This window comes from Pinus tabuliformis, chromosome 2_2 (assembly GCF_031772625.1).
Source record: "Pinus tabuliformis cultivar Carrire ecotype Pingquan chromosome 2_2, CPIR1, whole genome shotgun sequence".
Classification (NCBI taxonomy): Eukaryota; Viridiplantae; Streptophyta; class Pinopsida; order Pinales; family Pinaceae; genus Pinus; species Pinus tabuliformis.
Window position 1 is genome coordinate 670720816 of NC_142300.1, and position 72089 is coordinate 670792904.

General features: G+C 36.8%; 1 protein-coding gene and 1 pseudogene across 1 annotated transcript; one reads left to right on the forward strand and one right to left on the reverse strand.

Moving 5' to 3' along the window:
* Positions 1–44881: 44881 nt before the first annotated feature.
* Positions 44882–46090, reverse strand: LOC149194412 (uncharacterized). The gene has a single exon (XM_089407586.1). It carries the CDS (start codon positions 45850–45852, stop codon positions 45427–45429), a length of 426 nt encoding a protein of 141 aa, XP_089263712.1. The 5' UTR covers positions 45853–46090; the 3' UTR covers positions 44882–45426.
* A 3195-nt stretch (positions 46091–49285) lies between these two features.
* LOC149194413 (chloride channel protein CLC-c-like) lies at positions 49286–53968 on the forward strand (annotated as a pseudogene).
* Positions 53969–72089: the final 18121 nt, after the last annotated feature.

The window sequence follows — 72089 nt, forward strand, 5'->3', positions numbered from 1 at the left end:
CCTAAGCCTTCATATATATGGGATATCTTTTTGCCCCCCAATTCCTTTTTAGTGGGTGTTTCTGCTTTTTGCTGCTTAAATACTATGATCTATGTTGATTTGGTACCCTTTTGGCTAAGGGTCATTGTTATTGACTGAACCCCCAATCAACCATTTGTTTGGCTACCTAGTTATGTTTGTGCTTCTGTATTTGGAATATTTTCCTCGGGCTCTTCATTTTCATCTTCTAAAGTAACAGAAATTTCCATCCCCTTGGCTTATGGGTTTGCCTCTTCTTATTTTTTGGGTCTCTTTTTTCTTGTGGGTAGTTATTCTACAAGTCACTTGTTTGAAAACAAGCTTGACATCTTAATGTTGTATTCTCATAATCTAACACTTGCGTTCACTGGAAGTTTTCATGTATTAAAAGAAGATGATCATAAATACCTTTGTTGAGGTCGATCTCTACACGTATCTTTTCAAATGTAAAGATTCATTTTTTTATTCTATACAGGTCCATTTTTTTAAATTTTCCCAAAGTATTTCCAATATCCTCCAAGACGCTATGGTGTTAGAATGGGCGAGGGAGGTTTGGAAACCTTACCCATATCAACATCGTTGTTACCACCATGGTTGTTTCATTAAACTTAGGGAACCATGGGGTAAAATAAAGCCCAACTCTGCCCCAAAACCATGGTCCTTTATTTAGAAATTTTTCCATATCTTGTTGTGTGTCAAATTGTATTATGAAGAAACCTTTAAAGCACAAGTAGAGATCACTATTTTTATCGACAAAGAGTACACCCATTGATATAAGTCTTTAGGTCTCGGCCAAAAACCATTACATGAACATATTAATGCCTTATATTATAGATCAATGAAAAGTGATTTTATCTCTAGGGTTGTTATGTCCATAGTTGGTACCTTGTCCATTTGCTCGACAATATAAGGTCTTGAAAAATTTTGGATCTGATCAACAGGAGTGGCTAGTTCCCATTTAGTGCATCCTTGAATGAGATGGATCCATTAGGGTTTCTAGGATTTGTATTATGGTTTTTGATGGATATAGAAACCCCCTTCATCCCCATATTTAATAATATGGTAGAATACTTTGCCATGTCATATTCTTTCAGCTGGAGAGAATCGCAAAAAACTTTTCCTTTTTATAACATAACTTAATGTGTTACTGGTAATCCCCAGTCATTTTGAATGCTTTGCTTCAGTTTTTCCATTAAATTTGTGCCCCCGAATCCATAGGATTGTGGTCATCCCCCTTAAATTCTTGACAAATATCAAGAATTTTCCTCTTTATTTATGGATTTTGTTCAGATTTGGATCGAAACAACAAAGAGGAGACCCATAGAAGGGTTGATATGGATCTAGGATATCTTCACTTTAATCTAATCAAATATGGGGTCTAAAGAGTGAAACCCCTAGATCAAGTAAAATATCCTACACAAAATTTGTCGAAGTGACCACCTTTCTTATGATCGTTTCAGATCTAGAAAGAAGAGTCGGCTCTCTACATAAGATTAAACCTTGCGTGTTTAAATTTTACGTCTCCTCCTTGATTTGAAGTCCCAACATACCACAACTCATGGCTATTATTAGATATGGTGTCAAAATACTCAAATCTAGTGACAAGAAACTTTTGGTCGACAATCCAATAATACAGTCCTGCCACAAACATTCTTTGAAATAATACTCAACCATCGTAGAAAAACCTCACCACATCCATAGATCCCAACATCAACCTCCTTTTTGATGCAAAATTCGTTCCTTTCATTCTCAGAAGGAACCACGATACCAGCAAATTTTATAAAGCTTATTAATGGCATACCCTTATGTATCAAATGTACAAAAAATCATTCAATGGACCCATGCGTTCAATGAACGACCAAAATATCTCTTTGATCCTCACTGTGCAGGGACAAAAGGGCTTCATTCACACATTGAGATTGGTTTGCACAACAACTTGTAGGTGTAAAGCCTAAGGTGGATCTAAGCATAAAATTTCCAAATTACTTAACATTGGTCTAGCACGATGCCTCCATTGTTCTCCCTCCTTTTTATTTTATTATCATTATTGTTATTAATTTGATAATATGGGACATTAAAAATAATGTACCTATTTGGGTAGGGTACATGTCATCAATTTTTCACAAGGCCAAATCTTCTCTAGGAATTCAATTGTGGACTTTACTTTTTCCTAGAACTAAATTATAAGAGTTTGGAGTACTTGGAAAAGAGTTTATGAACGTTAGCTTCATTAAAATCCTCATCTCTCTTGAATGATAGTGTTTGTTTTGAACTATCATAGAATTCATGAGTGAGTAGATATGATTTTATTTTGAAAATGATGCTTGTGTCAGGTAGAGAGAATCCACAATAATTGAAAAGGAACCTCACTATTAGAGTGCTTTCAAAGGAGGAAATTGATGAAAAGGGGTTTTGAGAGTTGAAAAAATTGATGCTAAAAATAATCTTTGATTCCATTTTAAATTGGGAGTCACAAGGAGAGCATGATGAAAGCAGGCACATAATGAATATCCCTTAGTGGTTCAATAACTAAGGTGGAGACTATTTGGAATAACAACATAGACCATTTTCCACATATAGAAGCCCTACAAACATTGCTCAACTAAAGTCACAATCAACTTCACGACTTGGCTTAATGAGATAACCTTCAATAATATGGGGAAAACTCAGTAATATAAGGATTGTTTGGCCTAAGTTCAATTGACAACTAACATTGTTGGTTGTGGTTTGTGGGTATTTGCACTTACCATGGGGGTTATAGTGGTAGTAAGTAAGATTTATCTTTGGAACCCTCCTTGGTTAACCCTTCACAGTTATAAATTCCTATGGATGCAAAAAATGTCATAATCAAATTTCTTTATAATTTTTAAATATAAGCACTCTTGCACATAGTTTTTTCTATTTCTAATGTAGGATTATGGATTTTGGTCCATAAATTGAAGTTGATGATGGATCATAGACTAAGAATATTAATTTTTAGTGGATTTAATCTAATTCTTAGAGATTGAGTCTGTAAAAGAGATATATTTGTAGATATGAGTTGAATAACCAGAATGATTCAAGATTGAATCCTAGGATTTAGTGAGGGAAGAAGAAGAATCACAAAGAGAAAACCAAGAGACTCAAGATCACATATATTTTTTTATCCTATGAAGAGAAGACAAAACAACTAAGAGATCACATCCTTTGAAAGAGATTGTATGTGATCATTAAAAAAAATAAAGACCTCCAATCACATAAAATTTAAAGTGGAGTCTTTGCAAATCTAAACTATGATATTGAAAGAAAGTGCAAATTGTACTTAAGAAGGTGCACAAGTTCATTCTCCTAGTTATATTTATCATTCACTTCCATTCAATATTATTATTTTGATATGAGCAAAACACCACATTTACCAAAGGCTTTCAAGCATAGGCTCTGCAAAGTAACCTTAGATACTTTTTTTACAAACATATGAATCATTACAGAAACAAAGGGTACACTGAGAAGCTAAACTCCAAACAAAGTTAGAGACAAAATTCGTAGACAAATAGATAATAAAATAATAAAATTGGAGGATATTTTAGAGACGGTGAAGATCAAACCATAAGGAATGGAAAAAGAGTATCAAGGAATGAAACAAATAACCTATGAATGAGACATTTCTAATTTAAAATAACTTTGAATTAAATACAAGATAGTGAAAATTTGGATGCCCAAATTTCGACTGCAGCGACTGCTTACGTTTCTCTTATTTGTTAAATACTGAACCAAATTATTTGTTGTTTCCTATAGTGAACATTGAAACAAATACACTGCAGCCTTCACTATTTAAATAAAATACGGAAACAAGAAATTGAACAAAAAAGAAATACAAAACACATCTACACATTTATTTTTGGACAAATGTCCCCAGAGAAACCTAGTGTGGGAAAATCGGTGCAGCAGCTTTGAGGGTTTTATTATTATGCAGTAGAAATTTCTGAATACAATCTCTAGATGCCTTCTCGGCCATCCAGTTACAGATAATATCACCGACAAAGATACAAGTGAGGTTAGCTCACACTATCATTGGAAATCCTGGTTGATCCAGCCACTGAATGAACTTCCACTAGTTGCCTATGCGCAGTCATTACGCCAGCCCAGCGTCACACCCTTTGTGGACAACGTCACCCTTTCAACTAAACAATTTTCTACCCAGGAAATTCAATTTTCACCTCCCAGTCTCACACCCCAAATTTCATCTTCTGCAATCGATCCGTTCAGCAAATTTTTAGATTCCCTCTTGGCTTCTGCATTGCCTCTGTGTGGCTCTGCGTCAGCCTCTCTGGCTCTGCGCTGCCTCTCTTGGATATCTCTCTCTCTTCTCTATTGAGTCTTCTCTGACCGGGAATATTTTCCCTTCAGATACTATCCCTGCCCCTCACTGCAAAATATCACTATCGAAAATCTCTCTGACAGTTACTCTGCTTCAGAAAATCGAACTTTTGATCTCCCCTTTATATGTTTTCCAAGTGCTCTTTCTGTTGGACAACCAACGGCCCAAATTAACTTCTAATATATGGCTTAGATCATTTTGGCTTGATCCTCATCTTCTTGAAGAAGTTACACCCACAATTTAGATTAATGTCCATTAATTATTTTAATTTATTAAGTTTAAACTTAGGGTCCCATTGAAAATAATTAATTATTTTAATAAAACCATCTCCAGGTGCAATTTCCCAAAACGATTTTTGGGTATTGGATAATGCATGTGTCTAAGCCTCCCTGCAAATTTTGAGACTTAGAGCACATCTAATGCTACCAAAAATCAACACTCCCTCTTATAGAGGAATGTGCTCTAGCAATGCAACCTGTTGAAGCATCACTTGTTTTGTAACATCTCCCTCTATGTTGTTGATGTTTGACATCATGTCCACCAACTACTGTTGTTTTCAACATTGCATCCATACTACAACTCCATCTTAATTATGCATGTGTTGTTTTTGGCACTGTCATTGGAATTACTGCATCTGCACTTAAACCTTCTCCAATTGTTGTTGCTACTACATCAGCAACAAAAAAGCATCCCAAATTACTGAACTGGTGTTCAGTATGATGCATCTCATTATTGGAGTTCTATCTGCTCCTAGTCTCTACGCTGACCCTCTGAAGCCTTTGCAATGTTTTTGACCTCTACTATGTGCCAACTGCACTACTGTCAACTTTTCTCTGCGTTTCTCAGTCTCTGGCACTCCTAGCCACTACAACTGTCACTTTGGAACTCCTCTGCACCAACTGACACTCGTCCATCCTACTACTTTTGATCTAGGCTCCCGTAGCAAGGAATTAATCCGAGAGGTGGACTCCTCAAGGATCTTGCCCCTCTGTAGTCCTTTTGAACTACAATTCTAGATCTCCCCACCTCCCTCCTGGAGATGCTTGGGCTTTCATGGTGAAAACATTCTCCTCGATCTTCGCATCTGCAACCTTCGAATCATTTTTCTCATCTTTGTCCTTCTTCCTGAGAGGACATTATGTTGTATAGTGACTGAATTCACCACACCTAAAGAATTTGATCTTTGAAACATCTTTCTTCTTCTTTTGTTGCTCCTGTTGCCCCTTAGATGTTAGGGTTGCATTATTTTCCTCCTCCTTGGGCTTCGACCCACTGTTATTGCTTCCGTCAAGTTTACACTTGACCAAGTCTCTCCTCAACTCCTTTTTCTTAAGAGTTGCCACATTTCATCCCAGTTTGGCAAAAGTCGCCTTACCTAGGATGCTCTGGACAAAGACTTGCCACTCCTCATATATTTAATTTAGGGCCAATCTTACCATCTCGGAACCTCGAGGTGTTGACCCCACAACTGCAAGCTCATCTCGGGTCTCCTAAAGCTTAGAGAGGAACGAATCAATGTGTTACCCCCTCTGCATCTGCATAGATCTCATCTTGTGCTCCAAATACATTGCTCAGAAGATCCCTGATATAGCATCGACAAAGCATCCCACATCTCCTTGGGTGTGTTTATGCTAGCGATGTGGCAGACTATATGATCCTTCACTCTGTCGAGGATCATTCTTTTAGTATTCGCCATTTCTCCCTTGTATTTCTTGAGCGGATCTGGATCCGCGGGCTCAACTACCACGTTGTCGACGTAGACTTTGAAAAAATGCTCATCAAGAAGGTATGACATCCTTGCCTTCCAAATCACAAAGTTGAATGCCCCATCCAATCTATCTTGATCTCTCAGTCCACTGGATGCCATCTCTGCCAAACAAAATGTCAAATGACCTACTCTCTCTTGTTGCTACTCAATAAACGAGAATTCGAATTCCCTGGCTAGGAATTCTCTGAGGAAGAAATTCCCTCAAGTGTCTCTCTTATTCCTTCTGACGTCTTTCTTCCCATCAACTGCCTGCAAAAAACTAGATCACACTAGGGACCTCTCTTCGATGAAGGTTCTGCTACGTTGCTCCCTCTGCCACTAATAAATTTTGATCTGAAAATCTTACCTCTCTGTCGACTCACTCAGAGAGAGATTTACCACGAAAATCTTGCCCTCCTGGCCTGACTGTGTAAACCCTCTGGGATTTGAATTGTTACCTCTGCAAGAATTTCGAACTCCCTTCCTCCTTCAACATTGGGCTCTTCTGGCACTGTTCACTTGTTTCACCTGTAGTGTCGATACCATGTGAAAATTTGGATGCCCAAATTTCTATTGTAGCAATTGATTACGTTTCTCCTATTTGTTAATTATTGAACCAAATTATTTATTGTTTCCTACAATGAACACTAAAATGAATACACTACAACCTTCATCATTTAAATAAAATACGGAAACAAGAAACCTAACAAGAAAGAAATACACAACACATCTAAACATTTATTTTTGGACAAATGTCCTCAGAGAAACCCAGTGTGGGAAAACTGGTGCGGCGGCTCCACGGGTTTTATTATTATGAAGTAGTAATGTCTGAATACAATCTCTGGATGCCTTCCCGACAATCCAGTTACAGAGAATATCACTGACAGAGAGATAAGTGAGGTTACCTCACATTATCATTGGAAATCCTAACTGATCCAGCCACTGAATGAACTGCCCCTGGCTGCCTCTGTGTTGCCTCTACACAGTCACTATGCCAGCCCAACATCACACCCTCTGGGGCCAGCGTCACCCCTTTAGCTAATCAATTTGTTTCCCAAGAAATTCAATTTGCACCTCCTGATCTCACACCCCAGCTTTTGGCTTCTGCAATCGATTCCTTCAGCAAATTTTTGGATTCCCTCTTGGCTTTTGCGTGGCTTTGCGTCAGCCTTTCTAGCTTTGCGCTGCCTCTTTTGGATCTCTCTCTCTCTTCTCTGCTGAGTATTCTATGACCAAAAAAGATTTCCCTTCGGATACTATCCCTGCCTCTCACTACAAAATATCACTATTGAAAATATCTCTAACAACTGCTTTGATTCAAAAAATCAAACTTCTGATCTCCCCTATGTATGCTCTCCAAGTGCCCTTGAAGCCTCTTCTTATATCTTTATGCTGGACAACCAATGGCCCAGATTAACTTCTATTCAATGGCTTAGATCATTTTGGCTTGATCCTTGTCTTCTTCTAGAAGTTACACCCACATTTTAAATTAATACCCATTAATTATTTTAATTTCTTAAGTTTAGACTTAGGGTCCCATTAAAATTAATTAATTATTTTAATAAAACCATCTTTAGGTGGAATTTCCCAAAACAATTTCTAGGTATTGGCGAATGCATGTGCCTAAGCCTCCCTGGAAATTTTGAGACTTAGAGCACATCTAATGCTACCAGAAATCAACAAAGATGAAAGTGTTGGAGAGAGATAAATGACATGTTTTGACCATAATGGTCTCAACAATGAATTGGAAATCAAACCTATTAATGAAGAAATGAAGTTAATAGAATCATACCACCAATATAAAAAAAGAGCTCTAACTATCTTTAAATAATACAGGTGGGGAGAATTTTTAGATAAGAGAGGAATAACCTGTTTATAGAGTTTAATTAACCAAGCGTTTCAGGGGATACGCTAATAGTTTAAGAGAATATTAATGATGTATTGTAGAGATAAACTTATGTATGTATATAGCTTCTGGAAAGGATCAATAAGAAAAGATTTAGTCAACCATGTTCATTTGATATTTGGAAAAAAAATATAATATGTATTTATTTAATTGTTTATTAAATTATTTAATTTAGAATTAATTGATTTTACTATGAAATTAATATTTGACTAGTTATTAGTATTGTTTTTTAGAAATGATTTTTTAGTAATGTCTTATTTATTAACTTGATTTATTTTGTATATTGAATTTTGATTTATAATATTGTAATTAAATACATTAAAAAAGTCAAATATCAAATATCAAAATCAAAATTCAATATAGTAAATAAATCAAGTGAATAAATAAAACATTAATAAAAATTAATTTCTGAAAGACAACCCTAATAACTAATCAAACCCTAATTTCATAGTACAATCAATTAATTATAAATTAAATTATCTAATAAACAATTAAATAAATATAGATTATTAAAAAAATCCAAATATCAAATGAACCTAGCCGACTAAATCTTTTCTTATTGATCCTTTCCAGAAGCAATATACATACATAAGTTTAGCTCTACAATACATTATTAATCTTCTCTTAAACTACTAGTGTATCCCCTAAAGATGGACTCACTTGGAAGTCTGAAACGTTGGGTTAATTAAACTCTATAAAAAGGTTATTACTCTCTTATCTAAAATCTCTAAATATCATAATTTTGTCTATAGGAGGATAGAGAGGATGACACACTAAAAATAGTCAAGGAATAAGTACAAAATATGTTACAAATTGAAAATGTTAGCAGATAAAATTAAAGAGTTTGGAGAAAATACTAGGTTAATACATGTTAAGGTAACCTCTACTAACCATAAATATGAGTATTTAGTGAAACTTCAAGTCTAAAAGGGTCGGAAATATTTATAAATGAGGACCTCATTCTCATAGATCAAGATAAGTTACAGAACAAAGTTCAAAAGGTAAAAGAAGCTAGAAAGGGAAAAAATGGCAATAATCGAAAATAATAAATAAGTACTATATATAAAAACTGAAATTTTTGTGAGAGGCCTATTTTGACGGAGCTGCAAACGCGAAAAGCTGTGGGGGCAGCATCATTATCCATATATCTGAGCATCACCTTTACAAAATCAAGGCCGGACTGGGAGCTGGAACCAACAACTTCGCAGAACTCATCACACTGCGTCATTTACTCCATTTTGCACTGAGTCATCACTGCACTAGTATCAACATATTTGGGGATTCTCAGATCATCATAAATTGGATCAATGGCACATCCACTTGTCACATTCACACACTCAACATTATATTGAATGAAGTTCTCGAACTCAAAGCAGCATTTAACAATGTCACTGTTTCACACATCTACAGGGAACATAACAAAGGCGCTGATAAATTATCCAAGGAGGCAGCGATTATGGACAAAGGCATGTGGGAGATATCCGTGATCAAAGACCAACAGGAACAAAATTTTTATCATCGTCCTTACATAGACCCGGAATATCCAACCACGGGTCACCAATCAGCATAAAGGGAACGTACATGTCCATGACAACAGAATATATACTACCATTTTTGTAATTTTTGCTTTATTTCTAGCTAGATAGATGCCGAAAAGGCACATTGTAAATAGCAACATACAGAATACCCTGCGTGGTAAATACATACAGCAACCAAACTGAAAATTTTGGAAATGATCAGATAAAACAGAATGACTATGGCATATGCTCCATGCATCTACATATGTAAACTTTCATATTAATGAAATTTACGGATTTTTCCAGTGGCAAAAATAAATAAATTAATTAATTAAAAAAAAAAAAAAAAAAGTCCCAAGTTTAGCCAGAGTTTGAGTAAAGGTCCCAATTTTAGCCAGAGTTTGCATGAAATTGATATTGTATTGTATGATGAAACTTGAGAACATGAAGAATATATGGTTCATAACATGAAATGTTTTGCAATTGTGGTTAATATCGAACTTGAGATCCTCTCACAAAAGCATTAGAGGCATAAGGTGTTACATGAGGAAGAAAATGTCTCCTTATATTAAACTCCACAAGAAAGATCCTTCAATTGTTGAAAAATGGCAACAAGAATATTCCAATTTAATTTGTCCTTGAATTAAATTGTGAATTAAAATCAAATTTAGTCTTAACAGCTACTTGGAAATAATTAATTTATTTATTTTAAATTAATTAGTTGGAGAAATTCAAGTTAAAAGTCTTTCTGAAGTCATGCAAGAGTTATATCTTAAATTAAGAAGATAAAATTGAGATATATTTTATTTGCAACTAGTTAACTCAGTTCACTGAGTTAAGTCCAGTTAAATTAGTTCCAAACTATTTGAGAAACTAATAGTGAGTTAACAGTCAGTTGATGCATTAATGTGGTCAACTAATGCTACTCTAGTTAACTGAAGATTTCCTCATCAAAAACTCATGCATGTCTATTCTGAGAAAGACCCAGTTGAGATTAATGTTCAAGGACAGTGTACTATCAGTTGCATGTGTTTTATCATGGAGAAAACTCATGCATGCAATCAAGGATTTATCCTTGAGGATTGCGCAGTTTTGAAGGAGGTTTTCCACTTGGTTGAAAGCAAATCATCCACAAGGAACAACGCAAGGAAATAGGAGCTTGGAGGGCAGAGAGGAAGGCTAGAGAGAAGCCAAGATTCCCTGTGAGCATCTGTGAGGATTGTACTAAGCATTGGCTAGCTGTAAGAGCTAAGGCTTTGTATAATTCCTATGTATTTCCACCATGTATGATAATACAATAGTGTGGGGTTTTTAGCTAAGGCTTTCCCCAAAGTATTTTCATATGTATTGTGCCATTGATTCTTCTTCCTCTGGTTATATTGTTCAGCTCGATCTTTAAGCTTCCGCAAATTGATAGTAGAAGTAGGTTATAGTATTCTTCTTTGATTTATACTGCATTATTGGGTTAACCTATCACAGATTTTCTACATCAATCAGTACATATGGGTGAATTTTTTAGACATGAATACTAAAATTATTTATTGAACAATTTATACTTTGCACCTATAATTTCTATCTTTTATAAGAAGAACATTTTAGATATAAATTTCCCATAAGATGGCTTAGAACATTATATTTTTAATTTAAGAAAGGAAGGTGATATCCTCTTGCTATGGATATTTAATATTAAAATAAGAAGTTTTTTATTTTTTTAAATGTTAAAATTGGAAGCTAGGGCAAAACTTCATGTGGGTCATCTTATTCATGGCTGATAATATTTTTATTAGATTTCTCTTGTCGAAAGGTGTAGGATTGATCTAAAGATCATCCGATTCCAATAAGTATTTATGGAGACATGAATTTATTTTGATTATGGAATTATTATAACGCCGACCTACAACTCATGTAGGCTCAGAAGCCCAACAGTCACAGTTATTCAAAAATCATCAGTGGTGTATAAATACAAGAGGAATTTTCCTCATTTGCACTCACTCATCTCATCACATCTCTCTCTCTACTGCGCATAAAAGAGTCTCTTCTCTACTGCGCAGAAAAGGGTCTCTCCCTCACACATGTGAAGCCAGAAGCTGCTAAAACTGAAGCTGCAACTGCAGAAGTAAAGTTTGACCTACATGGACTATAAGATATCCTCATCTAAATTGTATTATAGGTTCATCTGAACCTCCTCTGAAGGCTGCAACTTTTGGTGGTGGAATCAAGTTGATCCGACAGTTGTTTTGCGAGATATCGATTCCCCTAATTTGAAGGAAGCTGCTAAAATTGAAGCTACAACTGCAGATCCAAAGTTTGACCAGTGTGGACCATCAAACCTCCTCTTCTGAACCGCACTGTAGGTTCATCTGAACCTCCTCTAAAGGTTGCAACTTTTGGTGGCGGAATCAATACGATCTGACAGTCGGTTTGTGAGATATCGACTGCCCTAGTTTTGATGATAAAGCCGCTAATGCTGATATTGTTGATCTAGAGTTTGCCACTGCTAATATAAATCAGATTTATTGTACTATTTCTCTCTGCTAAATTATTGAAGATAAAAGAAGATTTGATCTAAGGGTTTCCCCACACATTGTGGGGTTTGTCCCTGACTAGCCGCCACATCTTGTGTCTCTTGTTTTGGCTTGTTTTCTGTCGATCGTTTAATGTTCTATCTGCACTTTACTTTATGAACATGTGATTGCTAATCTGTAGAATATAATATAAAAAAAAAGTAAACTGTTATAAGCATATAGCATACTATAACTTAACATAAAACCATGGTGAATCCCCTACACAATGGAGTAATCTAGGAGAGGCCCAAGATCAAATCTTTTGGCTACTACTATAACACCAAGAGTATGTCCATCTATCCTAGATGAAGGGGAAAACAAACCATTTTCCCAACAACTTGGGTTACACTATACCTCAATTGTGTAGTTTGTTTTTGCAAGGTTTAATCCCCATTAGGTCATTGATTCAATATTTATGGGGAGGAGTTTAGGGCGGGATCTACTTGAGGGGGATCGAAATTGTCAATTGTAACATTGAGAATCCAACCAAATCATCTAACATTGAAGTTGAACCCAACCTTATTTCAACCTTTCTTGTATTGGATTCATTTATGCTTTTTCATTTCATGATTAGATTGGTATATATATATATATATATATATATATATATATATATATATATATATATATCTATATATATATATATATATATAATCAGTCGGTCTTAGTCAGACATCTTGATCTTTTAGTATGCCAAATATAACGATATTTTATATTATGCAAATTACCCTAATAAAAGGAAACATGTAAAGGGGACAAAGGGAAAAGTAATATAGGTTTGATTGGAAGAAGAGTGAGGGTTTATGAGGTGGAGTGAGGTAGTGAAACCCTCATTGCCCTTGCCCTTGTTATCCGTGCATCCACTTTCCCTCTTTCCACAACGTATTTTTGTAAATGACTCTGTGGTGAGGTTACGGGTTTCACTCTGAGGGAGCATTATTTTTGGACGTCACATTTTTCTTTCTATTTATAGTTTCAAGGTTTGTCAATGTAAGGATATTGGGATTGTTGAAGAGGTGGTGGACCCTAGTTGCCCTTGCCCCTGTTCTTTTGTGCTTCCCCTTGTCCTCTTGTCGTTGTGTTTTCTTTTGCAAGTGACCTAGTGGAGCTTTTCGAGATTCACTCAGTGGTGGATGGTGCACTTTGGGAAGTTGAGGGCTTCTCTTTTGTTGATCTATTTAGGTGTAGAAATTCCTTGTAGCTTCAAATTGCTAATTGTAATTTACTAAAACAATAGACTTGAATATACTCTACTCATCATTCGAAACAATTAAATAATCATGAAATGACAAAGCATACAAGAGAAAGAATTCAATTAACACATTACATAATGATTTCCTCGGGAAATCCACAGTTAAAAACCCTTGATATTTGTATATTTCATTAGTCATAAAACATAAAAAGATTACAATGCATTGATCAAGCCTGAGAAACCTTTGCACTATCTCTATTTGTCTCACTGCTTCCTAGACAAGCCCTTAGCCAATACTTAACCAAATTTTGGTTTTCCCAAGTCCCTATTTCTTTGTGTTGTTTCCTTGGGAATTAGCCCCCTATTAATTAGGGAAAATCCTCAATATGAATTGAGCAATCCTCATAGGCCTTTCTCTTTCTGCATGCATGACCTATACAATTCAGATGATTATACAACTAATACTACATTATCCCTGCACTCCAATCTCAACTGGGTAACTCTCATAATGACATGCATGAGTTATTTATGAGTGAATAATCAGTTAATTGGTTGAACACACAAAGCAGCACCCCACTGTCTAACCTCCTACTAGTTCCTCCATCAGTTGGAACTAGTTTCACTGACTTTAACTCAGTTAAACTGAATTAATTAATTACAACTCAAAATAAACTAAACCAAGGCTCCTATAATGGAGGAGACACTCTACGTGACTCTAGTTAGACCCTAAAATCGAACTAACTGAACCAAGTAAGTCAATTTAACTTAGTTAACTCGTACAAGTTGTCTTATGATGTGAAATTACAATTTTATTCCTAATTTAATTCAAGGACAAAATTAAATTGGGATTTTCTTGTTGCATTTTCAACACTTCCTCTCAACAAAAAATGGATTATTAGATACCCCAATGTTGCCTCTATGAAACTTGATTTTTTCTCTTGACGACGCCTTAGTCAAGATGTCTGCATCATGTTCCTCTGTAAGAATGTACTCTAGCAACATGATTCTCCTCTGCACACAATCTCATAGATGGTGATACCAGATATCGATATGCTTGGACCGATCATGAAAAAATGGATTCTTAGAGAGTTTGATACAACTCTGATTGTCACAGTAAATCACTGTAGGATCCATCTACTGACCAAATAACCCAACAAATATCTTCCTCATCCATATAGCCTCACAAGTTTCTTGACTAGCATTCATGTATCTGCGTCTACCGAACTAACTGTAACTGGTCTCTGCTACCATTTGTACCAAAAACTGTTGTCGACCCAATACTGAAGATTCCACTTAATGTGCTCTTCCTGTCGGATGGACTCCTTGCGCAATCTTCATATATGAAGCCTTGTAGCTTCACTCTATCTACCTATTTGTACCAAAGATCAAATTGAGTGGTGTCTCTAAGGTATCTCAATACATGTTTAGCTTCCTTCCAATAGAGTTTGGTTGGTTTAACCATTGCTTGACTAAGTTGGTTAACTGCAAAACATATGTTCGGTCATGTGTTCACCAAATACATAAGTTAACCCACCAATTTTCTGTAAATAGTAGCCTCCACTACTTCACCTAAAGTAGCATCTTCTTTCCTCCAATTCCCTGCTAGTGGAGTCTTCATGGGTTTGTTGCTCTGCATGTGAAAGTTATTCAGTATCTCGTTAGCATAATTTCCCTAAGAGAAAAGCAATTCCTTATCTCATTTCCATACTTCCATACCAAGAAATATTGCATGAGCCCCCATTCCTTCATCTCGAATTCTCTTGCAAGATCCTCTCTGCAAGATTTTACCAACTTCTCATCATCTGTTAGAATTAAATCATCAACATATAATATTATAATCAACAATTTACCTTCAACCACAATATGGTAAAGGTTTGCATTTGCTTCACTTTTGGTGAAGCCCAACCTAGTGAAATAGTTGTCAATCATGGCGTACCAAACACAAGGTGCTTATTTCAATCCACACAGTGCTCGCTTGAGTCTACAAACATGTGACTCTCTATTGAAGGCCTCAAATCCTTCCAGCTGGTCAATGTACACCTCTTCCTCAATCACCCCATTGAAGAATGTTGTCTTCACATCCATTTGATGTGTCTTCCATCCCATCTGCACTAAAAGTGCTAGAATAGATCTGATTGAAAAGTACCTTGCTATTGGAGCAAAGGTTTCTTCGTAATCAATTCCCTCCACCCAAGAGAACCCTCTGACCACGAATATGGTCTTGTGTTTCTCCACATTCCTATCTGTTGCTTGCTTTACCTTGTAAATCCATCTAAAACTCACCACTGACTTGTCTGTTGGTCTTGGTACCACGTCCCAAACATTGTTTTTGATAATGGAGTCATACTCCTCTACCATGGCATCAACCCATACAGGTTTCTGCATTGCTTCCTCAAATGAGGATGGCTCAATCTCTACACTCGCTCATCATAGCCATGTAGCCAGTGTATCGATCTAGTGATCTCCTCTACCTGCGTTGTGATGTGGACGCTCCCACATTTTCTCTAGCATCATGCATCAATCTATCAGCGTCTCTGGTGCGCTTCCTTCCATCTTTGGAAGTCTCTGCATGAGTTAGTGCTTCCACTCTCTGATCCTTTGCATGTGGCTACTCCACATCATCTTGAGGTTCTTCCTTTGGAGCGAAAATCTCCTCATGTCTGTAACTGAATCTCCCTCTCAAGAGAACATATCATGGCCTTCTCTTCATCGAACTTCACATCTCTACGAACAATTGTCATCTTGTGAGATGGCAGGTACACCTGATAGTTGTGAGGTGTATCAGTGTACCCCACAAATATGTCCAACTCAACTGTTAGTTCGAGATTTTTCCTTGCATCCTTGGTAACATGACAATAAACTAATGAACCAAAGATCCCGAAGTTTACTCATCCTGAGAATCTGATTAGGACTCATATTCTGCACATGTACAATTGTGTTGCATTCTTCAGACCACAAGTGCAACGGTAGGCCCTGATAATGTAACATCGTTCGTGCATCTCCCACAATACTTATGTTCTTCCTTTCAGCCCCCCCCATTCTGTTGTGGGTTATGGGTGGCTATTAAATCCCATCAAATGCCTTCTGATGCACAGAAATAATTGAATTCATTCAACACATATTCTTCACTATTATCGCTCCTGAGAGCCTTCACTTTCCTGCAAATGTCTTTCTCAACAGGTATTTTAAATTCACAAAATTTAGAGAACAATTGATCTTTCTTCTGCATGAAGAAAATCCAACACTTACATGAGAAATCATCTACAATTATTACATAATACTTGTGCTTGGCCGTGGAGGTTGCCAAGAACACTCCACACACATTTGAGTGAACTCTTTTAAAATCTACTTACGCTCAATTGTCCTTATCATGAAAGGTGGCTTTGGTGTACTTCCCCAATATACACCCTTTGCATGTATCTCTCTGCTCTAATGTACCCTTGGGAAGTCCTATAGAAATTTGTTGCATGATCTTCAAAGCTTTGTGGTGCAATTGGCCCAATATTCTATGCCACAATTCACTGATGTCTTGGCTCTGCACCTTCTTTGCTTTTGTGCTCAATGCTGCACAATCTTCTACATCCAATTTGTTCAGGTTTTTCACCTAAACCCTGATCTGTTTCACTTGTACTGAGGCTATGTGATGAAAGAAAGACTTTCCTTTGCTAAATATCACATCATAGCCGTGGTCCTCCAACATAGCAACTAGAACCAAATTCTTCTTTAGAGTCGAAACATACATGACATCTTTTAATGTGAGAGGAGAACCAGACTCCCTCTAAAAAGTAACAGTACCAAGGTTGTTCTTGTTATACCTCTCATCATCTCCCATTTCGATGTGAATCTAGAGGTCCTTCTCCTCCAAGTCACTGAAGAATTCTTTATTTCCGGTCATATGGAATGAAACTCCACTCTCCAGATACCACACACTACCCATCATCGATGTCATCGTGCAAACAATGAGGGTGAAATCCAACTCGAATTGTGAAGCAAGAGCTTCACCTGCCACTCCTCCTGAGAGCTTCTTGTCGACATTATTGTGTGGACACTTTGTGGCATAGTGTCACAGCTCATGACAGTGATAACATTTAATCTTCGGAAAGTCCTTCTTGCCTGTCTAACTAGAATCTGATTTGGAATGGGATTACTTCCCTTTCCCTTTCTTTGTCTTTCTAGCCAAAGCACAGTTCTCTCCATCATCATGCTTGGATGAGGATCCATCTCTGGTATTCCGTTGAATCTCTTCTTGCAGCAAGTCAAACCACAAATGACCCCACTCTAGTAGCTTCTCCCTCTCATTTACCAAACCCTAGTAGTTGTCCCAGCTCTTACGAAGGCCTAGAGGTGTTAGGCTAACCAGATCATCTTCAGCAACTGTAACACCAACACTTCCAAGCTCATTCCGACATTGGGTGAACTTGGTCAAGTAATTTGGTATTGTGTCACCTTTCTCCATCTTGATTCTTGAGCTTGTCCTTTAGTGCCAAATTCTTGTGTTCACCGATGCTCTGAAACATATATGTCAAGGCCTTCCACATTGCAAATGGAGTCTCCTTCCCATGGAGGTTCGAGACAATATGATCTCAAACTACTCCTAGTATGATCCTTCTCGCCTTTGCAACACATTTCCTCCACTCTGTCAAATCTTGAGCATCAGTGCTTGGAGGCTTAGGAATATCTTTGTCTATCATTTCCTTAAGCCCATTGTCTTCCAACATTGCCTCTATCATGTCCTTCCAAGAAATATAGTTCGAACGATCGTCAAAGTCATATTCGAGTCTCAATCTGTAGAACGACATCCTGCTGGCTCTGAAGAATGATACTACAAATTCAATTTCACCTGCAAAATACAAACTTGCATTCTCATCTTCTAGCGTGATTTTTGTTCTGATACCATGTAGAAATTCCTTGTAGCTTCAAACTACTAATTAAAATTTAATAAAACAATAGACTTGAATCTACTCTACTCATCAGCGGAAACAATTAAATGATCGCGAAATCACAAAGCATACAAGAGAAAGAAATTCAATCAACATAGTAGACAATGATTTAATGGGGAAAGCCACAGCTAAAAACTTCTGCTATCTATATATAGCATTACTTAGAAAATATGAGAAAATTACAATGCTTTGCTCAAGCCCAAGCAACCTTTGCACTGTCTCTATCTATCTCACTGCTTCCTAGACAAGCCCAGACCAATATTTAACCAAATTTTGGCTTGACCAAGTCCCTGTTTTCTTGCGTTGTTTCCTTGGGAATTGGACACCTATTAATTAGGGAAATTCCTCGATATGAATTGTGCAATCCACATCGGCCTTCCTCTGACTACATGCACCACATGTACAATTCAAATGATTATACAATTGATACTACATTGTCCCTAAACTCCAATCTCAACTGGGTAACTCTCAAATCTGACATGAATGAGTTATTTATGAGTGAATCATCAATTAATTGGTTGAACACATGAAGCATCACCCCATTGTCTGACCTCCTACTAGTTCCTCCATCAGTTGGAACTAGTTTAACTAACTTTAACTTAGTTAAACTAAATTAATTAATTACAACTCAAAATAAACTCAACCAGGTCTCCTATAATGTAGGAGACACTCTACATGACTCTAGTTAGACCCTCAACTCGAATTAATTGAACTAAGTCAATTTAACTTAGTTAACTCATACAAGTTGTCTTGTGATGTGGAATTACAATTTTATTCCTAATTTAATTCATGGACAAAATTAAATTAAGATTTTCTTGTTGCATTTTCAACATCAGGTTAGTGGCAGCCTAGTTTCTCTTGACATTCATCTGGTCCCTCTAGTTGATGCTTCTGGTGATGAGGTGCTCATGGTTTTCGTTATGCCCAATGGCCCTATTTTTTTTGGAGGTTTTCTCTTTTCCAGTTGAGGGTGTCATTCTCGTCGGTTAATGCTTCAGGGACGTTTTCGAAGATATTGTTATGCTTGGGAAACGCGACCATCGAGGACAATCCCTTTCTTGTCTCATATTTTCTCCCTATAGTTTTGTCCCTTTAGGGTTTTGATCGCAAGCCTTCAAGGTTTTTTTTTGTTTCTATATGTTTCTCTACTGGGGTTTTTTAACCCACGTTGTAATAGGGTCCTTTCCCACAGGCCTATGTTCTGGGTTTGTTTCAAGCTTATCAGAGCATCTCTAGGCTTTTCTTGTTGGTCAAAGCAACTTCTAATGATATTATGTTCTTTTCAATTGGAGTATCTTCTAGCGTTGTTTATCTTGTCAATCAAAGTATCTTTCGGTGTGTTATCTTTATAGTGAAAGTAGATTCTGACGCTACTAGATTGATGTGTGGTTGCCTATTGTTTAGGCTATATATAGGTTTCCTTTAAGGGTCTGTGCGGCTCATATCTTGAGATCAATCATATGTAATATAGGGATTATTCTGGCACATATGTTATATGCATGATTATGTAAACATATTTTTATCTAATAAAAAGTTGTTTTTTCTTCCCTAAAAAAAGTATAGATATTCAAACTATCTAATTGTGTAATGGCTAATAGTTCATCGTATAGGGTTTGGTATATATATATCATGCGTTCATTTAACCAATCTAATCATGCAATGCAAAAGAATATGAATCCATTGAAGCAGTTGAGGCATATAAAAGGAACAAGGCATACATTAATGGTACATACAAAGAATATGCCTAACAAACCATGTGACGTGTAAGATTAACAAATCATATAAAATAAACCAAACAAATACATTTCTATCTATTATATATGTTTATAGTCATTACCAAACAAGGACATGCAGAGAAAGTCATATCATGGTTGACTTTCCATGGCACACACTATAGGCTAGGTTAGTTGGTGACTACTACCTCTAATCCCTGCATTCGGTCATCAATCCTCACACGCCAAACAATTAATTAACCTTAACCCAAGTTATAAATATGGAGAGGCATTATGGTTGGGTGAAATCCTTTCTTGTTGTAGCTAGTAGTGTTAATCAACATTTACCATTTACAAAAGGAAACATCATAATCACAGTTGTGCTTATTGTGCCCATTTTCAGTTTGTTAAAACTTATGAACATGAAGAATATCCATTTTATAACATAAAAAGATTTATTATGGTGACGAATATGGAATTTGAGATCCTCTCATAAAAACATTGGAGACATAACTTGTTACACAAGGTAGAACATTTCTCCTTACATTAAACTTCACAAGAAACCCCATTCAATGAGTACAAATGGGTGAAGGTTTTAGACATGAATACTAAAACTAGAAATCTTTGTTGAAGGGGGCAATTAGAATGTTGTAAAATGTGTTTTGTCATGTTTAGTTATAATCCAAATTTGAAACCATGACTTCAATGGAATTGGTATGTTTTCTATGCAGTGCAATGAAGGCTACTAAATGGTTTTATAAAATACAACTTGATTGCATGATAAAAAAGGAATTCCAACAAGATTTTAACTTTGACAACATATTACAATGATCTAGGCAATGTAGTAGTGTATTTTGAGGTTACAATCTCTAATAATAACTTGAGCAAATATAAAGATGTAACATTGTAATGTAGGTCAAACAAATGCATTATTGTATTGTGCTTGTATATAGTTGACCATGTGTAACCATGGTTACCATGGTTGAGTCTATTTAACTATGCTTTCCCATGATTGACTATGGTTGGAATATGGTTAAACATAGTTGACCATGTTTGACTATCATTGACAATGTTTAAACATAGTTTATAGTGGTTGGCTATGTTATTTACAACGGTTGACTATGGTTGACCATATCCACTATAGCTAAACATGATTGTCTTACTAATTATGTCACATTGAAACATTCATCTTCACTAACTTTATTGGATTTATATGTTCCTCTATTTATGTGGCATCATGACATTAATAAAGCATTATGTCACATTGATTTTGGTTGACTTTGGTGGCCCATGACTAACTATGTTTTATCATGTTTGACTATGGTTGACCATGGTTGATTATAGTTGACTATATTTTACCATAGTTAACCATGGTTGAACATGACTAACCACAATTAACCATGTTTGGTTGTGATTGGAAATGTTTGAATATGATTGACTATGGTTGACCATGTTTAACCCTGGTCGACTATGGTTGGACATAGTTGACTATGGTTAACCATAATTGTCAGTGAATCACCATTGTTGACATTGGTTGTCAACATTTAACCATGGTTTACTATGGTTGACCTTATTTGACTATGGTTAACAATGGTTGAATATGTGAAACCATGTTTAACAATGGTTGACTATGTTTGACCATGGTTGATTAGTTTTTACAATGTTTGACTATGATTAACCATGTTTAATGATGGTTTGACCATGGTCATTTATGTTTGACCACTGCTAACCATCATTGGCCATGTTTGACTAGATTGATTATGATTAATCACGTTTTATTATTTGAAGAATATGTTTCGAGAGTTTTATCCACAATAGTCATATTCAATCAACCTTTTGACTCCATACTAGGACCCATCATCAAGATGTAAAATTGTTCAATCGAAGTTTCAAGCCCATACCAGGACCCATCATTTTCATTCAACATTTTGAGTCTATACCATGACCCATCGTATTTGACTATGCTTAATTGTGATTGACCATATTTGACTATGGTTAAAATCACTACATTCTTTGATGGATGTGTTGCATCACCACATCCATCCATGTTATACTAAATATGTTAAACAGTGATACAATCCCTTAAATTATATTTCAAGCAAAATATTTAACAAAGTTAATTATGTGAACAAAGTTTAAAAATACACATATCTTAATTGTATATTAGATAATAATAAGTGAAATGAAAAATCCTAGTGAAAATAATCCATCTTTATAATGGATGGATGGTCATGAATGATATTTATAAATATGCCATCCTTTTGATGGCACGAGAAACAAAATATATATATAGATATATAATGGATGGAAGGTCATGAATGATATTTATAAATATGCCATTATTTTAATGGATGGAAGGTCAAGAATATATATACTTGGAACATACATGCAAGTATTATGGAGTTCATTCAATTTACTTTGAATCATCCACTTATTCTATGGTGGCATACATCAATGTGGAATATTTCAAATTGGGTACCTTTATAAGTTTTGGTTCTTTTCTACCATGATAATTCTAGTAGTGTGTCATTTGTAATAGGTGTCCAAATCTGAGAGGGCACCTCTACAAGTTGAGTTTGTCAAATTTGTCCCCAGTTTGTGAATCTAATCATCCTTGTTATATATGCACATACACAAGAGAGGGCTTAATAGAAAGCTTGATGTTATATTCTTTTAACAAGTTTCCAAATCTAAAAGAGTAAGAGAGTCAAGTTGTTGAAGAAATAACCAAAGAAAGGAAATGACAGAGGGATGGTTAGGAAGCTCAAACATGGATGCATCTCTCAAACACTAAGTTAATCTTATGTTGAGGAAGTCTCACATTGTCTTCGACAATCAAATTTAATTATGGAAGATTCACAAGAAGACTATCCAATGGCAATTATAGAACATAATCAAGGTTCACCAGACATTATATATTAGCAAATGCCCAATTTAATAGCCGCAATATCATTAAAATAGCATTTATTTTCATTTTACTTATCATAATCTTCTGATTTTGTCTATTGGAATGAACTTTCCAACAAATGACTTGCAAAACCAACTCCAATGTGCAACAATTTAATTGCAAGTTTCACTTAGAATTTTCCCAATTACATCATCAACTCTATTTATGGCTACAATTGAGGACTTTTTATCTGAGAGACATCCAAGTGGAAATAGAAGCAATATAGTAAGTGATGCACTATATGAAGACAAAGCATAAGAAACCTTCTATAGTTAAAATTCACATGTAGCTTGAAGCTATTTTTTCATAAACTATGGATTGATGTTAATGGCACGACTTATTCTTTCTTCAATCAATCACATGGGCTCAAAAAGGGATGCCCTTTATCCCTATTACTATTCCTTATAGTGGTGAGAAGGCTTAGTGGTCTAACCAATGACTATTTGATGTTGTTATTCCCTTGACTCATCCTTCTCAATTATGGTTGGAATGTGTCAAAAATTTAGGAAAGAAGTTCAAAAAGTTGATAAAGGAACAAATAAAAATTTAAGAAAGTGAGGATTTATCGATCCACAATTAATCATATTTCATGTTGTGAGGAAAATGATTAAACTTTCATTTCACCATTTAAAACTACTCAACTGCAAGATCACCAAATAATTGCATTATGACCATATTATGTCTCAAGCCATCAATATATGTGACATCTAGCCGATAATCAACATATCCATGCTTACCAGCAAAGAGTAATTCATTGTTGATTAAAACAAATTTGCTACCTAAAACTAGAGTCCAAAGGATTCACTCTCATAAAGATAATCCTCCCAAAGAATCACCTCTCAAAGACATGAAATTCCATTGCCTAACTAAAGCTTTATTGAGAATTCACATAAGATAAACGTTTATCTCATAAAGATAATCCTCCCTATGAATCACTTCTCAAAGATATGAAATTCCATTGCCTAACTAAAGCTTTATTGAGAATTCCCATAAAATAAAAGTTTATCAAACACTAGATTGAGATACTATCTTGATATGAAATTCCATTGCCTAACTAAAGCTTTATTGAAAAGTTCCATAAGATAAAAGTTTATCAAACACTAGATTGAGATACTATCTCAACTTGAGCATTATGAGAAGCGGAAGATAAACAAAAGAGTCCTAATTCTTAGAATGAAAACCTTATTGAGAATTCTCATGAAATAATCGTTCCATTAAAGAGTTAATTGATTGTTTCCACTCGAACTATATGGCATGCTTAAGTTCATTGTCAATCACGATGTCTTTTCACTACTTAAACTAACATCACCATTTTACAACATAATGAGGTTTACATTTGGTATAATGAGTTTAATGTGATGTCTTTTTACTACTTAAACTAAGAGGTTTACATTTAGTATAATGAGTTTTACATTACGTATACCTGGACAATCTTTGTCTCTCAACTTCAATTACAAGAAGCTCATGATTTTTTTGTCCTTGTCATTGTTATATGCTAAGTTATAATATCATAGTGAACCATGTTACTAATTTCACGTTGTATTGAAATTAGTTTCATTAGTGATATACTATATGGCATTGGATTGTTGCTTGTCTCAATTGAGTAAAGTTCTTTAATGATACATACACGGCAAAAAAGGACATACTTGTGCTTTATTGAGAATTCCCATAAAATAAAAGTTTATCAAACACTAGATTGAGATACTATCTTGATATGAAATTCCATTGCCTAACTAAAGCTTTATTGAAAAGTCCCATAAGATAAAAGTTTATCAAACACTAGATTGAGATACTATCTCAACTTGCATTATGAGAAGCGGAAGATAAACAAAAGAGTCCTAATTCCTAGAATGAAAACCTTATTGAGAATTCTCGTGAAATAATCGTTCCCTTAAAGAGTTAATTGATTGTTTCCACTCGAACTATATGGCATGCTTAAGTTCATTGTCAATCACGATGTCTTTTCACTACTTAAACTAACATCACCATTTTACAACATAATGAGGTTTACATTTGGTATAATGAGTTTAATGTGATGTCTTTTCACTACTTAAACTAAGAGGTTTACATTTAGTATAATGAGTTTTACATTACGTATGCCTGGACAATCTTTGTCTCTCAACTTCAATTACAAGAAGCTCATGATTTTTTTGTCCTTGTCATTGTTATATGCTAAGTTATAATATCATAGTGAACCATGTTACTAATTTCACGTTGTATTGAAATTAGTTTCATTAGTGATATACTATATGGCATTGGACTGTTGCTTGTCTCAATTGAGTAAAGTTCTTTAATGATACATACACGAAAAAAAAGGACAGTTGTCCATGGCTAATAACTCACGCAGTTACCAAAAGCACCAATCATATTTATTACACACAATGCAATCCATCGAAGTCATTGTTATCAATAATAGATATGTTGACATACAAGCATGAATTAGCCCAAAAACAACCCCAACACCAATGAAATATGGAATTATACACATGAAAAAAAAAATCATCATCAATTTTTCAATTCACTTACATTTTGTTTGGAACCAAGTTGAACTGCAATTGTTTGCATAAGGATGCACATAATATTAGATTCAAATATTTGAGGCTATAACTAAAAATTGTTTCCAAATTCACATGCCACAGTTAATGTTCTTTGGAGGAAAATATAATCCTCCCGAGTATGAAAACATGAAAGATTATTAGTCTCACCTTTGTTTCAGCTACAAGTTTATTTTTCTAGCAAACGAGATACTATAATTTCCATGGATATAAAATTCGAGAAAACAAGTTGAATATCAAACTCCCACATCTTACAGAGCATAATTTTTTTAAATATTTCTCCATCATAGCATATACCATTAATTTAAGCCTAATTTACTAATTTGGGTTCTCTGAGAGCAGCATGTTCAAGTAGACTAATCATGATATGCCTGTCCCTTAAGCTAGTTGAGTTGAGCTAACCTAAACTAAGCACACTTATTCAGCCTCTAGTTACAACATTTAGTTTTTGGACTTGGTTACACCAATATTGGAGCAATGCATTTGTTCTTCAAGTTAGCTAAACTGAGCTAGAATGAGTGCCTTTTTTGAAGTTGTGGTTACTTATGCAGCATTCAAGGCACATTTCATCAATTTGCAAGACTTCCATCAGTGATGTGTTGACTGACGATATGTGATGGTACAAGTGTCCTCTGGATCATCCTTGGGCATGGAGTCTTCATATAATCATCAGGTGCCACTTCAGTCTTGTATTCCATGGCCAAGGTTTTGTGAGATCCTGTCATTTCTTTCTCAAGAAAGGAGGTCTAGTGTCCAAGTTTCAAGCAATTATTGTGAAGGCCCTCCTTGAAGTTTAGTTGAGGACTTTAAAGGACCCTCTTTTCATTGCAATATTAATAAAAGATATAATTTGTTTGGGGGAGCTTGGGATTTCTCCCATGGTATCCTATCTCCCCATTTAGATGGAGGTTTCTCTTGGGTGGATTGACTTTGCATGGTTTAAACTTTCACACTACATTCATTTGTAAGCATATTTAATGTTCTAAATTGTTCAACACTCGCATTAATTCTTGGGATTAACATATTTTTCCCATTTCTATCTCTTCAATTGACAAAGTGATTCATAAGTTATTTTGGAGTATGTTTATTTGTAAGAAGATTCAATTTCACTTTTGGTTACTTGCTTTCAAGTATTTTGTGAAGTATACAACTCCATTTAAATTTCTTGTCCAGTATCATTTGGATAATTTCATTATAATTTTCTTTGAACTTGCTAATACAAGTTACTTTAAGCTTTTCCATTTTGCATTTGCTCGAGCATCTTACTTAGGCTCATTTTCAAGCGTCTCTAAAATCAGCCTCCAAGTTAAGTTGGTTGTATAGATTTTTAGGGACCCATACCTCTATTGACTCTTCATTGTGAGATCCGAATATTTAGGTGAAGATGAGGTCTGAGGACTAGAGTTCAATTGTAACTTTGTCTTAGCACTAATTAATAAAATAAACCAAGAACTCATTCCATCACATTTGTTTTGTTTGCAAAATTCTTAAATTTCTTGCTATCTTGATGGTTTAAAGTCTCACATGCAAATCTTATTTCAAAAGGCACTTTGGATGCAAGCATTGTAATCTCTTTTAATTTTGCAACAAATTTAACTTTTCTTGTACTTGGAAATTGACTCATCTTTTGGTTTAATTGCATATTGTCATGAATGTTGGTTTCACTTTCAAGTACTATTATTTTGGGTTGCAAACTTAATTACATGTTGTCATCTTCGTCTAACATTTGAGTTCTTTTTGTATCCTTTCGAGCAAGATAGTTTCCATGCTTTGATTTGTAGACTTATTCATCTTGAAAAACATTTTGTATATTACATATATTGTGCTAACAAATTTTGTTTACATTTCAGGGTTACTTTTCCTTCTCTTTTGAGAGCATCGCATTTCACTGTGAGCAAATATATTTTTAAATTGTTGAGAAAAATCCTGATAAGGCACTGGTTTTATGGTTTTTGTCACATTAATGATTGAAATTGTTATTTCAAGTTGTCCATTTCATATTTGCTCATAAATCATTAAGAGTAATCCATTTTCACTATAACACTCTCCTAAAAACTCACATCTTTTAACCTAACTTTTCATTAGGGACCACCCCCCTTAGCTAACCTAGGAGATAGCTCAAATGGAGAGAGTCGGGATTAGTGTGACAAACCCTTCCCTGAGTTCCCTGTCACCAACCACACCTTGTGGGGTTGAAGGCTTTTCTCACTAACTTATAGGTAGGTGTAAGTGGCAGGGTCAACACCACGCATTGCCACCAATAAAATGTAGGGGTTCATGAAGGCAATTCGTCTTGGGTAGTAGCTAACAAGGGCAACATTTTCTAGCTCATCTCCTTCACTCAATCTGTGGATTTTCACTTGTGCCCAATAATACTCGCCCATCAAATCAACATATAAGTGGGAACAAAAAATAAGAGAAGCATGCATATTGTTATCACTGAAAATGCTGTTGCCAAAAAAATTTTAGCCTAGCTTAAAGACTGGGTGTTTTCGCAGCGCCTGAATTCGTTTTTAGCAGTTTCGCAGCGCTACCTATTAGGTGATTTTGTAGCGTGCTACGAAACTGAGGATTTGCTCGAGTTTTCAGTGGAGGCCCAAATCCTAGCATGCCTATTGTACACTGGCTACAACTGCTGTGGATGAGGTTGATGTGCTTAAAGGTCTAATGCTGACTAAAGGATATAACTCTGGTGTTGTTGCATACAATGCTCTGATCTATGGATTTTGCAAAACAGGTGTTAAAGTATTACAACAAGCAATTGTCCATTTACTATTAGATATAATGGTGAAATGCTGTCAGCCATCAGAAAGGAAAAAATGCAATGATGCTTCTGAAAGGTCAAGAAGCATTTTGGATAATAATGGAATTGCAACTAACAGAACTGTTGTTGAGTTAAGAGGGAAAAATGGAACACTGGAATCTCTAAATAATCCTGTAGATCAACGCCTTGATGTTGGGATGGATGGAGCAAGCAGTGCAAAGCACTGACTTACTAGCAACAGTGTCTGCGGGAAAGGTTGCAGTTTGGCCTGTTTCATCACCTCTAGAATCAACTGCACAAGAGTCTTCGAGAGTGAACACTTCTAATCAAAAGCAAGAGACAAAATGGCCAGAGCAATCTGAAGAGCTATTAGGGTTGATTGTCAATTCTCTCAAGGCACTCGATGGTGTAGTTCCCCGCGGTGGTCCAGAACCGAGACAGAGGCCACAATCAACTCAGAAAATTGCTCTTGTTTTAGATAAGGCTCCAAAACATTTGCAACCAGATATTATTGCTTTGGTGACGAAGTTGATAGTCATTTCAGAACATTCATTGGCTGCTTAAGCATTATTGGATCGACTTCAAAAACCAGATACAGAGCTTGAGCTGTGGTTACTTGTTCATGCCGCGTTAAGTAAGCTACAAATTGGGAATGGTATCCAGGAACACATTCCGTTTCAAGTTCTGGAGTTGCTGATGGATACAAATGACAAACCCTTTGCTGTTGTGGTGAGTTTCATTTTCAAATCTGCATCCCAATGCCAGCAACTACCTGTGACGACAGTCCGTGGTAGACTAAAAACTCCGGGAGTTGTTGTATCTCCACAAGTTTTAGATGTTTTAAGAAGTACAGTTGTTAGATGGAGAGATGTAAAAAGCGACGCGTATGGATGCTATATATTGCCATGTCCATGAACTAGCATGGAGAATGCGCATAAATTGTTTGACAATATCAGCATTAGAAGTTTCTCTTATGGAATGCAGTGATTAAAAGCCAAGTGTCAAGTGGTTTTTTATAAGAATTTGATTGCCGTAGGGTCGCCATGATTAATGACACCGGGATAGAGATGTGGCAAACGAAGATATTAGCTGTTCGTTCATTAGCTCTGCCACCGATGAAAGACAGAGACACATGGTCAAAATTTGCTTATGGTTGCCGGAAAGGTGTTCGTATTATTTAAGTTGCTTTAGGAGGCGGCATGATAGAGAGAGCTTCATCCTCAATTAAACGCTTCCACCCCTTGCGAAATATGGCAGATCAATTAAAGAAGAAAAGGTCGAGAGAAGAATTTGTGTCTGGCTTTACGTATCATACAGGGTACAAGGCAGATGGTGGGGAGAAGCCTGCAGAATAATATAGAGTTATCTCTAAAGAAGCTTCGCATCGGAATGAATCTGGCAAATATTGCAGAGTCACGTCAAAATTCAATAACAGTTGATGAAGACAATACTATTCAAAAGGTTAACTATCAGGTGGAGCCTCTAAATATTGACCTTGTATCTCTTGCAAACCCTAGAGATCAAGACAACAAAACAAGTGAATCTCCATTTGGCGATTCATTTGCAACTCGTACCCAACCTTATGATCTCTTCCAAGCAGCAAATACTCTACCTGATGTGACTTCTCAGAAAGGAAGTTCATTTGTTCATGATATATTACAGAGAAGATCGAGGTTGCTTCCAGAAGAAACAAATGGATCCTCGGGTCTACTTAATTCACCGGTTCATATCACGGCTCTGAAATTTGAGAATAAAATTAACCAAGCTCTTCATGGCCTAAAAAACAAAATCTCAAGAAGCAGAATATAAGTTTGCCCAAGAAAAACTATATTCCTAGAAAGATTTTCTATTGTTCCTCTTTCAGGAGCTAGACATAGCAAACAATGAATTTACAAATGTTTCATCCTCATCCTCTTTGGAAAACTTTGATGATTTGCTTGTAGGTGTTTCAGATCGAGTTGGAAGACTGAGGAAAGAGAGCTGGGACTAAATGCTATACTAGTAAACTATGTTCCAGCCAAAGTATCTCCAGAAAGCAGAGGAATCAGGGCATACTGTTTGAGTTTTTTTTTTTTTTTTTAGGAAAAGCTATTGACATTGAAGCCTGGCAGCTAAACAGGATTACTTGCAAATTGTTGTTCATTTGTTGGAATGAGGAGTAGTCAGAAAGTGGAGGACCAGTTATCTATGGTGGAACAGTAACTTTCTGAGATAACGCAGGATGCAGTGATTCCATTCCTGAGTGCGTTGGTAAAGCCGGAGCTTCTAAGGCACCAAAACAAAGATATTAGGCTCATTGTTGTTACTTGCATTAGTGAGAATCACACTGGAAATGTACCTGCTTCAACGCAAACAATAATAAGTTTGGTTTGAATGAGAGGTAGACTGTGTTTTTTTTTTTTTTAAATCACACAGCAGTTTCGTAGCGCGCTACGAAACTGCTGTAGGTGATGATTTTAAAGCGTAGAGCAGCTAGTGTGATACTGTGAGCGGGAGTTGAGGAAGAGAAACACCTGTCTATTAATATCACTTACAGCACATCAAAAACATGGCAGCATTCCATACTTGGGGTTATTAAAAGAGCTGAGACATGTTGCTGAACTTTCGGAGAATGTTGGGAGACAGAGACCGTTAAAATAGGAGTACATCTTTTGGTCAATTAATGAGCCATCAGCGCTTTCAAGCATCCAAAGTCAGCATTCATTGCATCTGTAGCTCAGCCATCTTAACCCAAGCAGCAAAAGGACATGTGTCAAGAACCAGAAAAGCATCATGCTACGAGGAGCAAAGATTGTGGATTTTGATTAAATGAAAACCATTTGTAATTTCAGTTTAGCCATTATGTAATTAATAAGTTAGTTATGCACTAGATAGGGATAGTCAATAGCCACCTTCGAGGCTCCCCTCATGCTGGAGGAGGAAGCTCGAGGTGGTTAAGTTTGCTTGCCTATATATGGATCAATGTTAGATGTAGAAGAGGTTGGACATTTTATACAAAAACAGAGTTATTTGGGCCATTGTAAGACTTGTTACAGTAATAGTAAAACAGTGTTGATTTCTTCTCAAGATTCTCGATGGATTATTGTGTTCAAATATAATGGTGGTGTTTTATATTATATGTTCTTTTACAGCCTTGTTGTAACACAATCACTCAGAATTCATATCTTATGCTCTGACTTCCTGTGTGTTTGGCAAGCTGTGGTTTTTATGGAGTATGTTTGAACATTTAATGCAAAGAGCCTTGACTTCCATGAAATGACTATGCTCTTCTTGTTTACTTAGTGTATGAGACTCCATAGCCCAATGATGACCAGTTTGATATGTATCCAACCAGCTTTTGTTTTCATGAATGAGTAAAGAGTTAGCCATCTGTTATAGTGAAGGATTTTTATCAAGAGTTTGTGAGAGAGCCCTCTCTGATCAAAGAGGCTAATCTTTGATCTAAAGTCTGGTTGAAAGAGTTACATGAAATCTTGCTTGGTTGCAGCCCTCAGTAGTGATTTTGTGATAACATTTTGGTGCGTCTGCCGGGAGCTTAAGATTGAATTTCTGAAGGTAGCAGGGGTTCAAATGATTTTCAAGGCTGCAAAACTACCTTGGCGACTCCATTGTTGAAGAATTCAAGGTTTATATATTCATGGTGATTCCACTGGAGTTATGAAAGACCCAGAAGCTGCTCTTCTTTATTCAAGGTATGCATGCATAGATTTCTCAGGAATTCATGGTTTCCCAAATCATTTTCCCAAGGATGCATACTTTCTAAGGAATGGTCCAAAATTCAACGGAGAGGATTTAAGTTTAACCTTGAATCATATATCAGATTTTTGTGAATTTACACAGCTTCTTAGAGTTAAACATGAGGATGTTTGCATTATGTTATTCTATGATTCACTTCAAGGGAAATGCAAACAGTGGGTTGAATGCTTGCCTGCCGAATCCATTAAGTCATTTCAAGACCTTTGGCTTATGTTTTTGGAGGAATGGACAGATAGGACAGAGGTGGTGGCAGACTCTCCCTCAGTTGAAGGTTTTAAACAATGGAATAATGATCATAGTAAAGAAGAAACAAATGAATCTTTTTCTTTGTCCTTATCCTCATATCTGAAATCCTTTGATTGCAAGTCAGAGGATAAGATGAAATTTTTTGATGAATTTGCCAAAGATATTGAGAAAGAAATTGAAGGTTTAGAAGGACAAATTCAGGCATACAGTTTTCCTGATCATGATTATTATTCTCAGAAATATTTTATGGCTGAACGCAAGGAGACTATGATGGTTCCTCTCTCTTTCACGATTGAGGAACTGAACACTGTGGTTGAAGATCAGTTTGCACCGCTGGAAAGTTTCAAGGAAGGACAAGCTGATCCTGTGTTCTGGGATCCTATAGCTGATTACATGGAAGAGTTTTACTCTCCAGTGTTTCAGTTTTCCTATGAAGATCGGAGACAATTTCAGTGGCAGCGATCATTACACTATCACATTGGCTCTGAAATCCGATACAGTCAGAGACAATTTCAGTGGCAGCGATCATCACACTATCACATTGGCTCTTAACTCCGGGACAGTCAAAGAAATCAAATATCAGATGAGACAAATGATTGGCTGCATTGGAAGTTTCATATTGATTGAGCTGAGGGAAGTTTGAATTGTTAGGGTAGGTAGGTAGGTAAATGCAAATAAGCTCAAGGTTAACTGAGCATTTTTCTTTTTCAGTAGATGTAGCTTTCTTTCTCCTACAGTCATGCTGGTCAAGCAAGTTTCTGTTTGTCAAATAAATTCTATAAGGCACTGGAGCTGCAGGTTCTTAGTGCACCACAAGGGCACACTATCCCAAGTGGAGCCACTATTATCACTGAAAACGCTGTTGCCAAAAACTTTTTAGCCTAGCTTAAAGACTGGGTGTTTTCGCAGCGCCTGAATTCGTTTTTCGCAGTTTCGCAGCGCTACCTATTAGGTGATTTTGTAGCGTGCTACGAAACTGAGGATTTGCTCGAGTTTTCAGTGGAGGCCCAAATCCTAGCATGCCTATTGTACACTGGCTACAACTGCTATGGATGAGGTTGATGTGCTTAAAGGTCTAATGCTTACTAAAGGATATAACTCTGGTGTTGTTGCATACAATGCTTTGATCTATGGATTTTGCAAAACAGGTGTTAAAGTATTACAACAAGCAATTGTCCATTTACTATTAGATATAATGGTGAAATGCTGTCAGCCATCAGAAAGGAAAAAATGCAATGATGCTTCTGAAAGGTCAAGAAGCATTTTGGATAATAATAGAATTGCAACTAACAGAACTGTTGTTGAGTTAAGAGGGAAAAATGGAACACTGGAATCTCTAAATAATCCTGTAGATCAACGCCTTGATGTTGGGATGGATGGAGCAAGCAGTGCAAAGCACTGACTTCCTAGCAACAGTGTCTGCGGGAAAGGTTGCAGTTTGGCCTGTTTCATCACCTCTAGAATCAACTGCACAAGAGTCTTCGAGAGTGAACAATTCTAATCAAAAGCAAGAGACAAAATGGCCAGAGCAATCTGAAGAGCTATTAGGGTTGATTGTCAATTCTCTCAAGGCACTCGATGGTGTAGTTCCGCGCGGTGGTCCAGAACCGAGACAGAGGCCACAATCAACTCAGAAAATTGCTCTTGTTTTAGATAAGGCTCCAAAACATTTGCAACCAGATATTATTGCTTTGGTGACGAAGTTGATAGTCATTTCAGAACATTCATTGGTTGCTTAAGCATTATTGGATCGACTTCAAAAACCAGATACAGAGCTTGAGCTGTGGTTACTTGTTCATGCCGCGTTAAGTAAGCTACAAATTGGGAATGGTATCCAGGAACACATTCCGTTTCAAGTTCTGGAGTTGCTGATGGATACAAATGACAAACCCTTTGCTGTTGTGGTGAGTTTCATTTTCAAATCTGCATCCCAATGCCAGCAACTACCTGTGACGACAGTCCGTGGTAGACTAAAAACTCCGGGAGTTGTTGTATCTCCACAAGTTTTAGATGTTTTAAGAAGTACAGTTGTTAGATGGAGAGATGTAAAAAGCGGCGCGTATGGATGCTATATATTGCCATGTCCATGAACTAGCATGGAGAATGCGCATAAATTGTTTGACAATATCAGCATTAGAAGTTTCTCTTATGGAATGCAGTGATTAAAAGCCAAGTGTCAAGTGGTTTTTTATAAGAATTTGATTGCCACAGGGTCGCCATGATTAATGACACCGGGATAGAGATGTGGCAAACGAAGATATTAGCTGTTCGTTCATTAGCTCTGCCACCGATGAAAGACAGAGACACATGGTCAAAATTTGCTTATGGTTGCCGGAAAGGTGTTCGTATTATTTAAGTTGCTTTAGGAGGCGGCATGATAGAGAGAGCTTCATCCTCAATTAAACGCTTCCACCCCTTGCGAAATATGGCAGATCAATTAAAGAAGAAAAGGCCGAGAGAAGAATTTGTGTCTGGCTTTACGTATCATACAGGGTACAAGGCAGATTGTGGGGAGAAGCCTGCAGAATAATATAGAGTTATCTCTAAAGAAGCTTCGCATTGGAATGAATCTGGCAAATATTGCAGAGTCACGTCAAAATTCAATAACAGTTGATGAAGACAATACTATTCAAAAGGTTAACTATCAGGTGGAGCCTCTAAATATTGACCTTGTATCTCTTGCAAACCCTAGAGATCAAGACAACAAAACAAGTGAATCTCCATTTGGCGATTCATTTGCAACTCGTACCCAACCTTATGATCTCTTCCAAGCAGCAAATACTCTACCTGATGTGACTTCTCAGAAAGGAAGTTCATTTGTTCATGATATATTACAGAGAAGATCGAGGTTGCTTCCAGAAGAAACAAATGGATCCTCGGGTCTACTTAATTCACCGGTTCATATCACGGCTCTGAAATTTGAGAATAAAATTAACCAAGCTCTTCATGGCCTAAAAAACAAAATCTCAAGAAGCAGAATATAAGTTTGCCCAAGAAAAACTATATTCCTAGAAAGATTTTCTATTGTTCCTCTTTCAGGAGCTAGACATAGCAAACAATGAATTTACAAATGTTTCATCCTCATCCTCTTTGGAAAACTTTGATGATTTGCTTGTAGGTGTTTCAGATCGAGTTGGAAGACTGAGGAAAGAGAGCTGGGACTAAATGCTAAACTAGTAAACTATGTTCCAGCCAAAGTATCTCCAGAAAGCAGAGGAATCCGGGCATGCTGTTTGAGTTTTTTAGGAAAAGCTATTGACATTGAAGCCTGGCAGCTAAACAGGATTACTTGCAAATTGTTGTTCATTTGTTGGAATGAGGAGTAGTCAGAAAGTGGAGGACCAGTTATCTATGGTGGAACAGTAACTTTCTGAGATAATGCAGGATGCAGTGATTCCATTCCTGAGTGCGTTGGTAAAGCCGGAGCTTCTAAGGCACCAAAACAAAGATATTAGGCTCATTGTTGTTACTTGCATTAGTGAGAATCACACTGGAAATGTACCTGCTTCAACGCAAACAATAATAAGTTTGGTTTGAATGAGAGGTAGACTGTGTTTTTTTTTTTTTTAAATCACACAGCAGTTTCGTAGCGCGCTACGAAACTGCTGTAGGTGATGATTTTAAAGCGCAGAGCAGCTAGTGTGATACTGTGAGCGGGAGTTGAGGAAGAGAAACACCTGTCTATTAATATCACTTACAGCACATCAAAAACATGGCAGCATTCCATACTTGGGGTTATTAAAAGAGCTGAGACATGTTGCTGAACTTTCAGAGAATGTTGGGAGACAGAGACCGTTAAAATAGGAGTACATCTTTTGGTCAATTAATGAGCCATCAGCGCTTTCAAGCATCCAAAGTCAGCATTCATTGCATCTGTAGCTCAGCCATCTTAACCCAAGCAGCAAAAGGACATGTGTCAAGAGCCAGAAAAGCATCATGCTACGAGGAGCAAAGATTGTGGATTTTGATTAAATGAAAACCATTTGTAATTTCAGTTTAGCCATTATGTAATTAATAAGTTAGTTATGCACTAGATAGGGATAGTCAATAGCCACCTTCGAGGCTCCCCTCATGCTGGAGGAGGAAGCTCGAGGTGGTTAAGTTTGCTTGCCTATATATGGATCAATGTTAGATGTAGAAGAGGTTGGACATTTTATACAAAAACAGAGTTATTTGGGCCATTGTAAGACTTGTTACAGTAATAGTAAAACAGTGTTGATTTCTTCTCAAGATTCTCGATGGATTATTGTGTTCAAATATAATGGTGGTGTTTTATATTATATGTTCTTTTACAGCCTTGTTGTAACACAATCACTCAGAATTCATATCTTATGCTCTGACTTCCTGTGTGTTTGGCAAGCTGTGGTTTTTATGGAGTATGTTTGAACATTTAATGCAAAGAGCCTTGACTTCCATGAAATGACTATGTTTTTCTTGTTTACTTAGTGTATGAGACTCCATAGCCCAATGAGGACCAGTTTGATATGTATCCAACCAGCTTTTGTTTTCATGAATGAGTAAAGAGTTAGCCATCTGTTGTAGTGAAGGATTTTTATCAAGAGTTTGTGAGAGAGCCCTCTCTGATCAAAGAGGCTAATCTTTGATCTAAAGTCTGGTTGAAAGAGTTACATGAAATCTTGCTTGGTTGCAGCCCTCAGTAGTGATTTTGTGATAACACATATTTCTAAAGAAAACTACAAACATTGATCTAAATCAACTTAAAAATGAAAGTAATGAAAAAAACACTCATATTTCAAATGGAAGTAAAAAACATCGATCCATAATGCAAAACACCAATCAAGAAAAGGAGAAAACACCAATCAAGAAACTCATAGATATCAAATGGAAATAACAAACGTAGACAGGAGTTAGAACAGAAATGGAAATTACAAACTGAATGGGAGCATGGGAAGAATCAAACGGAGTTGTCAAGGAATATGGGAAGCATGTGATCAAACAAGGCTAGTGAGAGTGATACAAGTTTGTGTTAGGAAAAAAACATCAAAATAGCTTAAAAATAAAGAAAGAAGTAACTTTGTGTTTTTAGAAACAGATATAAGAATGAAAGATAAGCCTCAAGGGGGAAATCTCCTTTTGCAATAGAAAAAATGTACAAAATAAGATGCTTATAAAACTAGGTCTCCTTACTGTATATATATGGGAGAAAAAATGGTACAATTATCATTGAAGGGTCTAGTCAACAACCCCAATATAACAATATGAATATAATGTTGAATGGTGTTGTCATTGATGCCAACATCAGTCTTGAACCCTCTTAATATACGTCATGGATTACAATAGTTGGAAATTCCAAAAGACAAAAAGGCTTGGAAGGAAGGAACGAAACCCTAGAAGCCATGCACTTGTTGAAGTTTTTCAGGGTGAAGATCAATGGATTTGCTCTGGAGACCTTCATCAATTGATGCTCCTCGTCATGCCGATTCTAACTGTATGTGGCATGCCACAAGGCTCCTCACGGTTGAGGAGATATGCCCCATCAAAGATTGAAGCCCCCTTCTTGTGGTCAAGGTCCCAAATGAGATGATGTGGCAGCTCATCATTGGTTAGAATATTGAAAACAAGGTGGAATTTCATTGAGGAATTAAATTAACTACTTTGTGATCAAATCAATTAATTTGGTTTGTGGGGTTTTGGCTCCAAGTCAATTCAAAATTAAATGGATCCCTCCAAATGCAAGTAGGCCTCCAAAAAGGGAGTTAACCTTTGGCTCTAAAAATGAAAATTTAAATTTGAAATCCCTCAACATTTCAAGTCAGACTGCCCCCCATGAAAGCACCTCAGCCTTTATACAAGGCTCAAAGGCACAAGGCATTCTAGTCCTCCAAATATACAACTTCTATGCCATTCTCAAGTGAATTATCTTTGAAATCATTTCAGCCATGTGGAGCAATGACTTATCTTTAAGGTGGTCCGAATTTACAGTGGTGTTGGCACTTGTTTCTTTTTCTTTTAATCAAGATTATTCACTAGAAGCTCAAGAGGTTATTTGTGGGATATTTTTGCTTTTTTTTGGGATAAAAGGGCTTCGTTGGACCTTAAAGATCACTCCTCTTCTAAGGATTAACCTTGACATTCCCCTGTGGCTAATCTGTGGAAGTTTCGTGCAAAATTCTTGGACTATGTTTGTGGCAAACCGTGTTACTCTTGAGAAACCTGTTTAAACATGCTTCGACCCTCTTAGGGCATCAATTGGTGGCATTCTGTGGCTGGCTTGTGATGCCTACCCAGCCTTCCCTTGGCTACACAACTGTAATGCTTTTTTGAGATTCAATTGAATCAAATTTAGTGCCCCTACATACCAAAGTCTGAGGGGAAATCTTGAGCATAAATGAGGTCCATCTAAAGCCTTTACGACCTCCTTCATGGATTAATTAGGCCTCAATCTGAAGCATATCCTCTAGTATTACAAATGGAAAAACAATGATGTTATCTTGAGACATTTTTGGATTCATTCGAGTACACATTCATACACAAATCTTAGGCATATCCACGTTGGTTTTTGGCGACACACTAGGATTAATTCAACCCCCAATTAGGGCACAAATCATTGGCACCCTTTTGAATCTTCTGCAATCATTGTTAAGGGCATTGGGAAGGAAAATCCGTTAAGGTTTTTGGCATTATTCTATGGTTAAGTCCTTTAATTCTTTGAGCCTTTTGAGGACTACTTCAAATTTTAACCCAAAATTGTAGGAATTCGACCAGTCAAAATATTTTAACGCAAATTAAGGATCTCCAAGCTACTACATTCACCCCAAGCCTTGGGGAAGGGACCATTTAGAGTTGCCCGCGGAGCTCAAATAATCTTAAGCCGGGGAAGTGTGACAAAATTGGCAAGAATATCTCTTTGAAAATAGTTGAACTCTCCTTTGTCACTATTTAATAGGCCATCATAAGGCTTAGAATCAGCATAATTTTTGCCAGGAGTGTATCCAAGTTGATTTAAGGTGGCCCAAATTTACAGTGGTGTTGGCACTTGTTTCTTTTTCTTCAGATGAAGAATATTCGCTAAAAGCACATGAGTTTATTTGTGGGATATTTTTGTTTTCTTTTGGGATTAAAGGGCTTCGTTGGACCTTAAAGATCACTCCTCTTCTGAGGATTAACATTTGCATTCCCTTGTGGCTAATCTATGGAAGTTTCGTGCAAAATTGTAGACTATTATTGTGGCAAACTATGTTACTCTTGAGCAACCTATTTAAACATGCTTCGACCCTCTTAGGGCATCAATTAGTGGCATATTGTGTCTATCGTGGCTAGTTTGTGATGCCTTCCCTTGGCTACACAATTGTGATGCTTTTTGGAGATTCAATTGAATGAAATTAAGTGCACCCGCATACCAAAGTGTGAGGGGAAATTTTGAGCATAAATGAGGTCTATCTAAAACATTCACAGCCTCTTTCATGGATTAATTAGGCCTCAATCTAAAGCATATCCTCTGGTATTACAAATGGAAAAACAATGATGTTATCTTGGGACATTTTTGGATTCATTCGAGTACATATTCATACACAAATCGGAGGCATATCCACATTGGTTTTTGGCGACATAGTAAGATTGTTTCAGCCCCCAATTATGTGAAATTTTTATCTATTGCAGTAATTGGAAATTATTCTTCTAACTAAAAATTTAACTACGCAATTTATTTGCTACGACAAACAACGAATAAAATCACAACTGCAATTTTCACCATAAAATTACTGCGGAAAATAGAACACTGAAAACTGAGGAATTCTAGCACACACACATGAATTTTGATACATCTTTTTATTGTCCCCAAAAAACCCAATGCAGGAAAACGGTGCAACATATGAGGGTTTTATTATTATTCTTCAACAACAATTCTGAGTACAATAATTTAGATGCTCAACTGGCAATCTAATCTGAGGAAAATACTGGCAAAATTATTGTGAGAATTTTCTCTCACCCCATAGCTAATTTCTGCCTTCGAAATTACCTCCCTAGCCTCTACACTGAGCCTCCTGCGTCACGCTGGCATTGTGAGGATTTCAGCGTTCCTTCCTTTGCCTCTTCTTGGAACTGGAAACCTTCCTCTCAAAATGCTACTACCCTCCTCTTTCACCTACTAGTCACCATCTGGCTCTATCTTCTACGCTGTGTCACTGCCACTGAGAATATTTCTAAGCAGAATTTTCAAAAATGATTTCTGGGTTTTGGAGATCTCATGTATTCTAGCCTCTCCACCAAATTTTGTGGCTAGATCACATCTGATGCTACAAAAACTAACAAATTAGGGCTAAAAACATTGGCACCCTTTTGAATCTTCTACAATCACTGTTAAGGGCATTAGGAAGGCAGATCCATGAAGGTTTTTGGAATTATTCTGTGGTTAAGTCCTTAAATTCTTTGAGCCTTTTGAGGACTACTTCAAATTTTAACCTAAAATTGTAGGAATTCAACCAGTCAAAAGATTTTAATTCAAATTAAGGATCTCCAGGCTAATTATATTCACCCAAGCCTCAGGGGAGGGACCATTTAGAGTTGTTTGTGGAGCCCAAATAATCTTAAGTCGAGGATGTGTGACAAGATTGGCAGGAATATCTCTTTGAAAATAGTTGAACTCTCCTTTGTCACTATTTGATAGGCCATTGTAAGGCTTAGAATCAATATAATTTTTGCCAGGAGTGTATTCGAGTGGATTTGTGAGCACAACTATGAAAAGCTAATGGAAATTGCCCAGCTCCTTTGGAATCTCATGAGTGAGGGAGTTCCTTTAAACATCTAGCATTTCAAGCATGAAAAGCTTTCCAATCCCTAGTGGGATACCTCCATCTAAAATATTTGAAAACAGGGAAATGAAACAAAGTCTAGTACAAATCCCCGATTGTGCAGGAATTTCACCAATCAATGAGTTGCTCGATAGATGGAAATACTCTAGGGATTACTAGCTTCTCAATAGATCAACTTCTATCATTCCACAGAGTTGATTAATAGACAAAGATAAGAATTTCAGCTCCATAAGATCCCCAAGACTTGGAGTAATTGACAAATTTAGCATGTTTCCTGCTAGATTTAATATTTGTAATTTGTGACATCTGCCAAGCTCCATAAGAAAGCTTCCAGTAAGAAAATATACCCAAGGGTGAGCACACATAAGGTACTCTATTCCTTCAAAACTGACAGAATTTGGCCAATAAAAGAATTGTCTTGAAGTTAAAGTACTTCTAGAGCCCTTAGTTTTTCGATCTCTATTGGAACCTCTCCAGAGATTCCATTATAAGGCAACAATAAAATGCGCAACTTTGTCAAACTTCCAACAAACAGAGACAATTTATGTGTAAACATGCAAGCCACCTGATTTCCTTCTCAGTACCCAATCGAAGGATCCATAATACTCTCTTTTTTACCACAAAGTCATGAAGTAGAAGACGAGTCAGTTGGAGGAATCGATTTTGGAAAAATCCCAGCTCTTGAACAATTTGTTGAAGATTCTATTCCAAATGTGGCAAAGTGCAATAACCTAGAGCAAGGCTCAACAAGGTTGTTATTCCCATCCCCTGTTATTACTAATGTTGAATCCCACAACTCTTCTCAAGCCATCACTTGTAAGCCCACTCTGTGAGCAAGGGTAGTTGTCATTTTCATTCCAATCAAAGAGAACACAAATAAGATCTCGGCTTATCGATTTCTTCAACTAGAGGAAAGCCCTCTTATCCAAGGACAAAGGCGATGCAGTGATCACAAAAGCCAATAAAAAATGCATAGGCAAGAAAAACCAAAACCCTTGCAAACTAGTATTCTCCCTGATTGCCTCTCTACCTCATGCATTATTAATGTTTGTCAGAGACGAAATGCAAAGGGCTCTGTGCTTCCTACCTAAGACTATACAAGGCTGCCTAAAACTTAAGGGTAACAAAATCTCAAAGCATGTAAACAACAAAGAGGAACAAGATTCCAGTAATAAGATAATAATACCAAGGTGGTATTCAAACCTATACCAAATCACACTCGACCCTGTGTGTACTCTCTCCTTCATTTCAAACAACGCAACAACAGCTGCAAGTGAAAGTGCGTTGATGCCTTGAGATAGCCTGCCATCATGATCCTACTTATACTACCAACCTATTATATGTCCTAACATTTACATTACAAATAGTGATATTTTTAGACAAATCTGAAACTTGTTAATTTGTTGAGACGAAACAATCATGACTGTCAGTTAAACCTCTGAGCAGAAAGCTTATGAATTTAAGAATTCACATCACATTAAGTTTTTGGTCAAAAGTTCAAGAGTGAAGGGTAAAATGATTCCTTATTTTGACATATAACATCCCAATAAGTTATCAGTGTCTTTTAAAATCAAATCCAAACATTCACCAACCAATAAACCTTTCTCTTATTTTATGTCATTTTAAGGTGATTTGACATTTTGGTATTCCATGGATAAAATGACCACAACAATCCATCCCAAAATTTAGAGGTTAAATTTTACTGAGGGACAAGACTATAGGGCTACCCATGATAATAAAACAAGTTAGCTTGATACCAAGATCCTAAAAACTTGAGGTCTCTTATTCAAAAGTCTCCTCCAAACCCCTGTACATATATTCTACTACTCCAACCTTCAAAAACTATTAGTTACGGTTATGGATTCCATACAGACTCTTTCATGCATATAAATTAGTAGAATAGTGTTTAGGCCTAATGTAAGGTACAAGTGAGTTTTAAAAATAATGAAAAAGCAACGTTGACACTACAACCTTGCATAGAATTTAAGTTTATAAACCAAGGTGACAGCCAGCTAGTAAGCCTAGCCCTAAATAAGATTGACTACCAACCTGGCTAGACATAGAACCACAATCTGTATAATGCAAAGTGGCAATTCTCGCTGGAGTATTAATTTTATTATTTCAGTAGTGTTTATCAACAGTGAATAGGATAAGATATAAAACTGAATTATACCTTGGTTTCAGAGGTACACAACAAATAAAGATGAAAATGAAGAATAGAATAATACAAAGAAGTCTACTTGTTTTCCATTTTTTTGTTTTTATAGTTGAATTCGGAAATATAATTATAACTGGAATTGGAATTGGAAAATAGCCCACACAAGACATAAGAATAGATGGTGATGAGGGTGTTTTGTTAAGGCACTCTGTGGTGAAAAGGTCACCATTTCGAAACCCTGTGGGCAAAAATCCAGCCATGCTAAGTGCTAGTGCAGCCCAAGCTGGATGCGATCCTTAGGTGATTTTGACCATTTAGATGCCCCTCAGTCACAGCTACTCAAACCACAAATTAAGCCTGACAGTCATCTCAAAACTCACATTAACTAACAAACAAACAAAAAAATAATTGGAATTGGAAAATATAATTCTTGGTTAGATTGCTTTCATTTTTTTAAATGTATAAACAAATTCAAAACCCCTCAAATAACACTTAGTAAGTCTGTAAACATTTAATACCTTAAATTTACCATTTTAACAAATTTTAACCTAATTTTAAATCAAATTCACCCAAAAAGATATACACAACAAAGGGTTAAAAATAAAATAATTTAGTTCATGTAAGTTGTGTTTGTGTAATAGTTCATCCTGTACAATCCTTACCATTACATCTAACAGGGGGGAATGCATAGTGACAGACTGGTGTCTACACTGGCTCCTGCAGACAGTGCCCCAAACACCGAAGGAAGGAGAGCGGAACATCTATTTACTTCGTTTGGTTCGAAAGGTACTCCTCACAACAACGATGTCTATTTCTTATCCGTCTTTGCTTGCAAAGGTCTTAGCTAGGGGGCGCTAATATAAAGGTAGGGGTGCCAGCAAATCAATGCAGAGCCTGCCACAATTCTATCAATACCGGGTGATCGGAAAGAAATCAAATCATTTGTGGATCGTGCTTGTTGTTCTCGCCGTTCAATGAGAAATGGCCCAATTCTGAACGGCGGGGGAGGGATACAGATGATTACCTAATAACAGAAAATATTCAAACCCCAATTCCTGTATATCCGTAAAAGGAAGAATATGGGAAGCAAAGCCACAACATAATACACAGATGGGAAAATCCTCCACAGTAATACACTTCGATGAGGGAAATGTAAAAACTGAAGCTACAAAATGCGCGGCAATAGTACACAGAGACAGGGAAATGTGAAAACTGGAGTTTCAAAATTTTCCAAGGCTCTCAAACCCTGTGATCGATGTTCAAATTGTGAGAGATACACTGATCCGAGGTAAAAGAGTAGAAAAGAAAAAGCAGGCTGAAGCCAGCGATCAACATTGACTAGGTAATGCAGATCGGCCTTGTATTCAAATCCGCACACTCAGATATGGAGACAGGGCATTTGATTTAACGGGCGGCATTTGACAAAACAGCACGAACACAAGCGATTGAGAGGGACAGGGTTTGGCAAAGAGGGCAATCAAGGCGGTGACAGCATCTACGATGAAGGTATGACCAAGACAGAATCGATCAGAATCGATTGAACTTGATAGATGAAATATAAACGAAACATGAAATAACATGTGTGATAGTCTATAAGCCCTGGACAGAAGACGAAGCCTAACACCTTCGGCGTAACAAGTGACCAAGTAACATACATTGTATTTTCGTTAACGATCGACTAACCAAATTGATTGCTCGCCGAAACAAGGAAGGTCATAGAAAACATACCCATGAGATGATAGAAGATATACATTAGCAATGGCCATGTTGACCAATACTCATACAATAGGTTGACGGTTATCCACTACACAGACCGAAAATGGTGCTCACCTACAAAGCCAAAACAGGGCTCCTTTGCGAACCTACCCACTGTAACAAAAGATCTAATCTCCTTGCTGCAGTTGAGGGCCTCTTTTTCATCCACAACAAATATATACAATCAACAAACGCAAATGAAAAATAAAGTGAAAATGCTTTTTAAATACCTGCAAATAGGCAACCAATACAATCATAGAACAATCGTCTTCAAAATGGCACCATTCTTCACTGTCCTAACCTTAGTACACAGCATGATGTAGTTTCTCTTTATCTGCAATTATGTGCATCTTGCCATACCTATGGGCAAAAATAGAAGTTTCAAATATTCGCCATTAATGCAGCAAATGATCACTACTTCGCAGGTTCAAAACCTCGGAGCATCGCGCTTCAGTTGAACTCCCACCAGACCTCAGTAACCAGTCCAATCCCAGCCTTTACAATGGGTTTTCATCCCTCTCCTATGCCGGCACTGGTATCCTGCTCACCACTTTAGGATGAAAATCCTCATTCGACATGGTGATATAGGACCCTGAAGGATAGCTCATAGCTTCCACTGAAGACTTGTTCGTCTTCATTAAGGCCCTGACAGCATTGAGCCTCGGCTTCAGTCTCTCCTCGGTGCTACACAGCAGAGCCGCCGGGCAACCCAAAATAGCATTGCAAGGAAGCTTCCATTCCTCAAGAAGAAACTTGAGATTCCGCCGCAGTTTATACTTGGACGTCCCCAGAAGCTGAGGCGACTTCTTAACGAGAATCCCAACTTCCTCCTTTGTAAACCCTAATTCTCTCAAATTTCCCAACTTCACCTTGACCGTGGCCCTTTTCAGCATACTCTGCTGAAGAAAAGCGCGAGCGAACGCCTTAGACCCCTTTTCAAGGCCCATCCCTCAACATCTTTAACAAGCCCCACCAAATTTTTTTCAGATAACAATAAAACCCCAGGGTTTTTTAATATGACATACGTGGTTAGGCTGTGGCTTGGAAATGACTTTTCTGGCAATTTTATCAGATTCTGCGTTTGAAACCACGGCTGCTAGATAGGGATTAAGCACGGACTGCACTGTACCTCGTGAATATCAATGTTGTTTCGTTTGGTGAATTTTCCACTGTACTGTGTACTGTCAAATTTTGTCGAGCACACTGTTTTCAAAATAATTGTGAAGGCAATTTTTTTTTTCGAGAAATCACATCAAGGATGGATTTAAATTTAAATTTTTTTAAACAATAAAATTAATAATATAAAAAATTTATATATATATAAAAATTTATATTATTATTATTAATTTTAATTAAATAATAAATAAACTATTGATTAAAAATTGGCCCAAAAATATATATAAAATATAACTACCTATTTATTCTCATAAAAAATTTACTTTAATCCAATAAAAAGGCTATGATATTATTATTTATTTTAATAAGTAATATTCTACACATAAAAAGATGTAAAAGGAAATTATAAAAATTCTCAAAGCAATAAATCATATTATATATAATAAAAAAAAGGTTAAAGGATGAATGCGTTAAAAATACATAATATAAAATCATAAGAAGAAAATAATTCTTATTAGAAAATATTTTAGATAAAAATGTTTGCTAATTCACTTTTATTTAGGTAAAAGTGTTTGCGAATCTATATGGAAACCAAAAAACCAAAAATGAAAAGCAAAAAACCAACCATTTTTATATTATATAAAAGTTGTTTACATTATTTAAAAAATATTTTTATTGACGTGTTTCGAACCATTAAGAAAATAAATCACACTAGATGGTTCGAAATGGGTAGATAAAAATATTTTTTATGTGATTTTCTCCAGAAGATGTTATTAATAATATTATGGATCACAAAAGTCTTAGCTCAAAAATCATTCATAATTTTATATTCTACAAAATATTATAACTTGTGATCTATTATGAGATAATAGTTTATTGTTTATATAGTTAAATTAGAAAAATATTATAATTGTTATGTCACTATGTGACACCTAGTGTCGATGAAGAGGTATTAGTTTTTTTTCCGTACACAAAAAAAATTAAAGTTTTTTAATGTTAACCTTTGTTTTCTATATAAATTTCGCTAACATCACTGTTTCACGGCATGCCTGGCACATGGTTTGAGGGATGTCGTTAGCGCTTAAGGATTCTGTGTACGGAATATTTGTACGAGAGATATTGTGAATGCGACTACTCCATCGGGTTCGTCAGCAAATGATGCAAGTCGATTAGTCATCCATCAGTGACATGCACACATTTAATGAATATGAATTAAATGTCTCTTTCATCTTTCAGCTCTATCTTTCCATCTTTCAGCTCCAATCTTGTCCCCATAATATTTCAAAGCTCGCCTGCATTTATATGGTTTAAAAATTTGACTCAAATGTCCATTTGAACATTTATTTGGATTGTTTCCCTTCCCAAAATGTTCAAGAGCAAGAACAATATGCATGAGTTCTGCTTCGTTCAAAAGATTTGAGCCGAAGACAGTTGAAAAACTTGCAGACGACACGTTGGGGGATTATTCAACAGAAGATTTGCTATGGGAAATCAGCAATGCTCTACTTGATTTACTCATGGTAACTGCGAGTGTTGTGAAGTATGTGAGGTTGGATGTCAATGTGATGACATTTTTGCTGAAAGTTTTCCTACCTTTAACCAAGGCCTATCGAAATTCATGTGGCTATTGCACTTTTGCTTTGTCGCCAACAATGGGCCAAAAAATGTACCCGAGCTCTGAAAAAAGTGTTTGAAATTACACAAAATGGAGCAAAAGTTAGTTGCAGCGGCGCACATTTTATGGTGGGAGACAAGCCAAAGCTTCTTTATCTAGTAGCCATGGAGGAGGTAAGATTTAAGCAGTATTTGTTCCATGAAATGGAGGACTACTTGATAAACTAGTTTACTCAACTAATACAAATTTGAAGTATTAGTGGTTGAATCAATGTATTAGTGGTTGAATCAAATCAAACTGTCAAATTTTCAAACTCTTTTACTTAACTCAACCGAATTTGGTAATTATGATTCAAATTTGACTCATCATAATGGAAGACAACACAGGTTTTTCATCTGCCATGCCATGGTTATTATGTTTTTCCTCTACCCTGCTATGGTTATTAGGTTTTTCCTCTACCTTACCATGAATATTGGACTTATTAGGTTTGTCCTCTGCCCTACCATGGATATGGTAGATTTCTCTGTGTCTAATGATATTTAGTTGGCTTTCTATAAAATGGATAAGGTAGATTTCTCTTTCTCTAATGATATTTAGTTGGCTTTTTATAAAATGGAAATGAGTTAGAGATACTATTATTAGAAGATCAACTTTTATGGTTGTTAAAGACCTAGATGTAGTCTGTTTTACATTATATGTGTGATTATTTTGAATGTGAGCTCATTAAATAACCCTATGATTTTCATTTTGTAAGCAATCTCATATGGCAAGACGAGTTTTGGGAGAATCTCTGGTATTGGTGAGACCAGGGTAACCCTGCTTTTGCTACATTGAAGAACTATTGAAGCAAACCGGACTACCAAATTCCAACAACCCCAAAATGATCATGTTTTCCAAGGTAAGGATAATTTGCTTTCAACTTTTAGTTTGATCTAGGGAAATGTGACAGAACGACATTATTATGTTTCTGATTTTGTGTTGGGTTCTTTTGAGTGCAGGAACAACCGGACTACCAAATCGACAACAGGTGCAACGTTACCAAGCTAGTTGCAGCAACAAAGGGTAAATGTGTATCTTGAAAACTTCCAAGACTTTGAAGGGCTAGATTAGGTTTTCTGGGTCGTGTTCTCTAAATGCTATGGATGCAAAATTGCAAGTCCTGCAATGGCAGCTCCCAACCAGAAGCCATTGCAAGCCAAAAACAACAATAAGAGGACCTTAGGAGACACTAGCAATCTGGTGGGGGCTATGAATGCAAAATCTAAATGCACGCTTAGAATCTAAATGCATAATATGATGATTAATTATGAATCCTGTCAAACTTAATTATACTTTCCTTTACTTGATAATACTCTTCTTCCTGTGTTAATGGTGAGAAATACCACAACCTATAGTAACCAATCAATCAGTTGTCACAGATTGGCAAAATCAGTTGTAAAAAACACTCATTCCAACACCAACAACCAACAGGGCAGTTATTGAATCAATGCATATAGGGAACCGTAAAATGCTAATTCATTCTCCTTCTCGTCACTCTATCTATCACTCATTCATTATTTGATGTGATTCCCAGTCTCCCGCCCCAAATGACCACATCTATTTTTCTCCTCACCCATTAATGTTGGTGTTAAATGAACAAAGAAGTGAGAATGGAAGGAGAAGTAAAATATTCAGGTTGTGAGCCTGAGCCTGATGAACATCCCCTTTCAAAGTTTGGAATATGTGAACCATTATTAGCGAAGTCGAAGCAACAGAAGAAAAGGCTGTGCCGATCCATTTCCAATGTGACCTCACAACTAGCCATTGTGGGTTCAAACATTTGTCCTATCAAGATCTTGAACTACGAGCATGTCGCCCTCTAACTTATAAGTCTGAATTTGCGGTTATTGTTTCTGGATTTTCATTTCCATGTTGATCATGTGACCATGGCCTCATACATCTTAACTGCAGAATCACATGATTTATTTTTCGAAATATATTTCATATTGATATTTCTTTGATGGTATTTGGCATAATGTTGGTTCCCCCATGGCTATATGGCAGGAGAATAGCCAACCAAAATCCCTTGTTCTAGAGATTGGCGTTTAATTCATGAGTTCAGTCCTCAAGTAATCACATGCACTAATTCTAGATTATGTTCCAACACATTATATTCCAATGTCAGAACCTGCTGAACTCAAACTTCATCATTACATTTGGATTTCCAAGTCTTGCCCCCCAGCCCCCAACACACTTGTTCCACTTAGAAGTGGATAAGGGCAGCAATTGTCAAATAAAGGTCATGAGTTAAAATTTCACAGGATTTATGGACTAAACTTGAAGATTCTAGCATGCATTCATATATTCAACTCTCTTACTTTTTCTCATAGAGTAAAATAGAAAATTATCCCAAACTTGCTTGCCAGAAAATAACAGATCATTTCATCTTTCTCCATTAGTTCAGTGGCGTGGTTCAAATCCTGCAATCATCATAAGATACAATGTACACCTTAAACATTTGTTTCTATTTGGAAATTACACACAAAATCATAGTGAATGCATTGATAGTTAAGAGTTGGCCAAAAGAAAAATGCAAACACCCTGCTGACTTTCGATGGGTTTGAAGCCAACCTCACTTGGTCGGATCTACCATGACACCCTGCTAAATTTCGATGGGTTTGAACTTTGAAGCCAACCTAAATTGCTCAAATCTACCATGATATGTTGTCATTTATGCTTTTACTTTAATGTTTTTAGATTCATGGTCCATCTTGAACTGCAAATCTAGTCCCTCTGCCCTCTGCCCCTAAATTTATAGACTAACTCTAACGCCAATGTTGACGTACCCATCTTTAGATGCACACCAAATCTTAGGGTTGTGGCCAAATATGGTGGAGATCGTGTTATATGAGCTATCTCATGTTATCTAATTGAAGAACATTCTATTGGTTACTTCAATCTAAGGGTGATGAACACCATAGAGTGCTTGATATTCATCCTACTTGATAATATAAAATCAATATTAGTGGTGGATGTACCCAAGGCCTAAACTCAATGTTTAACTTCTCAAGTATATACATTATTCCATTATTCTTGAAGATGATGGTGGTTTCCTATTTTTATCATCCACGATTATTGAAAGTGATCTCTTCAAACATGATTGGAGTAGCCGCACACAAATTCAAATATTTCAGTACATCATTCTGAAATGGACTCTGGCATTTTTAATTAGCCTTCTAACTGGACTTGTTGTCTTCACCATCAATCTAGCAATTGAAAACATTGTTGGGACCAAGCTAGCAATTACCAACAATTTCATGCTACATAAAAGGTACATCTCTACATGCATAACATGCCTGCCTATTAAGCCATAAGGGTTAGCTCAACTGGTCGAGTCCCCATTGTTAAGTACCTCGCTGATCGGGAGGTCAGAGGGTCAATTCTCCACGATGCCCTTGGGGTTAGGCCCTGCTAGTTTGGTCGACGGGCTTTAAAAGATTCCCTTCGGGATTGACCTGCCCAGATTTTCCTATGTGAAAAAAATAAAAATAAATAAAATAAATAAAAAAGTGCCTGCCTATTGCACTATGTGACTTGACTCTTTTGTTTCATTGTTTATGTATTTTCTATACCAATTTTTAGTTAAACATACTTGTTTCTAGTCAAACGAATTAAACCCAACTAAAAGTTTTTTAAGCTTAAAAGTGGACCATGATGAATTGACAAAGTTGCAATGTTTTAATGCAGGCATGCATTAGCATTTGGAGTATATGCAAAATCTAATTTTGTTCTATTTATATTTGCAACAATACTTTGTGCTTATATGCTCCAGTGGCTATCGGATCTGATATACCAGAAGTTAAAGCTTATTTGAATGGATCTGATATACCAAGAATTCTGTCTCCAAGCACACTGATAGTGAAGGTATGCATTTATGGATATGACAATGATAAGTCGATATGCAACAATAAATATAATATGGCACACTAATACTCAAATAGTAGTTCCCAAAGAGGAGTCTGCATTCTTGAAACTTTGTCCTATGCCACAAATAGTACCAAACGAAAACTATTTTTGGGCACAGTTCTTAATACGAATTAAATTAAATAATCTTGAAATGTCCAAAATAGCAGAGCATAAAGATGAGGGTTGAAGCTCATATCAGCTAAAAACAAGCGTGTACATTATTTGGCAAACAAGTAAGAGTTAACATAGTATTCACTGTGATATGAGTGCTTATGGAATCCTAGAAGCCATTTAGAGAACATTATCCACTTTGATGATTTCCATTAGTAAGTGATAACATGATAAAAGCATAAAGATGAGGGTTGAAGCTTAGATTGGCTAAAAACAAGTGTGTACATCATTTGGCACACAAGTTAGTGATGACATAGTATTCACAGTAATATGAGTGCCCATGGAATCTTATAAGCCATTTAGAGAACACTATCAATTTTGATGATTTCCATCATTAACTGATAACATAGAAATTTTGAGGGAAGCAAATCACAGTAGCCCAAGGAAATGAAAAGAATCATTATGCTTCATTGATGACATGCACACCTAAAATACCATTTATTTATGTAATCTGTTTCGGGTGAAGCAGTCCACAACAGCTTGAGAAGATGAACTCTTGTATATTATCATATTAAAATAGTCTCATGTTCCAGCTTGATTTATAAGCACTCCTAAATATCATCCTAATCATATTGCACCAGTTCTTTTGTCCTCCCCAATTCTAGATAACCACCACGTTTCAAGCATTTGATTGAAAATGTTGCAGAAGGAAGTAAAGGAATGTGAGTTTTTGCTAAAAGATCGATTAATATCATTTTGTGTCCAGGCACAAAGTGGGCTCTAATATGCATGTATATATGTACCTGACAATGGGGGACCTAAGTGATGTACTGGCACTTCATCATTCTTCATATATCATAATCCTCATTGTACAAATTTAAGCTCCTCATTATCCTAAATCAAGTAAAATATGCAATCCTCACTGCCTTAAATCCATTCTAGATGGCAAAGGGTGGTGCACAATAGCAACAATTAGTGAGAGACTGCTTCTTCCTTGTCATTATCTAATCTTAAATACTGTGGGGCCAACATTTTCTTGTTGTTGCCTCTTATGGTAACTGTATTTGATCCTATCAAATATTTCTATTGCAAGGATTTAGAACTCAATATCATGGGAAATTTAAAATCTAGTTTGTGTTGGGTTAAACACTAAGGTTAATCTATCTACAATCATGATTAGATTATATGAGTTTGAAACCTTCTTCTCTATTTTTGAACACTAAGGCTTGTGTCACTTGAGAGTCTATCATACCTCATTTAACATGTATCACTCAATTTTTTATTGTATTTCTGTATTATTAGCACATTGAGAAAATGATATGTAATAAGAAATGTTAATGGAGTTTTTTCATGTGCAGATTTTAAGTAGCATTTGCGCAATCTTTGGTCCCTTAGTTGTAGGTAAGGAGGGACCTATTGTGCATATTAGGGCATGCATAACATCACTGTTGGGGCAGGCGGTCTCCAAACGGTACCATTCAACATGGATATGGCTACAGTATTTAAAAAATGATAGAGATAGATGTGATCTCATAACATGTGGTTCTGTTGCAGGAGTTTCTACCGCATTTCGTGCCCCTGTGGGTGGCATTCTATTTGCCTTTGAAGAAGTATCATCATGGTAATGCTAAATGTTTTGTAACTTCTTTAAATAGTTATCGAGGGGCTTGATGGAGTGTTAAAAGCGAGAATATGTTCACTTGCTTCATCAAGGTTGAAGTCATGGGGAGATACTTAAAGAGGAAATTGTTTCTAGACATAAGTGCTTGGATTATGCAATGTTTAGGGTGTTGATCATTTCAGTGCTTTCAGTCTATTATTACCTTTGGCATAATTTTAAGCAAACATATTTCTCATGATTCTAAGGGTCTAGTCCATCTTCTTAGCAGAAGACTGCACGATTGCATTAGGTTACTGAATTGTGTTGGTAAAGGCTCTGACAGTTTTTTGTTCTTCAGGTGGTGGAGTGCTCTTCTTTGGAGAACATTTTTCACTGCAGCAGTGGTTGTTGTGGTTTTGAGGGCACTCAAAGACTTCTGTGAAACAGGAAAATGTGGGCTCTTTGGAAAGGGTGGTTTGATAATGTTTGATATTAGCTCAGTGAAAATTTCCTATCGGACTACTGATCTTCTGCCAATGATAATCCTTGGAATTATTGGGGGATTAATTGGAAGATTTTTAATTACCTTTTGGACAAGATCCTAAGAGTTTATAATCTTATTAATGGGTATGTAGTTGATCCCTTTAACGTTTTAATTGGTATCAATATGTTATGATGGACCTTGATGCACTAAATGTAGTTAGAAATGATTTCCAGTCAAAACATTCCTCCTAAGCTTGCATTTAGGACTAATACATACAATCATCAATGTCATTAGAACTAATACATACAATCAAATTTAATTTGATGAACTGAATTCATCTTTTTTATTGTTGTTACTTTTTTTATGTGATTGAAGATTGAACGGTTAATAAAATTTTGAGGAAATCCATTACCAAAAAAATATGACATCCGTGTAACACCGTTTCACCAATACCAAATCAAGTAATAAAACAATCTTATATATACAAAAAAGAGTTATGATGCACGAAATTCATCTATATAAAAAAACACAGTGACATGCCACCTCGTGGCTCTTGTTTAGAAAATACACTAGATGATGCATATAAATCAGCAAAATGTTGCAGCTTAACACTTGTTCATCCCATCAACAAGGTCACTATCAGTCAATTCGTGCTTGGTGGTATATAGACATAAATTCAAAAAATGCTACAACCAAATCACAAATCGAACGAGTATCGATTCACCAACAGTTAGTTCACTATGAAAGGTGTTTGAAACTATTTCCATGTTTAGAATCAATAACACGTGAAAAAAGAAAATTTCATCCCATATCCCATATTCAAACGAAAAAAGAAATCCTATACCATAGATTGTCCATATATGTTAACCTGAAAATAATTATGTGAGTGGAATCTATCAGCATAAATTCAAAAGAGATCTAGTCATCCAAAAGTGTAGTATGATGGTTGCATCTAAATCACAAAAGGACCACTCCACACCACCTGCGTGACCACCACAATATCCACTTGGACTTCAAAAGTTACTCAGAACCATCTACCCAAGTAGCATCATTATGTGAAGTAAATTTTCCCCTACCTTTAGAGAATGTTATTTTCAAAGTAGTTGTAAACAATTTCACTGAATAGATGTTTGTTCCCCTCCTTTGATAGAGAGTCATAATTACCATTCAACTCCCTATGAATATGTGAGAAAGACACCTTTTGAAATTGTTCAATAATCAGCCTGATTCTTTATAACTAGTTAATCAATAGTGGGGGATTGAAGGATTTCCACTTGGAGGCCCACTCCACAACCACTATGGAGTCACCAAACACTTTCATCGACTCAATAGCAAGCCATCACACACAAAATAAGACACCCTAGAGGGCAATAACCTTTACACGAGAATTTGTACCAATTCTCCCATTCTAGTTGAAATATTAGTGATATCCAAGGTTTATAACAATATATGCTTGTACCCAAAAACATTGTTTTTAGCGGCTCCATCAAAAAACCCCATAGGGAAACCACCCAAAGAAGATAAAGGAATGATGTTCCTCATTGAGTACTTACTATGAACAATCCAAGATTCACTGAAGAAAGAAACTATACGAATACAAGAAGTTTTGATGTTTGGTAAGGAGTTATCAAAGATATAGGAGTTGTGGCATCTACAAATGCCCAAGATAATAAAAAGGAAGGGAGGGATAATCCTTATAGTTTGACATCCAATCCAGTAGACAACCTTCCACATAGGTGGATATCCAATCCACATGCAATTTTAATATGTTCATCACTCCAATCCAAATTGATAACACAAAACCACACTTCAAAAAAAGATGGACCACATCCTCCTCATCAACACCACATAATATGCATTCGCCCATACCACTCAAAACCATATAACATAGATTGTCCCACGTTAACACGTACCCTGTTTTTCCAAACCAACTAGCCAAAACATTTGATATTTATAAGGATATTTCAATCCCATATTCTCTCGAACCATCAGCAAGACTTCGAATGTGGGGGTAGAGGAGTGATATACCAATATGCATCTTGTGCCAAGAGCTATCCTTGTTACAAATTACCAGCCCAAAAGAAAATTTCATCTTTATCCATTATTGCAATACCAACCAATGTGAGGTATTGTACATACCTTTCCCAATCTATGGCACGCTCTCCATCTAGACCAATATCAAGTGCCCTCATCCAAGAATGATGTGGAAGGCCATAATTGACCACTATCTGGTTAATATAGTAGATTCTTGGATTGTGAATATGTTTAAAAAGAGCCTCATGTAATGTATGATCCCCATTGTCCGTCTGGGGTAGCTCAAGCGGTGATGGCCATGGAATGAAGTCTTACCCAACCGGAGATCTTGGGTTCGAATCTTGTACTACCCTCCCCTGTTGCAGGGTGAATGATGGACATGTAAAATCGAAAATGAGAGAGTCCTACCAAGCTTAATACAAAAAAAATGTATGATCCCCATTAAAGTTGTTGATGGGATCCAATTTGATTTCTACCTTACCACCATTCCCAATCTACTATTGAATGTTTCCCAATAACCATTGTTCGACTTTCATAAAAATCATCCAAATATATGAAATAACGCAAGGGGAATGAGCCCCCTCCTTGATCTATTGAACATAGGTTGGTTGTTCAGATACGTCGCCTTGATGGTACACTGTCAGATGCCATCTTTTGAAATGGCCCTCAATAAACTTTTCATTAACAATGCTTAATTGAATTTTTCTAAATCCTTGATGCCCCGACCACCATTTTCCTTTCTCAATGATAATATATTTAGACAAACCATATGATATTTATGAGTGTCAGAGGTACCCGCCCAAATAAACTTCAAGATGATCAAATTGATCCTTCTAATGATGTGTTTGGGTGAAATATAAATATGTAACTAATAGACTGATATGTTCTGTAGAACCACCTGAACTATAACCAACCTACCCCCGAGAGAGAGCCATTTATGTGACCAAGTAACGAATCTGTGCTTAAATTTATCAATCCGTTAGTGCCAATCTTTAATTCCATAACTATTTTGCTTGGGGATAAAACCAATGTCCTTAAAACCCATGTCTAGTGATGCAAACTCCACCTCAAACAACCTAGCAATATCCATTACATGTGCATCATCGGGGGTTGATGAGATCAATGGATACTTTGCATTGTTCATAAGTAAACCAATAGCATTACCAAAGAGACAAATGATATAATGCAAATGCCTCCATTCCAAAATAAACAAATTACCAAAGTGTAGCACATTGCCAACAAAAATAAGATGTGTGATCTGTATGTGATTAGTAATACCCACACTCGAGAGAGAGTCCCACAAATATGTACCTCTGAGATCAACCTGCTTATAATCTCAATGAAAAGTAAGAAAAGAAGAGGTGATAATGCATAACCCTGTCGAAGACCCTGAGATGTAGTAAAAATGTTTAAAGGTGTAACATTGATAAGCACCGCGGAATTTGCAGAAGTAATACAAGCCATAATCTAGTCAATGGCATGTACAAAAAGTCTAATCATATGCAAAACCAGTCACAATAAAGACCAGTCCACACAATCAAAAGCCTTGTGAATATCAAGCTTCAATAAGACTGCCACTTTTTTCTTAACAAAGTTTATAACTTCCTATGCAATACCCATTATGTCCTATATTTGACGGTGTTGTAAGAAACCAAATTGTTCAGGCGCAATGTGATTTTTAATTGGTTTTCAATGATATTTTATATTACTTTATACACCACTTTACACAATGAAATGGGCCAATAGTCCTGAAAAGACGAAGCATTAAAGCCTTTTATATCATTATGATAAAAGTGGAGTTCATAGCGCTAGGAATTAACCATATGTACGAGTTTCCTCAGCAACAAGTAGTAACTCCAACCCCATAATATCAAGAAAATAGAGAAATAGCTATATCGACTAGTCATATGTTCCATGACTCTTATCCTTGACAAAAGACTTTATGACCATCACCAATTCGTTCTAAAAAAAGTTGCATTTGCCTCTGAGTCAAACATTATAGGATAAGTATTGATGACCTCCATTTGTTTCTCAATGTCCAACTCTCTGTCCTAGCCCAAGATTGAGCATCGAAATATTGAATTGCCTCCATTAGAAGTTCCTTAGGGAAAAAATGTTATTACCGTTAAAATCCAACAGTTTCCAAATGGTGTTTTCACATCTCCTTTTCGATGCATATTTATGGAAGAATTTCATATTTTTTTATCTCCAGTTTTGATCCAAATGGCCCGAATTTTAAGCCACCATTCCTCCTCCTATAGCTTAAGGATCTCCCTTTTCTGACATTCTAGAGTGATAACCTGTGACTTCTATGAAACTGGGAAAAAATCAGTTTGTAAAGGATTAACCAAAATACAAAGTTTTTGGTAAATCACCACGCATTTTTTTATATTATTCATTTTTTTAACCCAAACCTAATGGAAAACTTACTTCTTTAGAACCTTGAGCTTGTGATCGATCATATCCGTCTATGAAAGACCCTGTTGGTTAAAAATACTAGTCCACAAGAAGTGAACCAATACCTCAAAATTTAGATTATTAAGCCAAGAGTGATTAAACTTGGCTGGCATCCCCTGCCATTCACTATCATTGTGCTAATGAAGTATAATTAGGTCATGATCCAACATCCCCGATGGAACAACCCAAGACCGAAAAATACCATGACTTTCCACCATATTCTCATGGATCAAGAATCAATCTAGTCACTTCATAGTGTCATCCATGTCAATCTTACCATTCCTCCAAGTCGACATCATGGGATCCGAAATTATGTCCACCAGGTGATTGATACCAAATATATATCTAAAATAACCTACCATTTAATCCAATTTACATTTATCTCCCCAAATCTCACTCGCTTCCATAGAAAGATTTAAATCTCCTACCATAATTAATGAGCCCATTTTCAGAATGGCATAGCATTCCATACGATCCCAAAAACTTTGTGTTGACAAATACGGTGCATATGTATTTATGATATGAAAACAAGTCTTCGATCCTTGGATAAAACAATATAGTAGGATAGCTATAAAGGTTTTATAGGCCAAAAAATTAATAGCCCACAGGTTCCAAAAAGCCTCAAAGCTCCCTGATAAATCACATGAATCAAGTGCATAAGCCCCCCAACCAAGACAACTATTCAACAATAAAGGTCACACCTTATGGCTAGTTATCATAGTCTCATGTAATAAAATGACCAAAGGTATTTGAATCCCAATCAAATGTCTAAGTGCAAGGAATTTATAGGAGCCCCGCAACCCCCTAATATTAATAGACATAATCTTCATGGAGTACCGTAGTCCGCAGACATGTATTCTTTAAGATCCAAAATAGGAGATGGTGACCACATAGTATATTAATGTAAAAATTTGATAGAAGTGCAACTACTCAAGAAATTTAATCTAAAATCAAGAGACACAATTCTACTTTACTGGTATGTGAAATGTAATTCACAATTTAGAACAACATGCATAAACATGCAATAAAAAAAAAACCACAAAGTACACAGTGATTTCTAGGGGAACCCAACTAGGAAAAACCCCTCAAGCCTCTTTGCATTAATTAGATGAATAACGAATCTATTACAATTGATAGCTCCAGCTTTGAGCTCAACTTGAAAAAGAATAATTATTCTCTCTACTCATTAAACAACTCTAGCCAACACTTATCCTATTCTATGCTCACCAAGGCCCCCATTTCCTTACGCAATTCTTGAGGAAATAATCCCATATTCTTTATGAATTTCCTCCAAAATGATTGCGCAATTCCCAAGGATTAATCATTTGTTGCATACAACACATGTACACCCAAAATTAGCCTACAACTGATGTTACATTTCTTTGTCATCTCCACTTCAACTGAGAAAATTGAATTTCTTGCATGCATTAGCTATTTGTAACGACTCCTCCTCTCATACCTACCCACTTTCATCTGCTTACCCGGCGCAAACATGAGATGAGGGGATACTATGACAAGACTCAACCCCCTAGCTGACCTTAAGGAAGTGGAATCGAAGGAAACCCACAACATAAACCTTTATACCTACGACAGGATTCCCATAAGCCTTCCCAGTCATCCCCATGTCCAGTCCCTAGGTCCCATTCATTTTTAGACCAATAAACCCCTGAACACTCCCTTGATATGGACAAGGGTGCATCTAGGAGGCTCCATTTGCTCCCACAACAAGGCATGCATGTGTATGGGGACTTTTCTCCTTAGATCTATGCCTACAACTTTGGGATTTGTGCCACTTTTCAAGCCCAGAATCTAGGTCACTACCCAGAAACCCATGTAGCTTTCAAAATCCATAATTTACATGACAACAATGCTTACAAATCAAAAACTAACTCCAGGACTAGGCCTGACCATCCCCAACTAAGGCTGAAATTCTGTCGAACACTTGGCATCAATGAAATCTATAGGAAATGAATGTAGAAATTTTTCTATAGATAAGCTAGCTCTGATACCATGTAGAAATTCTACAAATTCTCTACAAATCTACCTCTGAGATCTTTGTAGATTAACCTGATAATGCAATATACCAAAGCAAAATACTATAATCTACTTCTACTATCAATTTACGGAAGCTTAAAGATCGAGTTGAATCAGAGTTGAACACATAAAACCGGAAGAAGAAGAATCAATGCACAATACACATGAAAATACTCAAGGGAAAGCCTCAGCTAAAAACCCCACTATTTGTATTATCATACAAGGTGGAAATACATAGGAATTATACAAAGCCTTAGCTCTCACAGCTAGCCATCTCTTAGTACAATCCTCCTGGATGTTCACAGGCAAACCTAGCTTCTCACAAGCCTTCTCCTCTGCCCTCCAAGCTCCTATTTCCTTGCGTCGTTCCTCTGGGATGATCTCCTTCACCCAATGGAACACTGCTCTCACACACTGCTCTAACACACTATCAAAACTGCGCAATCCTCAAGGAATCTTACCTTGACCACATGCATGAGTTTCCTTTATAGGAAAACACATGTAATTGATAGTACACTTTCCTTGACATTTAGCTTAACCGGGTCTTTCTTAGAATAGAAATGCATAAGTTTATGATGAGGCAATCTTCAGTTATCTGGATTACACTGGTTGAGTGCATGCATACATCAATTGACTGATAACTCACAATTAGTTCCTCAAACAGTTTGGAACTAATTTAATTGGACTTAACTCAGTGAACTAAGCTAACTAATTACAACTCAAATATAACTCAATCTTATCTCCTTAATTAAGGGATAATCTCCTTAATTTAAGGGATAACTGTTGCATGACTGCAGAAAGACTTCTAACTTGAATTTCTCCAACTAATTAATCCATAATGAATTAATTAATTATTTCCAAGCAGTTGGTGAGACTAAATTCGAATTTTAATTCAAGGACAAATTAAAATTGGAATATCTAGATTATATTTTTATCATTTCTTGTTGCTATTTTCAACACTCCCTCTCAACAAGAAAGGAATTCAACTTGATCCTGATCGTGAACCTTTGGAATGTTATGCATGCAACACTTCTCTCTAGTGTTTTTGCTCCAACAACTACAGAAACAAAAAAAACATCCAAGTTGAATCAGTATGATGCAGCTGTCATCAAAGTCTCTCACTTCTATTGCCTCTGTCAACTGAAAACTTTGCGCTTCTGCTGACTCTACCTTTCTTCACTGTTGCAAGTCCTTCTCTGCACTCTTCAGTATCTGACTGCTCTAGCCTCTGTCACTTTGATCTCTGACTGCATCAATCCCATTGATTCCTCTCGCTACTATGTACTTTGGGCTCTCGTAGCAAGGTACGATCCATGAGATAAAACCTCTCAATGGACCCTGCCCAATTTCAACCTTCTTGAGACTATCACTTCACATCGCCCCACCTCACACCTGGAGGTATGGCTGCATGTGATCCCTCTGCCCACTTCTCCAATTGTGGCTCCTCCACAATTGTTTGAGACTTCTTCTGGGACTGCATGTTGAGAGTTAATTTACTCTCCCTCTCAAACACCATGTCTCTAACGTTTGCCTTGCTCCTCAAGGCTTTGCATGCAACTTAAACCTCAAAAGCATACAGGTTCTGAACTCGTGAACCAATCTGTTTTACCTATCTCGTTGTGATGTGTCTAAGGAACACCTTTCCTTTATTGAAGACAACATCGTAGCCTTTGTCCTCCAACATCGCGACCGATACCAAGTTATTCTTCAGTCCAGGCACATACTTCACATCTGTTAAGGTGATAGGAGGTCCATGCTTGTTATGAAAAGCAACCGTGCCCACTCCTGAAACACTATACTTTCCATCGTCACCCATATCTATGCGCATCTTGAGGTATTTCTCCTTCAAGGTACTGAATAAAATTTTATCGCCGGTCATATGGAATGAGTCTCCACTATCAAGATACCAACCACAACCCATCATCGATGACACCATGCATGCGATGAGGATCCTTCTTGTCAAGTCTCATATGATTTATCAATCATTTGGAATGTTATGCATGCATGATATGAGACTTGACAAGAAGGATCACCACCCTCTTCCCTTAACTGTTTTGACATCAATTAGGTCTTGCATCCATTATCCTTTTAGTTACAAGTAAATACATGAAATAACCATGATTATAACCAATCATATAACCATGTTTATAACCAACATTAAACCATGTAAATAACAATGAGATAACAACCATTAAGGCCACATAATAACAAGTACAAAAGCAAGAGAACTTAGCTTTTATTAAACATAGGCAAGAGCCAACTAGGTTCGGGACTTCCACATACCACCCGACCATAGACATGGCTGAACCAAATATTTGTTTCATCTTGTCACCCATGTGCCATATTCCAAGCATGAATGTGGGATCTAATTAACAAACCAATCCAAAAACAACCAAGTGAATCCAGAGGTTAAACTACCTTCACCCTCACCAAAGTCTGATCTCACCAAAACTGGCACCGAGATCACAAAACCAAACCAAGCTTGTAATGCCTCTGAACTCAATCACTATCCTTGAGGGATTTTCCATCTCCTTGTCTCTTTGGCTTTACCGCAATCCACACCGGATTACTAGGCCTTAAATCGAGACTCCACCCACAGGCTTTACCGTATATCCTGCCAAAACCGGTCAAGGGATCCCTAGGTCTTTGGGAATTTTCTCGAGACCACCTCTGCCCCGGATTCCGAAACCATCCAACGATTCCAAAGCTCAAAACCGAGAAACAATCCCATCACACCATACCTATCCGGAAAAAGGAAAGGCAAGGCTGAAAACCATTGTCATAACCCGACAAGACCATGCCACTGACATCCAAAGAACCAAATACCAACATGCAAATCCAAGCATGTCAAAACCAGCTAGGAAATCACACATGCAATATGTTACCTGCAAGTATTCTTGCTGAAGTTGCTTGATCCCGCTCTTCCTTGCTTTCTCCTTGCCTACCTTTCTTTTCCTTGTCCTTCCTTTTCTTGCTTTTCCCTTCCTTGCTCCAAAGCTATAATGATCCAAGAAACTCTAAGTGTCCAAGAGTGTGAGGGAGAAAAATGAGAGAGAGCTCCAAAACTGAACTGACAAAAAACCATGAACTAATCCTCATAAGACTTTTTATCAATGATACCTCTATTTTCTTCATTTTCCATTATTTTCCTTCAATTTCCTCCTCACATGCAACTTATGACCTTTCACCTTCATTTTCTCCTATTTTCCTTTATTTTCATAAATAAATGTGCCAAAATACCTTTTTTCCTTTTTAATGCCTTAGCCATTGCCTTTGCCAATTTCCCTTAGCCATAAACACATCCAGTGATGCCCACTAGGATATCTTTGCCCAACCTTCATCTTGGAATGAGTGTTCCTCAATCGTGGTCTTATTTTGCATTTATTAACTTTTATTACACGAATTTTTAACCAGGGGCTATTACATTATTTTGGGTTGATTGATCAGTTAACTAATAGATCTCTGAGTTAGAATGTTGTCCCACTGCACCACTAACCTTCAACTGATTCCAAAAATAGTTAGAGGTCAATTAACTAAACACAAATGAAAATGATTAAACTGGATTACTAAAATTTAGTAATCACACATGCATAACTGAACTCCAAGCCCTCTAGCTCGAATTTACTGAGCTAAGTGACAAGAGTCATGCCACACAATTTAATTACATCCAAGTTGTCATGCTGATGTGGAAATTCAATTTACTTAATTTGACTAAGGCTAAAGTCAAATTGAGCCTTTCTTGCTATATTTTTTAAACACACCCTCTTAGCAAGAAAGGGATTTTCAACCACCCCTATCCCAAACCTATATTGGAATTCAAATTTACCTCTTGATAATTCCTTTATCAAGATGTCAACGTCGTGCTCCTTAGTTGGAATGTATTGTAACAACATAATTGCCCTCTACAAACAGTCTTGCAAATGATGATACCAGATATCAATGTGCTTGGACCTCTCATGAAATATCGGATTCTCAGAGAGCTTAATGCAACCCTGATTATCACAATATATCACTATTGGATCCATCTCCTAACTGAATAGTCCCACAAGTATTTTTCTAGTCCATTTTACTTTACATGTTACTTGACTTGCAACCATGTATTCAGCCTCTATTGAGCCGAGCGCCACAAACTTTTGATTCTTGTTGTACCAGGAAATAATTGTGGACCCAACACTAAAGATAACCCCTGATGTACTTTTCCAATTGGACAGATTTCCTTCCCAATCTGCATTTGTGAAGCCTTTAAACTTCACTCCCTCTATATGTTTGTACCATAATGCATACGGGTAGTGGCTCTGAGGTACCGTAACACTTGTTTTGTTGCCTTCCAGTATAATTTGGTAGGCCTCGCCATAGCTTGGCTAAGTTGGTTGACTGCATAGCACATATCGGGTCATGTGTTCACAAGATACATTAGTGAACCCACAAGTTTCCTATAAATGGTAGCATTCACTTCTTCACCTGAAGTGGCATTCTCCTTCCTCTCGTTGGTAGCTAGAGGTGTGTCCATGGGCTTACAACTCTCCATGTGAAATCTTTGAATTATCTTAGTGGCATAATTACATTGAGACACAAAAAAATCACCATCACCTTGCCATACTTCCAGCTTGAGGAAGTAATGCATGAGGCCCATATATTTCATCTCAAATTCCCTTGCAAGATCCACTTTGTAAGAGCATATCAACTGCTCATCACCTTTCAATATTAAATCATCAACATACGAAACAAGAATAAGCAATTGACCATCTATCATAATGTGATAGAGGTGTGCATCTACTTCATTTTTGGTGAAACCCAATCTAATGAGACGATTGTCCATCCAAGTGTACCATGCTTGGGGTGCCTGTTTGAGACCATACAATGTTCTCTTGAGTTTGCACACATGTGACTCAACATCACATGTCTCAAATCCTTTTGGTTGCTCTATGCAAATTTCCTCCTCAACAACATCATTGAGAAAGGCAGTGTTCACACCCATTTGATGGATTTTCCAACCCATCTACACAAACAATGCTAGAATGGATCTAATTGAGGAATATCTTGCAATTGGTGCAAAAGTTTCATCATATTCCACTCCCTCTACCCGAGATAGTCCTTTGGCCACAAATATTGCCTTGTACTTCTCGATGCTCACATTTGCTTCATGCTTCATTGTGTAGATCCATCTCAAATCAACCATTGATTTCCCTTCTGGTCTCGGCACCACCTCCCATACATTGTTCTTCATGATGGATTCATATTCTTCAATAACCCAAACAAGTTGAGAAATTACTTCCTCAAATGAAGAAGGCTTTGCCTCAATGAGCTCTGTCATGAGAGCCATGTACCCAATATACCTATAAGGTGAACTCCTCTTCCCATCTTGTGATGTAGGGATTCCCACATTCTCCCATGCATCCTTCATCAATCCATCAACTTCTCTGGTTCTCTTTTTTCCCTCTTTGGAAAATTCTGGTTGAATGGGTGTCTGCACTCCAACTCTTGTCTACTCCTCTGCATGTGGTTGCTCCATAACCTTCTGAAACTCATATTGAGGCTTCTCCTTTGGAGCAAGAATCTCCAGTTTTGGTGGGATACTCAGCTCTCATTCCAAAGAGAATCTCATGGCCTTGTCCTCATCGAACTTTACATCTCTCCTTACAATTGTCATCCTCAGTGAAGGAAAACACACCCAATAATTGTGTGGATTTTTATTGTATCCTACAAAAAATCCCAACTCTGTTGTAGGCTCAAGTTTCTTCCTCGAATCTTTGGAGACGTGACAATAAACTAAAGCTCCAAAAATTCTGAAGTGAGACACATAAGGCTTTCTCTGAGAGAAAGCTTCCTCCGATGTGATCTTATCAAGTATTCTATGCGGGGTCTAGTTCTGCAAGTAGATTGTGGTGTTGCATGCTTATTCGCATAGATGTAATGACAACCCCTGATGATGCAACATAGTGCTCTATTCTCCCACTATGCTCTTGTTCTTCCTCTCATCTACTCCATTATGTTGTGGGTTATGGGGTGTTGTCAGTTCTCATCAAATGCCTTCTTTTGCACATAAATCCTTGAAGGCATGAGAAACAAATTCACCTCCATTGTCACTCCTAATAGCCTTCACCTTTTTCCCAGTCCCCTTCTCAACTAATTCCTTGAACTCAACAAATTCTAAGAAAATTTCATCCTTCTTCTGCATGAATAAGATCCAACATTTTCTAGAGTAATGATCAATAAAAATAACATAGTACTTATGTCTTGTTGTGGAGGTTGTAGAAAAGGGTCCATAAACATCATAGTGGACTCACTCCAATATTGCATCTACTCTGCTATCTCGATCATGGAATGTGTATTTGACATATTTCCCTAATGTGCAACCCTTGCAAACATCCTACTGGTCAAGGGAGCCTTTAGGGAGACCGACGGTAATTTGCTACATGATCTTTAAGGCACCATGGTGTAGGTGACCCAATATCCTCTGCCAAAGTTCTCCAACATCATGACTCAACACTTTCTTAGCCTTACTGCTCAATGCATTTCAATATCCCACATCAAGTTTGTATAGTTCTTCACTTGAACCCTGATCTGCTTCACTTTCCTGGTATCTATGTGTCTTAGAAAGGCTTTCCCTTTACTGAAGATAACATCATAACTGTGACCCTCCAAAACTGCTATAGAGATCAAGTTCTTCTTCAGCCCAGGTACAAACATAACATCTTTGAGGTGAAGAGGAGAGACTTTCTCCCTTTCAAAGGTGACAATACCAATCCTATAGTACTGTACCTCCCATCATCCCCCATTTCGATATGCATCTGGAGATCCTTCTCCTCCAAGCCGCTGAGAAACTCCTTACACCCTGTCATATAAAACGAGGCACCAAAATAAAGGTACCACACACTCCCCACAACAGTGTTGGCCATGCATGATTTTAGGTTGAAGTCTAATTCGAATTGTGAAGCCAGTGCTTCACCTACTGCTCCTCTTGAAGGCTTCTTGGTAGACTTCTTATGTGGACATTTTGTTGCATAGTGCTTGAATTTGTGGCAGTGGAAGCATTTTATCTTGCTCATGTCTTTCTTCTTGCCATTATTTTGGCTGGACCCAGGTTTGCTCTGGGTCTTCTTCCTTTTACCCTTCATCTCCTTTCTAAAAAATGCAAATTTTTCTTCATCCTCAACTTTGGATGATGTTCCATCTTGGTTATTTCTCCTGAACTCTTCTTGTACCAAATCAGACCACAACCTTTCCCAATTTGGTAATTTTTCCCTTCCATTCACAAAGTCCTAGTAGTTGTGCCAAGATTTTGGAAGGCCTAAAAGAGCTAGGCCCACTAGGTCATCTTCTGCTACATTCACACCTACCCCTCCAAGCTCATCCTGAACTTGTGTAAATTTGGAGAGATATTGCAGAATAGTATCATTTTTCTACATCTTAATGTTTTTAAGTTTGTCTTTTAGGGCCAATTTTCTATGGTCATTTCTTTTTTCGAATGGCTCAGTTAGTGCCTTACACATGGAAAATAGTGTTTCTTTGCCATGGAGATTTTAGACCACATGGTATCACATGCCCTCCAAAATAATTCTCTCGGTATTTGCAACATCCTTCTTCCATTGGGTTAATTGTTGTGCATGTGACTGTGGAGGTTTCATAATGTTAGTTTTAACATATTCTAACACATCATTGTCATCAATCACTGCTTCCATTTGATCCTTCCAGGATATGAAATTCAAGTTACCCTCTAGGGCATACTCTAGTCGTAGGCCATTGAAAGACATTCTCCCGATCCTGAAGAAAAACTGCTGCAAGAAAGCTAAAAATTCAGAATTCTTGAGAAACAAGTTCAAAATACTGGTTCTAATGTGAATTATGAGGCTTGATACCATGTATAAATTTGATAGAATTGCAACTGCTCAAGAAATTTAATCTAAAATTAAGATATAAAATTCTACTCCACTGATATGCGGAATGAAATACACAACTTAGAACAGCATGCATAGACATGCAATAAGAAAACCCACAAATACATAGTGATTTCTAAGGGAACCCAACTGGGAAAAACCCCTCAAGCCTCTTTGCATTAATAAGATGAATATATAATTTATTATAATTTATAGATCTAGCTCTAAGCTCAACCTGCAAAAGAATAATTGTTCTCTCTACTCATAAAACAACTCTGGCCAACACTTAGCCAATTCTATGCTCACCAACGCTCTTATTTCCTTGCATAATTCTTGAGGAAATTAGCCCTTATTCTTTAGGAATTTCCTCTAAAATGATTGCACATTTCCCAAGTATTGATCGTTGATTTCATGAAACACCTATACACTCAAAACTAGTATATAACTGATGTTGCATTTCCTTGTCATCTCCACTTCAACGGAGGAACTTGAATTCCTTGCATGCACTAGATATTTTGGGCAGATCGATTAGTTAACTAATAGATCTATAAGCTATATTGTTGTCCCACTACACCATTGACCTTCAAATGACTCCAACAATGGTTAGAGGTTAGTTAACTGAACACAACTGAATTGAATTACTAAAATTTAGCAATCACAGATGCATAACTCAACTCCAAGCCCTATAACTCGAATTTACTAAGCTAAATGAGTGAGAAGAGCCATGTCACACAATTTAACTGCCTCTAATTTGTCCTTTCTAGGTGGGGGTGGATCCATAAAATGTTTTACATGGTCAGGAAGGGGATCCTTCAACATCACCTCACTAGAAAGAACAATGGGAAACTACTCATTGCATGGAATAAACCTTGCCGCATGAACACTCGATAGGGACTGAGAAACATGTTGCTTGACATAAATGGTTGCAATGACAAGTGCTTCCAAGTCTAGAGATGATAGAATTGACAAGTCACTAAAATGTATCCACCTATCCTTAGTACCATAAGTACCCATCATATCACGATAAAATAAACATCGCAATATCCTGAAAAACAAAAATAATCAAGGATGAAAGGATGGGCATAAAAAATGCCTCGTGGAAGGCACACACACACTAAAGTGTATTTTGAGGATAAAAACTAAATCCACATCGATATGCAGTCCAAGTGGAAATATGATGATCCAACCAATGTTTGATTAGTAAACCCCCAAGAAAGATGACGAAGCATATAGATGAGAAATTCTAGTAGACAAAAGGATATTAATATAATATGCCACAAAGGATAATAATTCTGAAATAGGAGCTGATATTAATCCTCTCAATTTAAAAGTTGTGACAATATCTCTTGGCCTAAAGAGAAGTCGAGATTGACACCAGAAATAATAAATAGGAGTTAATTCCTACTTAAATGTCCACCCAACCATAGCCACCCCAATGAATGAAGCAATGTTCACCTAGAAACCCCCAAAAGGAGGGAAGGAAGTTCAAAAAATAAGCCTCCCACACCAGGTGGAACATGCAGACTTTTCATACTTTTTGATATATCCCACATAAAAAGGATCATTATTGTAACCATCTCGTCCCATGTTTACCTACTTTTACAAGCTCTCCAGGGTAAACATGAGATGAGAGTTACTATGACATGACCCAACCTCCAAGTTCTAGTTATAGAAGTGGGGTCTACTAACCAGAACTCTTACTGCCACCACCAGGGACACTATATCACTCAGGAGTCTAACAACCACCCCTGGTGAACAATCCCTGAGTTGGAACTTCTTTTCACAATATTTACCCTTGACACACTTTGCATGCGCCTATAAGGCTCCAACCGCATCCACAAGCCTTCCTGCATGCGATTATGACCAAAATCTTCTAGTTCTATGCATGTGGTGAGATCTATGCCACTTTTTCAGGGTTGGCCTACAAGCCACTACCCATAATTGCCTATAACTTTCTAGAGTCAAGTCTCAGGTGATAACAAGTCTAAAAACCAATACTCAAGCAAGATCTTGACCAGTACATGCCTAATATATGATACACATTTTGTCAAACAAATAGAAAACATAAAAGCTACAGGTCATGAATGCATATTTGATCATAAACTCCTGAACTTCATTAGAGAACTATCGAGAAGGTCCAATGCCCTTTCAAGGTAGTTGCAATAACACTTGTTAGCCTATGAATTCATCAACCATTCAATCACTTATAAATCATGAACATGATCCATAACAAGAGCACATCATATAACCATACATATAACCAACATATAACAACCGTAGATTCCATGACAAACCAACCATAAGATAAATATAATAACCATTACATGTGCTCATCAATCACACTAAAAAAATAACTTATATTAACATATGCAAAATATGACCAAGTCAGGGGCTTCCACGTACCACCCGACCATAGATCGTGCGGAACCAAATCTCTCTTTAATCCAATCACCTCCGTGCCATATTCCAAGCCTGAATATGGGATCACTGGGTTAAGCCAAAATAGATCCAACTAGGGCTTCTAGAGGCCAAACCACCACAACCCTCAACCATAGTGATTTCACATAACCATTTCAGAAATCACTAACATCAAAACAAGATTGGATGCCTTCAACTTCCTTCACCAACTCCAGAGGAACCTGTCTTCGCCCATTCGTTAAGAATTATAGGAGAAAGCCCATCTCCACCCTTGACTTTTGGGGATTTTCCAGAGACCACCTCAACCATGATCCAAGTCTACTGGCCATCCAAAGCTTAAAACAAAACACAGATCCCACAACACCATGGCTATCTAGGAAAAGGCATGGAAAAGCTAAAACCACTATCAATTAAGGAAAATCCCATGCCAATGATAGTAAACATAAACAAACAACCAATGCATGCACCATGCATTCAAATCACATGCACATTGTTACCTGCAATCCATAGCTAATTTATGTCCTTAATTTTCGTAGTCCAAACTTCCTCTTGCACACCCTTGCTTTCCTTGCTTGCTTGTCCAAGTGCTTACTCCTCCTTCTCTTGGAGTTCAATTTCTGATACTGATCAAAAGTTGAGCAAAATATGTCAGTTATTTTTTAGGTTCCTTTTTATCATTAATGTCTAGTATCTTCCTTTCCTTTTTCCTTTTTCTTTCATTTTCCTTCATTTTCTCTCTAATTTCCCTTGCATGCATATTTGTGTCTCTTCACCTTCCTTTTCTCCTATTTTCCTTTATTTCCTTAATTAAATGTCATTTATTGCCTCTTTTCCTTTGCCAATGCCTTTGCCAATTTCCATAGCCATTAATTAACCAAAAGTGACCCCTAATGTGATGTTTACCCACCATTCAGCTTGGAATACGTGTCCCATGACCTTTGTCTTATTTTATTTACATGGAAATTAAACTAGGGGCTATTACAAACCCCTCTGCCATGGGGGAATGTTGTCCTTGGTGTTCTATGACTCTTATGAACAACAAAACATATTTCTTATGGAGCTTTATAACACAACTCGTTGCAGTATTTACATTGACAAATGTTGAAAAACAAGACATCATGACAAACATAACACTTATTGGAGCTTTATAACACAACTCAATGCAATATTTATAATAATATACACATATATACATATGCACATTTGCTTCAACCAACAAATAAAATGATATGATATCCACATCAACGACAAGGGAATCTAGAGGCTCAAAGACTTACTTGCACCTCCACCCTCAGAAGTAATACCTAGGATTCATCTCCTTCCTAGGAAGTCCATAATCCATTTATAAGGTCAAAGTCTGCCTGCAATGTCCAATGCTACAATCCTTGTGCTACTTGTTCTCTTAATGAACAATTATCATCTCATTGTTCCAGGAACACTACTAATGTGCTTCTGATTCCATCTGGCAATGCTAATGAATAAAACAAATTTAT

Coding starts and splice junctions, on each gene's coding strand:
- LOC149194412 (XM_089407586.1), bottom strand. CDS start 45,852: ATGGGCCTTGAAAAGGGGTCTAAGGCGTTCGCTCGCGCTTTTCTTCAG.